The sequence below is a fragment of the Natator depressus genome, chromosome 13 (assembly GCF_965152275.1).
Source record: "Natator depressus isolate rNatDep1 chromosome 13, rNatDep2.hap1, whole genome shotgun sequence".
NCBI lineage: Eukaryota > Metazoa > Chordata > Testudines > Cheloniidae > Natator > Natator depressus.
The window spans coordinates 28,989,298-29,061,386 of record NC_134246.1 but is presented as its reverse complement, the minus strand read 5'-3'; positions in this window follow the sequence as shown (position 1 = coordinate 29,061,386).

The window sequence follows — 72,089 nt, the reverse complement described above, 5'->3', positions numbered from 1 at the left end:
TTGGGGCGGCACATCAGTGTGATACTGAATGCTTAAATATGACAAAAAACCAAAGAACTTCATACACAGGAAAACTTTTCCGAGAAAGAGTTAAAACTGCTACATTCCTAACATAGCTTATACAACCCCCCCCCCCGCACCCAAAGCAAAGAAATGAATAATAAAGCAAGCGAACAGTATGTACCCTCTAGTCCCACACCCACAGAATGGCATCTACAGTACATTAAGATGGAGGTTTGTCTCTAAAAGCGACCCATTATTTTTAATAGATTTTATTTACATAATTTTACTGTCTATTAAGAAGGGCTTTAAATGCATTAACTGCTGCACAGTTACCTCAGACCTTTTGGAGAAAGGGAACTACAATAAAGATTCTTGTCTCCTAATGTTTTGGACAAAAATTATGGGGATGCTTTAAAAAAAAAAAAGCGTAGTTCCACTGAACAAGAAAATCAAGTTAGAAAAACCTGTATTGGAAAACATCTATTTGCACAGAAAATAATGTAAAAATAATGAGTCCATATTCCCCTTTGATGTGCATGGCCCATGCTCCTTTAAAGAGAAATTCTGTATTTCAGAGATAGTGTGCATATCGTGCAATGAAACGGTTGTTATGGCAACAACTCTCAAAAGCAAGTACTTAACTGAGAAATGTGTTCCACACAGCCATAGAAAAATGAAAACAGAGGCAGGAAGAATGGTGAAACAGAAGCAGAATGAGATGGGAAAAACATTTCTGATTTACCAACACACAGAAAAGCGGCAGAGACTTCTTTCTTTCTTTTCTTTTTAAAGCTGCATCTGTCCTTGGAAGGTTTAATATGCTTTTTTATTTGAAGTTTGGGCTTCAATAATGAAAAAGTGCCATATCATATTAGGCCACCTTTATTGTTACAGAGCCAAAGAATGGAAGGGCCTTAGGTTAGTTAGTTTGGGCTGTGTTCAAACAGTATACTGAATCCATAGCCAACAGACATGATTACCAGCAGGGATTAGAACCCAGGACTTCCAAAATCATAGTTGTCAATTACTTAATATAAAGAAGCTGTCAGTAGTAGTAGGTCTCATATCCTTCCTGGGCTGGCCACTAGAGGGTGATATAACAGCCTGTACTTAGTGCACTGTTGTCCACATTTTGTCAGAGATATGTTGCAAAGGATCTCATCTGCTCCCTTTGCTCATATGGGTCACCCATTCGGTAGTAGCACTTGGCTGGACCATGAAACAGTGTTTAGCAATTACTGGGGTTTCTTGGACCTGAATGAACAGCAGGAGCTAGGCCTTGTGACACTGAGTACTCTCTCTCGCACAGAGTCCTTTGGGCCAGAGCAAGAGAGCACAAGCATGAGAACGACACTGTAGGCTAGTGGTTAGAGTCTCACGTGGGAGACCCCCTACTCCAATGAGTCATTATTTAATCTAGAATGCAACATCTGAGACTGAGAGAGCCCCACATCAGGATATCCCATAGCTCTGTGGTTATAGCACTCTCCTGACAGGTGGGGACCCCTCTTCAAATCCTTTCTCCCCGACAGGTGAAGGGGGGACTTGAACTGGGGGTCTCCCCTGTGATGCTCACAGACCAGGTGCCAGCTCATGCCAAGGCCCTTAGGCCTTACTGAACACTGACAAATGGATAGCTGGAAACCAGTCTGTCTCCCTGTGTGTTACTATTGTTAAGATAGGTATTGGACTTACATCAATGTGTATAGTGTTTAGACTGTATGAAATGCTTGTAAATTGCTGCATGCATTAATCTCACTTATAGCCTCTCTGTCCCAGCTATAAGGTAATACTTAAGTGTTTGTTCTATAACTGTAAAATGTTTGTTCTGAAACCTCACCAAACAGGGGAAAATGTCACCTAATGCAAAATGCAGGATTCTTATCTCCTGCCCATCAGGAAGGACCATTGAATCCAAATGGGCCATTGTAGAGCAAAGACTTTGTTGGTGGCTTCCCCCACAGCCCTGAAGAGGTTACATGCCCAAGCCCTCATCTCATCACAGCTTGAACGCTGGGGAAAGGGAATAAAAATGCCTATTAAGGGGAACTTATTATTCCTTTGCTGCTTGAACTCTGAGGGGTGAGGATTCCTAAGGATATACAAGGAGACCCCCAGTTGTTTCACCTGGGGTAGCCCTACAGGATATGCAGAGTCTGCTTACTCTAGAAATTTCTATTACCTTTTGAAACCTGACTGTAACTCATTTGTGTGTTTATGTTACCTGCTTTGAGCTTGTAAATAATGCTCTCATTTATTTTACTTAGTTAATAAATCCTTAGTTAGTTTACTATAGGATTGGCTACAAGCATTGTTTTTGGTTTGAGATCTAAGATGCAAATTGACCTGGGGTAAGTGACTGGTCCTTTGGGACTGGGAGTAACCTGAATAGTTTGTGAACTCTGGTGTAAAGTGACCATCTATCCCAGAGTCAAGCTTGCCTAGGTGGCAAGATAGACTGGAATGCCCAAGGGCTGTGACTCCATGGTAAAACTGTTATAGTGCTTTAGGAGTTCAGACTTGTTACAGGGTTGGTAAATTCGAAGTACAGAACATACAACTAGTTTGGGTGCTCTACCCTGCTTCTTGACAGTCTGCCCTGAGGTGTGGCACTCGTTGTAGTGAGCCACTCCAGACAGCGTGACATCCCTCATCCCAGGTGAGGTACCCTAACCACTGGGCTAAAAGTTATAAGGGGTGGCCAGGTCCTTTTCTCTCCACCTGGTTGTTATGGAAGAGCTTGCCTGAAGGGCCTGATCTGGTATGTGACCTCTGACCACACTACTGGATCAGGTCATACGCACAACTTAAGAGGCTGAATGCCTGTCTTCCCCTGGTTTGTGAATCACTCTGGGGGCATAGGTGGGAGATGGGCATCTGTCCATCTAAAGGAACTCTGCAGAGCGCATGCCTGGGGCAAAAACATAGGCACCTAGGGAACTTGTGTGATGGTCTGTATCCCTATGTTCACCCTTTTTGCAAAATTATAATGAATCTTGTACAAAGTATGCCTTATGAGGTATCATAATTTGCTGATCATTATTGTCTTGGTAAAATATGTGTGGTAACACTGTATGTAAAGTTACAAGACTTTACTGTATAACATTACTGAGCCATGTTCCAAGTTTAGAAAAGCAGGCACAAACCAGTTACTCAAAGACAAAAGGCAAACAAACGCCTCAGCCAGATGTCAGCAAAATCAAATGGACTATCACCTGGTTAAGCGGCCATTCTTTGTCAGGAAAAAGGATGTGAGCAAGAAATTTACATCTTGTCAAAGAAACACCTGGAGGTTCCCATCCCCACAGACCTTCTGTCTCCTAAACCCCAGATGGAGATGTTTTTCAAAGAGGAGAAAAAGGGTAAAAATGAGGAACAAATCATCTCTCCCTTCATCTCTATTCACAGCATCTACAACACCTGAAGGACAAGGAAATGAACACTGAACTGGGGGAGAGGTCCTGGCTGAAAGGAATCCAGGCAATAAGGCTGCCAAAGCATGTGGTGAGAGAGACCTTTGCTTTGAATTCACTTAGCTTGTTAAGTTAGATATTAGTTTGTGTTTTACCTTCTATTTCTTTGTAATCAATTCTGACTTTTATGTGTCATTACTTGTAATCACTTAAAAATCTCTTTCTGTAGTTAATAAACTTGTTTTATTGTTTTATCTAAACCAGTGTGCTTGGATTTGAGATAACAAGGTTTGCGCATATTGTTTTCTATTAATGAAATGACGGACTTTATATAAGCTTGTATCATCCAGGAGAGAGTAGGGCAGTAACAAGATGCACACTTCTGCGGGAAAGGCTGGGACTGGGAGCCTGTTGGTGTTACTCACAGTGTAATTCACGAGTGGCTGGCTAGAGCACTCACACAATATAGTTGGGAGTGATTTACATGCTGGAGGCAAAGCAGTGTAAGAGGCACCTGTGATGCTGGCAGACATGGTCATGTCCGAGTGTATTCAGGCCAATTCTTAGTGTATTAGATCAAAGTGATTGTTAAATGTATAAGGTTTTTGGTGTTTAAACTTTATAAAACTAATGGGATGTTACATGTATTGTTTTTACTTATCTGTGTCCTGTCATAATATAATAGCAAACATTTACATTGTAAATACCCCTGTAACTAAATAACTTATCCGACATCAAAGAAGCCCTGTGGAATGCTAATGAAGCACTTTATCAGAAACAGTGCTAATTCCAAATCAAATTACCATGTGTGTGATGACTGAGGTGAGAGACTCAAAGTGCATTCCTCACTGTCATCAAAGGAAAAGTCCGCATGGCTAGAGAGACTGTCAGCTTGGCTTCTGTGAGAAGATATGAGAATGGATTCAAAGAAAGATTCTTTATCTTTGGACTGTTTGAATTCTTACAGGGAAGTGCACCAGATGCAAAGTGGAGATGCCCAGAGACAATCTGGGTATCCTGAAAGACTTTTGGAAAATTGACAGTTTATTACATCACTGCAACCAACTGGAATTACAAACTGTGACTCACCTGTCCATATATTTTACCTGCTTTAACCTTGCAATAACACTCATTCTTTTTTCTTAGCAAATAAACCTTTAGTTAGTTTACCACAGAATTGGCTGCCAACATTGTCTTTGGTGTAAGATCCAGAGTACCCCAGTTGATCTGGGGTAAGTGACTGGAACGGGGGACTGGGAGAAACCTGATGTGGTGTGATTTTTGATTTAAGTGACTATTACCACAAAGTCCAGTTTGTATGAGTGGCAAGAAAGACAGGAGAGTCTAAGGGAACTGCCTGTGACTCCACAGTAAGACTGTTACAGTGATCCAGGAGTTCACATTTGTTACTGGCATGGTAAAATCTAATTATAGACCACAGCACCAGTTTGGGGTTTTCTGACTGTCTGCCCTGAGGTCGTCGGTGATCCCTTGAGGTCGAGGATGATCCCTTTCACAGGTTTTATTTTTCACGGGTCCTTTGGTGATCGAAGAGTCTGATTCTTGAGCCACAGGCTCACTGGCAGACATTGCAGGTGGTGCTGGAAGATGGTGTGACAGCACCTTAAGTCTATGAACTGAGGGAACACAACTATCCATCAATCCAGATTGTACCGTGGGGAGTGCCATAACTTGTAAAGCAAAATCTTAGGTGCTGAGTGAGTTTCGGTGCCTATAGATTTCAGCAGGAGTTTTGTGTATAGGCTCCTAAAACAGGGATTTAGGCATCTAACTCCTTGTGTGCGTCCAGGCCTTGGTGACTCCTATGGAGAGATGCTGATTGGTATTTAGTCTCCATTAAGGTGCCTTTATTGATAACCTATGTACTGCGCTGTTCCATTCACAAGGATTGATAGCTCTGTTGATGCGCGAGGAAAAGCTATTGAAGAAAAAAGATGCATCAATTCAAAAAAAAGATGAGAAAAATTCAAAATATTTCGAGATTTTTATGCTTATCCCAAACCCTTTTCTCAAGAAAAAGGGCTGGAAATCTCAAGCCTGGCTTTTTTGGGAGGTTTTCAGTATTCCTTGGCTATGGATGGGTCAGAAATACAGCAAGGCTAGTCTTTCTCATGACACTAGTCTTCAGTACTTGGTTTGTGTCCTGGTTGAAACCAGGGAGTAGAGAGTTGCAGGGAAAAAGAAATAAATAAAAGTGATGGGGGGAAAAACCTATCTAATTTACTTCAAACTGCAGTGCATCAGACACCCTAACTTAATCTAGCTGATTTCTCTGTCTGCTTCTGTAATGCTCCTCCCTGTACCTGCTGAATGCCTTTTGGTGCAGACATTTGTTTCTTAGTTTATCGGAACTGCGTTGCCCATTCCTCAGCATAGGCGGGAGGGCCTCCTAACTGGAGATCCTGGGATCAGCATGGAAAGTCCTTAGGCCCTTTCTGGCCAGGACTCCTGCAGCCAACAAACACCAGGTTGGCATCCACAGCTTCCCCTGGGCTGGGAGCAGGATTTTGCTAGTATTTCATTCATTGGGGCACATGAGCTAGGCCCTCCCAGTCCCATGCCATAGGTCACTGTTATGGAGTGCCCATGATTGCCCAGGCCAGATGCAGAGTCATTAAAGCTGACTGGCTTGTTTCATTAGGACATTGGTACCAATCACTAATGGCTATATAGAGAATCTTCCTCGTGTGTTTGTGTGTGTGCACTTGTGCATGAGAGAAGGACTGATTGATTGATTTCAGGATGAGGGACCCGATTAAAACAAACCCTCCCGTGAGTTTATAAACAAGGCCAATCAATCCTATGAAAGAAGTTTTGATTTTAAAACCGTTCTCTTCACATCTGGTGAACATTCATCTCACTTAGGAATATGGACTTGATGATTTGACCCCTCTCCCACCTCCTAATCATTGCTTGCATTTATAAATCCTTCCTGATCTAGGTTTCCTACTATGGGTCTAAATGGCTAAATTGAGTGATGAGCTCTATTCAGGGTTTAGTTGCTACCTGGGTTCTACTCTTTTTCATGACTTTATCAAGGTAGATTGAATTTTTCAGCATTTTTCTAGACTGAGGAGATGCATACAAGTGTCCTTCCATCATCAACAATATGCTTTGGGCTTTGGTTCATTCTACTAGATCTTTATTGTGCTCTTCATCTTAGAGTACTTCTCAGTCCTCCTGCCCCATCCCTTGTTCACTGCTGTCTCATTTCCCCACTTTTGTAAATGTGTTTACTCTTAATCCTTCCCTCAGAGCTATAAATAAGAGGACTTGGATCTCTTGCTACTACAGAAATCTCCATTTTTGTTTAGAAATGAGCTTTGCAGATGAACACATTTAGTAGGTAGGCCTGGTCCAAGCTGAGAATGGGGCATCTCTCTTTTATGGGAGTTGCCTGTAAGGGGGAACAAAAAATTGTAGTCAACATTTTCAAATGTGGGTGCCTAAAGTAAGGCACCTAATGCCATTTTTGGCATGTAAATGAAAGTGGTCTGATTTTCAGAGGTGCTAAGTCCTCACAATACCGGTGATAGTCAGTGAGAGATGCAGCTGCTCAGCACTTCAGTAGAACAGGACCAGGGACACTTTTATTGAGGTGTTTAATTTTAGGCAACCATGTTTGAGCGTTTTGGCCAGTGTACTTACTGTGACCCTGACATCTGACCTTCTAATCCTGGCATATTACCGCACCTCTATATGAAGCTCTTTCATGTCTTGGATGCCAGCAACAGCTGGCTTAACTGTTTTATAGGACATTATTAGCAATGGAGAAGACACATTAGATCAGAGTCCATTTTGCCTGCAAGTGCAGGATATTATCTACCCCTGAATCACTGCTGGAACTTCAAAGCATAAGGTCAGAATCAATTCTGAATCTACTTCTTTGGAGTAACTTCAGCCTGTAGTGCTCTGTATCCCTGTATTAATTGTTAAGCTTCTACAAGTTATGGCACAAACATGTTCAGTATGGCTTAGTTAATACTGCCCCTGGATCTTTTTGTTGTTGTTGTTTTGAACCTTTAAATGTGAGAGAACAACTACAGAAAGCTGCACTATTGATTATGCTGTTCTTAAGCTTCCCCCATTTCTGATTTCCTTTTCTCTTAAGGCAATCATCCCCTCTCAGCCAGTGTAGGATATTTTCTTGATTCCTGAATTCTCTGGTGAAAACATGCTCTTTCATAAGCCACATTTCTCTGAGGTATAAAGTATGCATCAAACTTAGCCATAACCCTTTCCTATCATCTTAGTGACTGCCTTCAGTAATGGTAAAAGATGTAAAGATATCATCTGCCTGCTTCCCAAGAGCATAAATTAAAGGTGATACCTGAATAGCTCCAGTTTCCCCATGGAGTTTTGTAGCAATGTGAAATCTTGCAAAATGTTGCTTCCAGTCTGTCCAGCCCAAAGGTTTGTCAAAACTGAAGTTCTCTGGGGATTGAAGAGTGGCATGTTGATGAAATCCTTGTTGCTCTTTATTGATTCTTCTTCCCTCTGCAAACTTTGTTGCTGCTGTCCTGTTTCTGTTCTCCTTGTGCACTAATTTACTTCTGACACCATGTCATGTACCAGATAAAGATTGGTTACAGAACTTGTACCCAGAGAGATATTAGAAGATGTATTCTCCTTAAGACATCTTTTAATGCACTGCCTGGAATGGCTGTTGTGAGCTTAATTGTGGTACAAACAGCACCACCTACTGGCTGAACAGTAAATTGGACTTTAGCATTCCATTACACCCACCACCCCATCACGTTCCCCCTTGCACAGATCCCAAGTCTTTTATTTCAAAAATTTTCATCAAACCCCCAAACAGTTCCCATAAAGTTTTCAAGCAACACAATTTCTTTTTGTCATTTTCTAATTTATTTTTCCAGAAATAGAGGCCAGTTTCAGCCAGTTCTGCCCAGTACTTTCCCACTGGCCTCCACTGTCCTGGAAGGAGAGGGGTCCAAATACAGCTTGTGACATGAAGTTCTCCCAACCCATCCTGCACCTCTTTATGTGACACTGGCTAGATCCCAAGCAAAGAAGACCTAGCATTTGTCCCATTCCATTATCCTGCCTCCACAGATGCCGAGAGCTCAGTCCCAATCTGGTCAGTTATGAGTCCGATTTACATCAGCTGAGGATCTGGCCATTTTTCTGCTAGTTAACCAGAAGTATCCTCACAATAGGAGGGACTCATGTCAGCAACTGCATGGAGACCATTGGGATTACCTGGGCTGTGCAACACGAAGAACAAATCTGGTGACTGAGGCTGCGTAAACTACGGTGGAGGTAAAGAAACTGTTTTCAAACATATCTCTGCCTCTGCCACAGCCCTGGCATATGACTTCAAAAAGTCTTTGAGATACATCCGGTGAGCTTTTGTGGTGCAGTATGGGGTAATCTACAAACACCGCCAGTGCCATCTTAACTTTAGCCTGGGACTCACACATAGTTCCAAATGGACACGCTGTACTGAATCTAGAAACAGTTAATAGTAAATGGTTTACCAGAATAAATGGTTACAAATTATTTTCAGTTGTGGGGACTAATGATGGCCTTATTATCCTCGCACATCACTTTTACGCTAGCAGATAACTCCATTAACTTCACTGGTGTTATTCCTGATCTACAACAGTATAAATGAGAGGAGAACCAAACTCTGACTCTTTAGTCATTTTGACACCGGGAGGCGTTCCATCAGCCCTTCTCTGCTCCCTGCTGGAGGCATCAGCGCATTAATACCCGCTGCACAGTCTGGGCTACCAAGAGTTAGTCCTCCAGAGGCTTAGAAGGACCAGGAGAAGACACTGGCCAACTGGGAGCCAGCAGGGCAGTTAATCAGGCATACCTCTTCTTAGGGGCAGTAGTGGGTGAGACTGGGACAGAGGAGCTCCTCAGTGCTATAGCAGAACCTCAAGGTCCCGTCAGGGCCTGATCTTTAACTGCTGCATCTAAGTGCTTGCCTTTGGGGTTTTGCTTGTTTATTTAAAGACTGCCAAATTTCTGAGTTTATTTTTATTTAATAGACTGTGTAGAGACTGACACCGAGCTTACAGCAAGGGCTACCCTGCTGGAAGCCAGAGGCCAAAACTTGTGCACTCAGGCAGGGAGTGCTGATCCCATTGCAATAGCCTGGAAGCAGTGTCCTACTTCTTCTACGCTGGATTACCACTGCACGCCCTGAAACCTACCGCTGGATTACCAATGCACGCCCTGAAACCTACCGCTCGATTACCAATGCACGCCCTGAAACCTACCGCTCGATTACCAATGTACGCCCTGAAACCTACCGCTGGATTACCAATGCACGCCCTGAAACCTACCGCTCAATTACCAATGTACGCCCTGAAACCTACCGCTGGATTACCAATGCACGCCCTGAAACCTACCGCTCGATTACCAATGTACGCCCTGAAACCTACCGCTGGATTACCAATGCACGCCCTGAAACCTACCGCTCGATTACCAATGTACGCCCTGAAACCTACCGCTGGATTACCAATGCACGCCCTGAAACCTACCGCTCGATTACCAATGTACACCCTGAAACCTACTGCTGGATTACCAACGCACGCCCTGAAACCTATTGCTGGATTTCCAATGCACGCCCTGAAACCTACCGCTCAATTACCAATGTACGCCCTGAAACCTACCGCTGGATTACCAATGCACGCCCTGAAACCTATTGCTGGATTTCCAATGCACCATTATCGTATACCAGATCAATAAAATTTGTTGGTTGCCTCGTGTTTGGGATGGGAAGGTCTTAGAAGTGATCTCTAGTCTTCCAAGAAGAAAATGGCATGGGGTGCACTGCAGCATGAACATCCTATCACCTTTTATGGAGCTCATTACTAACCCTGCATTTCATTTCAGAAGCAGATACAGAATAACTGGATCAGGATTTATACTCTCCTGTGTGTGACAATTGAAGAGAAAGGCTTTATCAATCTCGCCCGCATGGCAGCAGGCCTTCGGAATCCTCCTTTATAAATAAGTCATTAGTCCCAAAGGCAAAGCGAGAATTTGTAAATGAAAACTTTTTCACACAAATCTTTTGTAGGGTTTATAAACCTGCTGATCGGATTTGTAACTCCAGACGCAGATTTGTATATTTGCTGCAAGATTTGAAGGATTTAAAAATCTAACTCTTGACTTGTGAAACAATCCCATGTTTTAGAAAGGTACCTAAACCTAAGACTAAAAGTACACACCACTTGATTCTGAAGGTTTACTGACAAGATTTGTACATTAGAAAGTAGAAATAATGTAACTCAGGTGTATTAAATCCTGGTTTATTAACAAAGTCTGAAGTAATAGCTTTACAAATAACTCCCAAGACATTGAAAAGAGCTTAACCCTTAGAATACCAGTATTTGTTAGACTGCCATCTACATGCATACTAAAGAGGCTATGTAAGTATACAGGAGACCAAATTCATCCGCACCTTCCAAGGCCTGCAGTAACTTGTCCTCCCCGCCCCACCTCTAGAACAAAGGGAACTTTACCTCGGAGGGGTGTCTGTGAGGCACAGAGCCTCCTGGAGCTATTCCTGGTGCAATGCTGCTTTTACACTTTTGTTTAGGGTTGTGGCTCCAGGCATAAGCCAACTCTTATTGATTAGAGGCCGAACTCTTGCCCACTAGCTAAGTGCTCCCCAAAATGCTGCAAAGGCCCATCTCTTGTATTCTGACTAGAACCCCCCTCCCTGCCATATTCCTCTGCATTATTCCTTATGTGATGATTGCGATCGCTGTTCTCTGAGTTTGCTGAAGCACCTCCTACCCGCCCTTTCTCAGGCCATGCAAATGGAGTGCAGATCAAGCCGTGCCCCTGCTACATGCAATGCTGGGGGGCAGAGGGGTAGTGACGAGGACACTCATAAGCTTCTAAAATCCCTCCATGGCCTGCCAAGCTGCCAGGAAGGAGGATAGGAGGCACAGAGAGAGGAGAAATACTCCTCCCCTTGCTCCAAGAAGCCAGGAAGGCTGCTATAGAGAATACTCCTATACAGATCTGGAAATCATTAATAACAAACCACATGAGGCAGGATGTTGTTTCAACTCTTGCTTTAATGATCTGGAGAGGGGGAGAGCACTGAGGTAGCACAATTAGAAGGTGACACAAAGTTATTTAGGTCCATTGAATCCAGGCAGGACTTTCAGGGTTCTCTCAGAGAACTTACCAAGGTAGGTGAATGTGCAAATGAAGTTCAATCTGTCAACAGATGCAAAGTAACGCATGTTGAGGGAAACATTTCAATGACTCATATACCTTAGGGGGTTCTAAGTTAACTGCATCATCCTAACAAAGGGACCCGGGCACCACTGTAGGCAGCTCAATGGAGACCTCTGCTCCATGTGCAGCCACGGCCAAAAAAGCAAACAAGATGTTGGGATGCATCAGAAATGGGATGGAGAATAATACCGTTACAATTATAATGCTATTATGTAAATCAGTGGTGCAGCCTCATGAGGGTACTGTGTGCAGCACTGGTCACCCCATCTAAAAAAGGGATATTGCAGAATAAAAGATGTTCAGAGAATGGTGATGAGAGTGATCACGGGGCTGGAAGACCTCTACTGTGAAGAGAGATTGACAAGATTGGGATTGCTATCTTAGAAAGGCGACAAAGAAGAGGAGACCTGGTGAAAGTATGTAACTTATTCAATGGCCTAAAAAGGGTATATCAAAAGCAATTCTGATGTTCCTAAACACCCTTTCCAGCAGCCAGGAAGGGGCGGGGGGAAGAAGAAGGGAGACAGAGATTCTTGCATTGTGGTGTCAAATCAGTGCAGGAGGACATTGTCATGATGATGAAGGGGCAGGATGCATACATTGCCACACAACATGAGGGCATCACACAGTGATGCTGTGATGAAGTATCTCTCCAGCTCTTCCAAACTGAACGTCAACATGCTATGAACATAAGTAATCTGCCTGGGGCCATGCGCCATTGTCTGGCTTGTGGGGAGAGGGCCCCGCAACTCCTAATCCCTCCATGGAATACCCCCCTGCAGCTTCAGCCTGCAGAGATGCCTCTCTGGGTTTTGGGGGAAGCCAAGATTGAAGTTTCTTCTGCGGGGGAGGGGGGAGCTTTTTTGTTGGGTGCCATGCCAGAATTTGGGCCTAGAGTTGGAATAGACCTGTTAGGTTTGTGGCTCCTAACCTGGGATCCAGGGAGCTCTTCCTGATTGTCCACACAATGAATATTTTGCAAACCATGCATGGGGGGATTGGATGCTGGGAGGGAGATGAAACCTGGAGAGAACCTCTCTATTACCAAGAGCTCTGCAGGAAGGAAAGACTGGAGAATCCATGTGAGGGGTCCAGTGCTAACCCAGCCAGTGCAGTGTGTTGTCTTGTGCTTTGTCCAATGGCTCATTACACATCCCAGGTGGCTTTGACCTCAGCTAGTGATGAAGATAATGCCTCATATCCTCTGCGATGATGGAGTAGGACATGGGCTGGGCAAGTGGACTTCATGCAATACCAGCCTTAAACCTCTGCGTCTGGGTTTGTCTGTGAGCAGTAACCATTTTCTTTGTGTGTGCCTTTGATTTTATGGTTTTTCTACATTTTACAAACATGTCAGAAAGTAAGGGATTTCATCTAATAATCAGCTCTTCTCTGGCCAATTTACTTGTATCAAATGCACCAACACGATAACATTGTATTTCAAGAACAGCTTGTCATTTTTAGATAGAAACACCTTAAACACCTTGCGGGAATTCATCAGGACTTGGAGTGATGCTAGTTCTCCCCCAGGCTCTGTCCCTCTGGTGCCCTGTTATCTTTTGTTTAGAATAATCGAGCCCTCCAGGAATGGAATCCCCAAGGGAGCAGGGTGTTTCAGGATAGCCATGGGCAGTTTGCAAACTCTGCTGGTATCTGTAGCCCTTGGATGCTTATAGAAGCCCAGCATATTCCCTGCTGTCAAGGGAATGTGATGCTCATTGCACTCCTCTGCCCAAGCTTGTTGTGGAACAAGATGATCATGCACAATAGTGAGTCCAAATGCGGTCACAAAGCACACTAGAACATACTCATGAAAATAATAGCTACATCATAATAAGCCAGTGGAGAGCAGGCCAAATGGGAAAGCTCAGGGGAGGTGGGGTGGAGCAGAAATGGAAAAGATGCCGGGCGTTTCCTTTAGGTTTGGCTTGCATAAGCAGCTAACCATTTTTAAAAGTTCAACAATAATTTCAATTAGATTAGTTTCTCTCTCTTGTTGTTTCTGACTGTGCCTGGGCCATTGGTGGCTTCTCGTTACTTTGGTAACATCTTTGCTTTATTATTTGATTATTTGTATTATGGTAGCACTTAGAGGTCAGGGCCCCGTTGTGCAAGGCGCTGTACAAACATAGACAGACAGGTTCCTTACTCCTTCTGTTGAAGGGAGATTTGGGGGAGATTTTCAAAGACACAGGTAGGAGTAAGGACACCAAATCCCACTGGCTTTCAGTCAGTGTCAGAGTCATATTTTGCAGCTGGGGAGGAGGGGCAATGGGTCATTGGGGGTTGGCTGGAGAGTGAGCTTGCCCCATATTCACCTGGCAACTCCTGTCCTGCAGGCCTGGGCCCAGCTCCCCACTCCAGGCATTGCTGCCTGGTGCATGGGGTCACAGCGCCATTCAGGTTTGGCCCAGCCACCCCTTCCATCATGACAGAGGGGTGGCTGGGCTACATTTGAACGAGTGGTGCTGTGACTTGGTGCACAGATTGTAGCGCCATGCAATTCTGTGTGGCGTGTCCCAAAGTGCGAAGCAGGGAGCAGGCGCAACCTGCTGGATGAGTGTGGGGCAGACTCACTTTCTAGCCCTGGGTCAAAATTCATGTCGTACACCTGTCAATTGCATAATATGCTTGAAAACCCACCACACATACACCTAAAGGCCACTGGGGGGCAGTCACCTCCCTACCCTGTCCCATTAGCTCTGCCACTGCATTCAGGGCCAACTGGGCACCTGACTGCCACTTGTGCTCTCCCTGTCCATTTCAATCCCGCATTAAAATTAAAACCCTTTCACCGCGTTCGCAGTGCTGAGATTAAGAGCACATGAAGGACTTTGCAATTCTGTTCTGTCCACCATTCATGCTGTTTGTTACCAGGCTCTTTGCATTTCACTCCGCTTGGACAGCAGCGCCAGACGAATCAGTTTGTATTTTCTCTTTCTAGTCAATTTGGGTGCAGGATCGTTGTGCACTTAGGCCCCAATCCAGCACTTAGATCATTTACTTAATTTTAGTCACGTGCTTACGCTGACCCTTTTCAGGAGAGCACAAAGCACACGCTTCAACCCCATGAGAGTTAAGTACATGCCTGGAGAGCTTTGCTAAATCAGGGCTGAACAGCCCAGAGCCTGCTTCCGCCACCCACTGAAATCAAAGGCAAATCTCTTATTGATTCAGATAGGAGCAGGATCAGACTCCATATGCTGAGCTCCTGAGCAGCCATTCAGTGGGCGGCCAGCGGGGAAGCAGAGAAGGGACCGCGGCTGCTCGGCTTCCACATGAGCTGCTTCTGGGGGTGATGAGGAAGCAATGGGAGACTCTGCTGTCTGCAGGGATGGAGCTGGTTCATAGCCCCTTGTTTAACAATCACAGGCTGCTCCTAAGGTGGCAAGGGTTTCGTCATCTTCCAGTACACGCTGTTTTCTTAACAGAGTTGTCTTTGGGAGCCACAAGGGACCCCAGGGCCATAGGCTGGAGCTCCCTGATGCATCTAACCCAGCTCCAGTCTCTAGAAAACATACACACGTGTAGTATTGCTGTGTTTGCTAACTTTGCCTTCTTGTTCTTGCCCAGCATGGTGGCGACTGGAAGGAAGGAAAGGGTTAATAAAGAGTAATTAATGTAAGAAGTCTGTGCATTATTACATTTCATTTGAGCTTTAATTAGACAGCTTTTTTTCTTTATATAAAAGTCTTTGTTGTGTCAATTAGTTGATTGACTATCATCTGGTTTCTGGGTTAGTGAAACCTGATCTGTTGTGAATGAATTTGTTTATCAGGGAAAAGGGACCATGGAATGGAAAAAAATTCAATTAAATGTCAGTGTGCTGAGTGACAAGCTGCATTTGATCGGGCTTTTAGTTTAATTGCTTGTATTTCATTAAGAGATTTATTTATCAGGAGAATTCTCCATTTTAGAAAGATCCTGGCTGGAGCTTTGTGTGCTTCTGCCTTTTTGGGTACATTTGTGATATTCCAAAAGCAGAGAGCACTCTTTTTAATTTAGGATGGATAATTTATTTTCCGCTGCCCAGAGATCATTACGTTATCAACCATGGCCAATGGTTGCCTTCCGATGACATCCAGACACAAAATGGGATGTAGCCAGCACAGTATGTACCCTGATGTCAAGCACTTGAAAGCAGATGAAAGGTTATCATCAAAGATCTGATAGTCTCTTGACTGTTCCATGACTGCACTGAAAACAGCTTGTTAATCTCACACATTTATTTGGGTAGAAAATTGTCCAGCTGAAAGCCCTGGAAATGGTTCAGAAAGTCTTAAATGTCTTTTAGCCTGGAAGTTCCTTTGGTGGGGTGGATGGTCTCTATTTGTGTTTTGTTCAGGCCCCAACACATCATTGATATTTAACAAAGAATAAATCAGGTGTTTTTTGTAAAGAGCAGGTGCTCATGTAAGATACTATATCATCACTCTTGCGGCTAGGCTAGATGCAGTTTCTAGACCAATATAATCAAAAGGGTGCAACCAGCGTGTGTGGCTGCTGTTATGTGGGTATAAAGGTGCTTACAGCAGTGTAGCGTATTTTGTAAATGTATGGTTGTTTCTAAACCAATACCATTCATCCAGTATAAAAACAGTGTGTCGACAAACCCTTGAACTACAGAGCCCGTTTGTATGGGAGCTAGCACTGAGGATTTTACCAAAGCTGCTGAAATTTACAGTAAGTGAAAATCCACTCCCCATCGATATCCAGGGAAGTAGCACGGCCTCCAGCTGTGGACCTGCATGGAGGCACAAGTGCAGGTGCTCACCCCTGCTCAGGATCCTAACCCCTGCATGCTTACAGGCAGGGGGCAGTCTGAAAGGCACATGCAACGTTAGCTGATACGTCGGTGTTTGTACCTGCAAGCATGTTCACATTCAGTTTTACAGCTGGACAAGTGTTACTTCTTGGGTCGATGTCAGAACCCTGGCCTTAAACTCAGAAACAGGAGCAGCCCTGCTGCTGTGTTACTGGGTCAGCTGCAGGACCTCAGGTGGGCACAGGTGCACAGGTGCTGGAACTAGGAGTGCTGCCACCCTCCCTGGCTTGAAGTGGCCTCCATCATTTTCAGGGTTTACAGTTTGGTTCAATGGCTCCCAGCACCCGCACTGTACAAATTGTTCCAGCCCCCCTGCAGGTGGGGCACACCCAGAGCAGGACCTGGAGCAGAACATGCACGAGAATGATCTCACCATGCTGTGCATAAGACAGGTAGTGGAACGGGCTGTTGACAAAGCAGTGATGCTGGCACATGCAGCCAAAGTAGAGGGGGAGGCAGCTTAGCGCTGCTGCTGCCCAGGGATGGAGAGAAGATCTCAGCCTACAGGCCTGTTGATCAGTCTCCTTTTGCCAGCGAGACATTCACTGAAGGAGAAAGAGGAAGTGAAATAAATTTCCAGGACTGTCTCCCTGTTTCCTAGTTAGTCCCAACCCTAGCAGTTCTGAGAGAAGGTTCAGCCAAGACACTTGTTGCCCAAACTGATTGCGATGGTGCGATCTGAAAAATAATCTGTACAAATGTCATTGTGGTGTGTGGCTGGACCTACCGTCTACCTGCCGGTGACAGAGCACATTAAATTCAAAGGCAGCAAGTGGAAAGGAGTGGGGAGCAGAAGGCGGTAGCATGGCTTGTCAGTTACTTAACATTCTCTGTGCAACTCTCTTCCTCAAATGGACCTTGCAGCTTCTTTGACATGTGGATGACACTCGTTAGGTGCTCTGTATCTACTGCAATATACATAATTATTATAAATAAGAATGATATCCAGCAAGTGGAAGAGCAAGTCCTTTTCCTCCTGACCCCATCGAAACACACCTCTGCCCTTCTGCCTTTTCTGCCACTGCAGGATTCAGTGCCCCCTCCTGTTGCCCAGACAGCAGAACCAGGCCAAGGGCTGGTCTCTAAAAATCATTATTTTTACTAGTCAGTGACCAGAATTCACTTTGGAAGGATTCAGGTAAGGTACCGAGAGGCAGTGCATAAACTCCTAGCAATTATACCCTGCCGGAACTCTACGTCTGTTATGCAGCGCAGGCTGCACCAGCAAAGGACAAGGAAGCACAAACTCGGTTACTGACGCTGATAAGAATGACAGGACACAGACGTACTGAGCAAGTTAGGCTCCCTGGGGCCAAAAGGTTTCATATTTACTTATAGCTATTCTTACATGGGATAAAAGTCTGGGCAGAGCAACATTGGGATTGAAGAAGCCACCTAGACTTTGCACCGGAGTCTACAGAGGGGAAAAAATTACCTCCATTAAGGACCGCAGCGTTGCCGAGGAGACTTTGGAACTGGGGAAGACGAGAAAAGGGAAACAATCTGTGGAACCTGGTTTGAACAACTTTCAAAGGGATCATGTCATGTGACAAGAGCCAAGAATCCCCGAGAGTCCCTTTCTTCTACCTCTGAACAAGCAACTTTGTTAGATTAAGGAAGAGAGTATTATCCATAAAGCTATTCTCTGCCTCTGCTTCCCTGCAGAGCTTCTGCCTAGACCCTCCCCCACCTCTCCTCCTGTCACAGGCGGAAAGGAACAGTACACACATCTGTTCCTGCTGCACCTTGACCGGTCTCAGCCGTGCAGGATCTCAGGGTGTGGCTACCAGTAACAACAGCTGGTGTCATCTGATATTTTTTTCACACTTCTAGCAGGAGCGTATCTCCTAGTAGAAGTTTTGGGCTGCATCTGATGGTTAAAGGAGACCCTTGAGACCCTTTAGATTGGGCATCTCTCAGCCTCACAACCTTAAGCAGTGCTACTTAGGCTGAAGACTGATCTCTGAGGCTGGCCCCATGGTTCTGCTTTGTTAGCCCATAAAGTAGCTGAGCTGGACTTTGTATGTGATGCGGCTCTGTAGCTCAGCAGAACTAATATGGGGTTTCTTTTGTTGCTGAATTTTCTTAGCAATCTGTACTGCTCTCTCTCGGCCAGTCCATTCCCGTATGGCCAGCAGGAGCTGAAAGCAATAAGCTTCACTTCACACTATACCCCAAAAGCGCGGAACACCAAGCTGGCAAACTGTGGCCCTTTGTCAGTGTCTGGTTGGTCACCGGTACTAGAATGGGAAGAGATGCCCTATAGCTAGGCCTCGTTGAACATTTTCCTTTGAAACGGCCTTTTTAAGGAAAATTGGGTTTTTGAATCAATTATTATTTTGCACATGAAATCTCTGCTCTTCTCCACCCTTGGAAGCAGCCACTAGAGGGGGACATATCGCACTGAGCTGGCCTGTTCCATGCCCAGCAGCCTCAATAAAGGGTCCCTTTTATAATCATTACAAACAAGTCCTGCCTCTTGTCTCCCACAAGAGCTACTGCGCCAGCAGCCAACTGAGCTATCTCCCTGGAGGAGACTTATTGCCCTTCACCGTGCAAGGAGTGCGCTCAGTGTGCAGTGCGGCTGCTTCCCATCAGTCACAGGTGTTTTGTTCTCATCCCAAAGTAGCTGAACAAGCTTGTGTCTATCTGTAAATCTCCATCCTCCTAACTGTGGCACATTGCCTGAGATAAGGGTGCTAGGCAATGATAATTATGTTTTCATTTGTTGTGAGAAAACTTAATACACAGACTGGCAGAAATATTATTCATCCCCCGTTAATTATGATCTGCTTACTGTAGGTAATCATGCAAAAACAAAAAATGTAATCAAAATAAAATAAAGGGGGAAGCAGCATGTGTGTGTGTGTTTGCCTCCACTCGCTGTGGAATTAGCTCCTGGGAAACCCAGCCACCCAACTGTTAGTCTGTGATGCTTCATGGCAACTTAAAGGGACCTTGCCTTCATTGTCACAGTGACGCTGCCCTCCATGGTGATAATGGGGATTTCAGCAGGAGCTCATGCGTGTGGGGAGAGGCCCGTGGAACTAAGCTCAAGAAACAATTCACAGAGAAAAGTACTTGGGAGGATTGGATGCTGGGTCAAATTCTGACACTGGTGTAGCCAAGAAGAAGCCAGAGTAACTGCACTGACTTACTGGAGTTAATAGGGGAGTCACAGTGGTGGAAGTTCTGTATTGCAGCATTTGAAGCAAAGCACACCATGGCCCACTGTGCTTTCCCCCTCCAGACCATGGGAAAAGTCATGACTGAGTGGGGTTTGCTGGTGCTAAAAGGCAGGTGGATGAGCAGACTAGGCCAGAACACGGTGACTTTTCGCTGGGGAGTGAGACGACCATGCTTACAAATGGCGCTACAAAGAATGGATTCAAGAATGAATCCATTACAATGATGGCTCCCAAACTCCTGGGCATTTGTCCCAAGTTCCCAGGACTCAGAGCTTGGTTGCACAAGCTAGATCCATCCCTAATACAAGCAAAAGTGCAACAGCCATGCATGTCTGCAATTACTCAGGGTTTATTGCAAAGATTGTGTCTAATTAGGGACACTCTTGTGATCCTTCCACTGTTGCTGATATAGGCCTCCAATTCCTATGATCACATTCTAGCCCACTATGGAGTTTAGGTTGCTCCAGGTTTTTGAGATCCTCTGTGGGTCAGAGTGCACGTTAATCAATGGAAGGTGTGCAGTGCCCCCACGACCAGCACGGAAGCCCTGCCTGCATTGAGATTTGAAGCAGAGCTAGAACTTTTCTAGAGGGCTATGTTTAAACCCTGTACTCACTTGGGAAGTGCTAATGTGGTGTTAACTCTCACTGTAAATAGGACATGAGCATCTTCTTTAAGGGCAGCCTGAAACACTTGTATTGGTGATTGGGAACAAGTGCATTGCTAAACACTTTCCTCCTCTCCGATGACCCATGGGTGAGCTATGCCACTCATCACATTAAAAACTGGTGAGATACAAACGCTGTAGTGGGGGGCTAATGAATACATTGCACGCAAAGTATGTATCATGCGGGGTGTGAAAACCTCTTCACAAACTAGAGTTTAAAAACATGTTTCAGTGGCACCTAATAGGGCTGCTGTCACTATGGTCTGTCTACACTTTCTGTATGACTGTATTTACTAGCTAGGTTACATTGGGTACAAGAAATACTTTCACATTGGTATAAATTCATCCTTTGGGTAATAAAGGGATGAAACACATAGGCTAGAATATGTACCACTGTACAGCAACTGATGAGAATGATCAGACAAGGCACTTTTCTCTAGCACCGTAAGCATAACGAACACTTAGACTGACACAATGTTGGGAGAGCTTGAGTTCCCATCCCAAGTCCCTTCCTTCCCAGAAATAATAAAAAAAATATATATTTTAAGGAAAGTCTCCACAACCATCCTGTCCCCTCAGCTGAAGAGAAACCTCCTTCTGAGATCCTAACATTGTATATGGATGAGGAAGAATACTAAGGCCTGGTCTACACTGCAGGGGAGGGAATCGATCTAAGTTATGCAACTTCAGCTACGTGAATAACGTAGCTGAAGTTGACGTACTTAGATCTATTTACTGCGGTGTCTTCACTGTGTTAAGTCGATGGCTGCCGCTCCCCCGTCGACTCTGCCTGTGCCTCTTGCTCCGGTGGAGTACCAGAGTCGCCGGGAGAGTGCTCGGTGGTCGATTTATCGCGTCTAGACTAGAAGCGATAAATCGACCCCCGCTGGATCGATTGCTGCCCGTCGATCCAGCGGATAATGTAGACAAGCCCCTAAGATGTTACATCCCTTGAAAGAAAGTATGGACATCTGTAGAGAAAAAAAGAAAGACAGCAGCATGGTTTTTGGCAGAAGTGTCTGTGGGGAGATGCAGCTCTTAGAGAACTGGCTTTTCCCAATGGGTTCAGATTTGGCCTGTGATCAACTTTTGGTTTGCACACTTAAATACAGTTGAGTTATGCTGCTAGTTCTGTGTTCCTCACCTAGCACACTGGTCCTGGTCCACAGCTAGGGCTCTTATCATAGAATCATAGAATATCAGGGTTGGAAGGGACCTCAGGACGTCATCTAGTCCAACCCCCTGCTCAAAGCAGGACCAATCCCCGACTAAATCATTCCAGCCAGGGCTTTGTCAAGCCTGACCTTAAAAACTTCTAGGAAAGGAGATTCCACCACCTCCCTAGGTAACGCATTCCAGTGTTTCACCACCCTCCTAGTGAAAAAGTTTTTCCTAATATCCAACCTAAACCTCCCCCACTGCAACTTGAGACCATTACTCTTTGTTCTGTCATCTGCTACCACTGAGAACAGTCTAGAGCCATCCTCTCTGGAACCACCTCTCAGGTAGTTGAAAGCAGCTATCAAATCCCCCCTCATTCTTCTCTTCTGCAGACTAAACATCCCCAGTTCCCTCAGCCTCTCCTCATAAGTCATGTGTTCCAGTCCCCTAATCATTTTTGTTGCCCTCCGCTGGACTCTTTCCAATTTTTCCACATCCTTCTTGTAGTGTGGGGCCCAAAACTGGACACAGTACTCCAGATGAGGCCTCACCAATGTCAAATAGAGGGGAAGGATCACGTCCCTCGATCTGCTGGCAATGCCCCTACTTATACATCCCAAAATGCCATTGGCCTTCTTGGCAACAAGGGCACACTGTCGACTCATATCCAACTTCTCGTCCACTGTCACCCCTAGGTCCTTTTCTGCAGAACTGCTGCCGAGCCATTCGGTCCCTAGTCTGTAGCGGTGCATTGGATTCTTCCGTCCTAAGTGCAGGACTCTGCACTTGTCCTTGTTGAACCTCATCAGATTTCTTTTGGCCCAATCCTCCAATTTGTCTAGGTCCCTCTGTATCCTATCCCTACCCTCCAGCGTATCTACCACTCCTCCCAGTTTAGTGTCATCTGCAAACTTGCTGAGGGTGCAATCCACACCATCCTCCAGATCATTTATGAAGATATTGAACAAAACCGGCCCCAGGACTGACCCCTGGGGCACTCCACTTGATACTGGGTGCCAACTAGACATGGAGCCATTGATCACTACCCGTTGAGCCCGACAATCTTGCCAGCTTTCTATCCACCTTATAGTCCCTTCATCCAGCCCATACTTCTTTAACTTGCTGGCAAGAATACTGTGGGAGACCGTGTCAAAAGCTTTGCTAAAGTCAAGGAACAACATGTCCACTGCTTTCCCTTCATCCACAGAGCCAGTTATCTCGTCATAGAAGGCAATTAGATTAGTGAGGCATGACTTGCCCTTGGTGAATCTATGCTGACTGTTCCTGATCACTTTCCTCTCCTCTAAGTGCTTCAGAATTGATTCCTTGAGGACCTGCTCCATGATTTTTCCAGGGACAGAGGTGAGGCTGACTGGCCTGTAGTTCCCAGGATCCTCCTTCTTCCCTTTTTTAAAGATGGGCACTACATTAGCCTTTTTCCAGTCTTCCGGGACCTCCCCCGATCGCCATGAGTTTTCAAAGATAACGGCCAATGGCTCTGCAATCACATCCGCCAACTCCTTTAGCACTCTCGGATGCAACGCATCCGGCCCCATGGACTTGTGCACGTCCAGCTTTTCTAAATAGTCCCGAACCACTTCTTTCTCCACAGAGGGCTGGTCCCCTCCTCCCCATGCTGTGCTGCCCAGTGCAGCAGTCTGGGAGCTGACCTTGTTCGTGAAGACAGAGGCAAAAAAAGCATTGAGTACATTAGCTTTTTCCACATCCTCTGTCACTAGCTTGCCTCCCTCATTCAGTAAGGGGCCCACACTTTCCTTGACTTTCTTCTTGTTGCTAACATACCTGAAGAAACCCTTCTTGTTACTCTTAACATCTCTTGCTAGCTGCAACTCCAGGTGTGATTTGGCCTTCCTGATTTCACTCCTGCAAGCCCAAGCAATATTTTTATACTCATCCCTGGTCATTTGTCCAATCTTCCACTTGTAAGCTTCTTTTTTGTATTTAAGAGCAGCAAGGATTTCATTGTTAAGCCAAGCTGGTTGCCTGCCATATTTACTATTCTTTCTACACATCGGGATGGTTTGTCCCTGTAACGTCAATAAGGATACTTTAAAATACAGCCAGCTCTCCTGGACTCCTTTCCCCCTCATGTTATTCTCCCAGGGGATCTTGCCCATCAGTTCCCTGAGGGAGTCAAAGTCTGCTTTTCTGAAGTCCAGGGTCTGTATTCTGCTGCTCTCCTTTCTTCCTTGTGTTAGGATCCTGAACTCGACCATTTCATGGTCACTGCCTCCCAGGTTCCCATCCACTTTTGCTTCCCCTACTATATTATGCGCTGCAGTAATACAAATAATACATAATAATACTCTCAACCAATGAGGGAAGAGAAATAATACCTTATGACTCCTGTGACCAATCAAAGATATGCCACTTGGCTCAAATTGCAAACCATAGACTGGACACAAGTTGTGAGCCATGGAATTGAATTGTTTGAATAATTACTAAATTCCTGATTACCCTGATTTTCCTGGAATGGCCAGGAGCAGAAAAAGAGGTGACATTTGTCACACCAATTCTCTGTTGTGAATTATTTACTCAGCTCTAGTGCCCTGTATCGACAGAGCAGACACACACTCTGCAGAAACCCGTCATGTGCAACAGTATTTTAACATCCTTATCTGAGATTTCATTTCTTACTGTCAAATGTAGCAGTGATTCCACTTCTGTTTGAGTAAGTAATCAGAAAAGAAGGCAGCAATAATCCCTCAGGAGAGGAAGGCACGGGGCTAATTACTTCAGCTAGAGATTTGTAAAGACACATTTTTCGCGTTGGGATTTTATCGCTCCACGGGGTAATTAAAGGACGACCCTGTCAAAAGAAGTTTCACAATTTTAAATATTCTTTTTCCCACTGTTTAGAATAACCCCTTCCAAGCTCGCTGCAGGGATCGCTTGACTTTCCGTGCATTTTCCAAGCACACGTGCTCACTCATTTGTGATGGTAGGGCTATTTGTGGGGTTTGCATGCTGCTCTGCTCTCTGGAATGCTGCTCATAAGGGATGGCTATTGCTGAGTTGTCCATGAATGCTGGGATGTGGGGAACTGTCCATTGTAAAGTGATATAAAGAAAAACCTGTCTTGGACATTTTGACATTGGCAGCATCTCTTTAGCTGTAATGAACCTGCACACTTAAGTTTTCATGACGGAGGGACCGGACAACTCAAGGGATTGTAATTGGATAGGGCGCCTGTTTCCTGGTTTGAATCAGATTACCAGTGACCACGAGTCAGTACCATGGTCTGACAGCTGTTCAGCAGCATGGGTGGAAGGAAGTGGAGGTCTGAGTTCATTTCCTAGGGTCCAATCCAACATTCACTGCAATCAAGGGAAAGACACTCATTGACTTCACTGGGCTTTGGATCAGACCTCTACCTAACAGGTGTTCACATCATAAAACCCCGCATGGGGCTGGTGCTAATTGGCTGTCTCTGAGAAGGAAAGAGATTACTTTATGCTGAGAGCTTGCCCTTGGGTTGTCCCTCTAGAACGTGCAGTGAAGCACACTTGGAGTGTAGTATGGGGGAACTTCTTGTCATTTGGACGATAAGCTCTTTGGAGCAGGTATTGTCGCTCACTATGAATTTATGCAGCTCTTAGCACAATGGGGCCCCAGTCTTAAGTGGGGCCTGTCAAAGGACGGCCCTGCCTAGCGTGCCCTCTTGTTGCAGGCTGCAGCATGACATGTGTGCCTGCCTCAGTTTCCCCACTCAGGTAACCCAAGGACTCTACTTCAGGCTCTCTTGCCTCAACAATGCCCATCCTTGGGGCCTGTTCATTATCAAACTCATAGTACAAATCAGTCCAGAACAAAAGTCCCCAACATAGTCCATGTGTAATCACAGTCTATACAGGCCTTAAATCCCATGACATGATGCACCACATACCATACGTCGGCATTTGCTCCTCCACCTGGTCTCCTCGTCAGTCCTCTGCTGTCCCCAGCCCTTCCAGCTGGAGTGCAACCCCACTCTTCCCAGCAGGAACCCTGACAGCTTCTCTGCTGGAGATCATCCTCACCGCGCCCCAGCTCTCCAGCACAGCTCCAGCCTCCCTCACCATGCCCCGGCTCCCCAGCACAGCTCCGGCCTCCCTTACCGTGCCCCAGCTCCCCAGTACAGCTCCAGAGACCTGACCATGCCCTGGCTCTCCAGCAGCTCCAGTGTCTCCCACCATGCCTCAGTCCTAGCCTTCAGCCCTCACTGATCTTCTTGCTTCAGCCCTTCAATTCCAAGAGGCTGCAGACATCTCCCTCTGCTGCTCTCAGCCTTCAGTTCTCTCCTGCTGTCTCTGGCTGTGGATTTCTGCTGTCCCCTAGCCCTCAGTCCTTCTTAGCTGCTCAGCACTGGGACTGGCTCAGGAAGGTCAGCTAGCCCCTCTTCTGGCTTCCTGACAGGGCTGGCCTCCTGGGTGGGTAACGTGGGTGACCACTCAGACTGCCAGGGTCAAGAAGCAAGGAGCGGGGCGGGTCTGGGGTGTGAGGCCACAAATGGGAGCTTGGGGCAATGAGTGGGGAGGCAACAGGGCCCAGAGGTGATGGGGCGATGGATGGGGAGGCAGTGGGGACCAGGAGTGATGCCTGGGGAGCATGGAGAGGCAGCGGAGGCCAGGGCCAATGGGGGGCTGGGTGGGGAGCCTAGGGAAGCAGTAGGAGTCAGGGTTACCAAAATACCAGTTTGCCTAGGGCTCCATTTTCCCTAAGGCTGGCCCTGTTTCCTGATAATTTCTCCCTCTGGCCAGGGATGGCCTGTGGAGATTTCTGTTTTCTGCAGCTTTCCCCAGAGCCCTTCTCCAGTCTCCTGATTCCCAGGTCTTCCTCTCTCTCAGATTGTCCCGACTCCTTTATAGCCCCAGTAATAAGTCTCCAGGGGCATAAGTTCAGCACCTTTCACCAGCAGTAGATTGATTTTGAAAACAATCTTGAAGACCTGTATTCACACAGGGCAGAAAAGGCTAGCTGTGGGAATAAATCAGATGGCAAGGAAGTATTATGGCAGGCATCCCCAGCTGGTGCTGTTACATGTAATCTTGCATGTTCTTTTTCTTAGTGCGGAGTAAGTGCTCCATCCAGGGAAGACATGCTGTGTTGTTTTTGTTGTGGTTATGCAAGGTGTGTGTGGAGGTGGTGACCCTCTGAGAGGAGAATTTGCTCTCTGCCATGGTCTAATCAGCACCAGTTCTTGAAGCAGAATTGCTCTTGGGAACTCAGCACCGGTGGTGGGCTGAGATACGTGACAAAGGGGCTGCCCTGCATCCTGTTTGACCATGTCTGTTCCAGGGCTGGTGTCTATGTGTAAATAAAACAAGTTACACTTGGAATATACTCAGCCTCCACGTTGCTGATTTCTCCTCATGAAACTGCCATGCAAAGCCCTGGACACCTGCTACCTCTCAGCAGAGGGAGGACACCGATGTTGGAATAACGGACAATGGAAACAACCTCAGGACTAAATCTCAGCCAGATATGGATCTACTGTAGCCTCATCATATAGTCTGAGTTCTTTTGGAGGGGGGTGGGAACGAAGGTAGTAGAGGGGGCTTCCACAATAGAAGGTGTTGTTCATAGGATCTTACACTCATAGAACCAGAGGGTCAGAAGGGACCACGAGGGTCATCTCGTCTGACGCCCTGCCAAGATGCAGGATCTGTTGTGTTGAAACCATCCAAGGCAGATAATGATTGCAGAGCGTTGGGTTGTTTTTTTTCTGTTTGCCAGTGTGAGACAAACTCTTTTGTGGAGGACAATGGATTTTCTTTTACACACTACATCTATTAAAAGTGGGAGATGTTTGCAGGCTCCCTCCATAGTGAAGGCTGTGGGGTGCAGGAAGAGTCTGTCTCTGTTATTAGGGAGGATCCCTTTCAGGTCCAGCCTTATGTTTCTGCCACTGAAATGGAAGAGTAAAGTTGCAAAGGGCAGTGTCTGGAATAAGTGTGATTCACAATGTCTGTGCATGTCCATGAGCTCCCCTACTGGCTCCTCATCCTTGGGATCTTGTGGTGGTGAGCAGACACCTGGGTTCCAGGATCCCTCATTGCCTGAAGATATCCATCAAGCTTGTTAACAACTTCAGAGCATCATTTTCTGACCCCTTAAGGGGGAACGCCGTGTTCTCCGGGGAGGCCGCCTAGTGTGGGAACGGCCATACAGAGCCTGCAGGTAGCTACTAGGCAGAGCAGCTCCGGCTGGGTTGCTCCTGACCTTCCTGAGGCCTGTGATGATAAATGGAGCCCAAAAGAGATACATTATTGTCAAGCTAGTAGCTGAGGGCCTGTGCGCTCGCACAGGTGTTATCATAGGCACTGACTTTTATTTTTCCACATGGGTGCACCACCCCGCTGTCTCCTGAGGCCCTGCCCCCACTCCACCCCTTCCCCCAAGGCCCTGCCCTTACTCCGCCTCTTTCTGCCCTTGCTCTGTTCCCTCTCCAGAGGCCCTCCACCCGCTGTTCGCTGCTCTCTGCCCACCCCTCTCCCAAGTGCCTTCGCTAGCCGCCAAACAGCTGATCAGCAGCACAGCCCAACAACTGTGGCTGGCAGGTGCTGAGAACCCACAATTTTTTTCCCCGTGGATGCTTGAGCCCCTGAGCACCCATGGAGTCGGTGCTTATGGGTGTAATTCATAAAGCCACGTGTCTAACAAAGGCAAAAATGGCTGAGAATTTAAAACCTGGATGGTAATGGACTGCGAATCCCAGCGATATTCCAGAGAGAGCTCTCAGCCATGCTTGTAGCTTTTACCATTGCTTCACGCTGACTCAACGGACGCTTCAGAAGGACACACAGACAGGGACATTCCTGGGATGATGCCTCGCTCAGTCCAAAACTCACAGACTCAGAGACGTTAAAGGCAGAGCACACCTTACTCCCAGCCACCCACACCAGCCCTGATCATACAGCATTTGCCCCCTCGCCTGCCTGCTCCGGGGTGCTGCCTAGTTTAATTCTAAACAAGCCAAGCCTCCCATTCATTCCTGCAGGGAGCACTAGTGCAGGCTAAGCTTAAGAATGGCTTCCTGAAGGTCCATCTCAATGTTGCCTTGGCTCAGTTTCACCCCATTTTTCTTGGTTATTATTAATTATAACCATTATATGGGAGTGGGTGACAGTGGATGGATCACGTGATGATGACCTGTTCTCTTCATTACCTCTGGGGCACCTGGCATTGGCCACTGTCGGAAGATGGGATGCTGGGCTAGATGGACCTTTGGTCTGACCCAGTATGGCCCTTCTTATGTGTCCTTATTGTTTGTACTGTGGCAGTGCCTAGCTGCCCAGTCATCTGGGAGCCCTAAAAGAATCTTAGGCTGGGCTCAGCTAGCAGGACCCATCGCTGCTGGACAGCCGAGACATCAGACTGGCAGAGCACCGGGACCTTCTCTGCCTAGTCTAACTTGAGAACCATCACGCTTGCCTCTGGGCCTGGTTTCAGGGCCAATTCCCAGGTAGCCAGTGACCTCCAGATTCCCAGATCAATTGCAGAGTCGCAGCAAGGACTGGAAATTGGCAAGAGTAGGGACTGGACTGGCAGCGCCAGATTCTCATTTAGGTGCAGGCCCCTTTCCACCACTCTGGCAGTGCAAAGGAGCCTTAGTGGAAAGGGAATGAGTCCCATCTTCATGTTAATGATCAAACCGGGGCCTAGAAGCCTTGGTCGTGTTTCTGTGAAAACAATCCCTTATTGCACTCTTTATCTCACAGCGAAGGCTCTGATCAACAGGAACCTCATGCTAGGAATGGCCTAATCGAGGCAAATTATACGATATTAGCATTTAATCCTATATTTATGTAGCCTGCTTGAAATACACTCCCCACACGTACTTTACAGTAAGTCTCTCATGCTATGCCAGCTCCACTCTGCTTTTATCTGTAGAGAACTGAACTTGTACCTGTGACAGGTGCAGAGTATGCTACATCTTTTGATCATCACACAAACCACTCATCCCAAAGTCCTTTAATCTAAGCAATGCAAGGAAAATCCTGTGCACCAGGTTTATGCTTCCTCCAACTCCCAGAGTTTAAACAGGAGGCTCCACAGCTACAGATCAATGGACCTAATTTGTTTGTCCTTAACTTACATTGGTTTAAAGGAAAGCTGCTTAGCCCAGCTGTCTGGAAATTCACACGATGGGAAGTGCCTCATACCACATAGTGATGGGGGAATGTGGGTTACATTTGAAAGTCATTGTAGTTCTTGAACCAATCAGGTAATTAAAGGCTATTAAAACATTTGCAACAAATTATTTCTCTGTCAAATGTTCCCATCTTTTGTGGCTCAGAAGCTAATTGTGAAATTCTCAAATGAATCATTCATTTGCCTGCTCCTGGAGCTAGGCCTGCACACTTCAGATCACCCTTTTCCAGCAAGCCTGGTCTCCAAATTGATCAGGTATATACAATTAATTCACAGATTTCTTTGAGAACGCCACCCTCCTACCCCATATGAACTGCTCCAGAACATTTTATTGTGAATATTCAATATCTAAATATAGTGATTGATGGTGTGCTGGTTAATTATGTGAATTGTGGTGTTCTTTATGTTCCCTTATTGGGTAACTCAGGTAGCTAACCAACAGGGCATGCACTGGGAAATTATGAATTCCAAATACAGCAGTCAAATATACTGTTCAAACTCCACTCTCAGCAAATATTTTGCCTCAAAATTCACTTTTCACAAGGCTCCATGCCTCCAGAGCTCAAGTGATTGTTTGCAGAAAGCAAAGAGGACAGGGTCAGCAATAGAGTCAAATCAAAATGTACTTACACATTCAAGTGAATAATTGTGGAGAATCCTTTGTACTATTTGCTCAGCTTTAGAAATAATCCCCGTGAATGAGAGATGGTGACCTCTGACAGCAGGGAAACACCACCTCTTAGGGGCCATTGCCAACTGTTAAAGTCCTAAATACAGATTCTGCTTTACAAAAAAGGAGGATGAGGGGGTTACAAACACTCAGTAACATGAACGGAGTTGTCTTCATGAACGGTGTCAAAACCCACTGAGAACAGGGAAACCATTTTGGAAACCTAAACCCAGCAGCTTGGTGCTAGCGTGTGATAACCCGACATGAATGAGACTTCAGAAAGATGGACTGGCCAGTTTTGTTGCACTGACCAAGCCGAAGGAAGTGCAAATAACGGCCAGACTGGGGAGCCCCTACTCATCTCAGTGAGCACTTCCTCAGATGGTCGCCCGCTGACATCACTGGGGCCCCTTGCAGAAGCAGTTGTGAGGTCGAGGAAGGGCTCAGCAGTTTGGTTCTGTATTACGCTTTCTACTGTTCTTCCAGCTGTGGAAAGAATGTTGCCATCCTTACTCCCAAGAAGTAGTATCTTGCTCTTCGAGGAGCCCTGCTGAAGTCAATAGGGCCGCTGCAGGAGGAAAATACCAATAGGACTGTTTGCAGCTACTCCTCAGCAGGAGATGGGGGATGGAATCTCGCCCTCAGGCCCTGGAAGTAACATACAGGCCAGTGTTGCTTTTTAATGCAGAGGGCCATATTTTGAAAAGGTTTAGGCCCCCACATGCTTGCAGTGCAAGTCACGTATTTGCACACACTCACCCTATTTGCCCCAAGGCTTGTGGTAATTGTGCCTGCCAAAGAGATCCACAATCGCACCCCAAAGCCTTTGAAAACCTTTGGCCCCCAATTTTATTTTAACAATGTCTAATTAAAGACTTTGTTGGCAAACATAATTCCTCGTATATACAGGGTGAGAAAAGTTACTTGCTGTGAAGGCCAAGATTCCCATGCTAGGGAAGATCCATACTGGGCAAAATAGGTCCAGTTCCCTTTAATGCTTCAGTCAAAATGGTACAAGAAAATAACAAAGAATTGACATGCTATGCAAAATAGCAAGGAAACCTTTTTTTCATTACAGTGGTCACAGGCCATTTTGCTCTTCGATGGTGACAGCGGACCATTAGAACAAAATCCCTGATACCTGCATATCATAATGAAAATCATATTTCTTCCTGACCAGCTACATCAAATGTCTTTTTAGCAACCTAGGAAGTGCAGCTGCATGCAAACTGTGGAATGGTCCCTCATTCTTAATCAGGTCTCCGGCAAGATAAGTGATAACTTTGTAATGTAACTTTCCAGTCTGGTAAATAAGAAGTAGCTACAACATGATCCTGTGCTTTAAATAGGTTTCAGAGTAACAGCCGTGTTAGTCTGTATTTGCAAAAAGAAAAGGAGTACTTGTGGCACCTTAGAGACTAACCAATTTATTTGAGCATAAGCTTTCGTGTGCTCAAATAAATTGGTTAGTCTCTAAGGTGCCACAAGTACTCCTTTGCTTTAAATAGAATTGTATTCCTGAGAGTGAGTAAATAAGTTCCACTGTAACTGGGGCAGGCAAACTGGTCTGGATAAGTTCAGAGCATCCTTCTCCCCAGCACACCGCCTGCAAAACTGGAATCATATTTTTCAGAAGTTGGAAAATATGTGGGGCCCCAATCCTGTTACAATAAAGGCAATGGCAAAACTCCCACGGAATTCAAGCGTGCAGCACCAGATCCACAGTGCATATGGGAGGAGCTGCCCAAGGTTCATGGGCTAGTGCCGGTATGGCAGAGAAGAGACAGGATTTGGCTGGAATTAATATAAAATGGAGTCTTTATTGAGACAGCTGGACAAAGACAGAGCCTACAGTTCTCTTTGGCTCTCTAGCTGCCAGACTGCCTGAACTAAGCATTCATGGAAGGGGTTGCTGGTGACACTACACATAGGACAGTGTACCTGACCCAATCCACTCACCCTCCTTGCATGCCCACCACCTCCCTGCCTTGCCCTTCCCACTTGGCGGATGGCCCACAGGCAGTGCAGGGACTGCACTGTGACCACCCCTCACGGGAGGAAAGGGGGACCCACAGCTAGGTGGCTCCTAGCATCAAACTGCTACAGACAGCGCTTGCAAGAGGAGCTGAACTGTTTAAATCCAGAGTGAGAGCAGAGCTAGGGCTGGAGGGTAGCAGGACTTTCCTTTCCCAGGGGAACTGGCCTGGGTATTAGAACATCCGTTGTACAGCGTGGCTTGCTCTTGGGATCCTGGACTCTGTGTGTATGTCCATGTGTGTATCTCCATATATTTGGAGTTGCTGTGTGTAGCTCCTGCCTGTGGGGCTTAAAAGCCAGCCCTGGGAGAGAGCCAGGGCTGAGGGCAAGAGAAGTTCGGCTGATTGTGGAAATGGCCGCAGCTGGGCCATGCCCCAGTTAGGCCGCAGCAGGGCCTATAAAGGGGCTGCTAGGCTGAAGCTTAGCTAGTCTCTCTCTGTGTTCAGAGAGGGAAGGGCTTGGCTGTAGAGACCTGAGGAGAGACCCAGAGTGGAGCAGGGCTGAGGGGGAGGAAGGCTCCAGTCTGGAAGCCCCCAGGCTGCGAGGCCTAGATTAGGGCCTATTAGGTCCTGGGCTTGCAAGGGGGCAGCCCACGGGTAGACAGAGGCAGCAGGTCCAAACCCCTTTGCCTGTGATGAGTGGCTGATACACTGCAGTCCGCCCTGAGGAGCAGGCCTAAGCGATGACTGGCAGTAGCCAAGGGTGGGGGTAGTGGGTGGGGGCTCCCCTGGGTGGGGAGACTCTGAGACTGAGGGGTTGCTGCTAGAGGGGCAGCACCCCAGACAAAAGGGCAGTGGGTCTGGGAGGGACACAGGGGGCCAGTGACAGGAGGATCACCAGATGGCAGAGGGAGCTCTGGTGGCTGGTGAGCTAATTCCCAAGGGCAACCAGCAGGAGGCGCTGCTGGGTGAGTCTGGCTCTATTACACTGTGCAACCAGTGACTGGTTAATTTCGTATGCTACCTAATGTAAGGGGACTGTTGCCCCCTTACTAACATTCAGTGGGGGTGTTTTAGTTGCTAGCTCCCAGTACTAAAAAGGGGGAAGGGTCAATGGGGAATCAAGACCCTGAGACTGACAGTCCCCAGGAACAATGGGGAGAGGCCAATGCTCCAGGTCAGCCTAGGTGACCACAGCAGGGTTGGGGGTTGAGCCCCCCAGGAATCCTGGGCCCAGCCTTGTTGGGGTTACGAGGACTCTGCCAGACAGGAGAGTGGAAGGGGAGTCCTCAAGGGCAGGGAGGCCACTGGGTAAAGGAAGTGGGAGCGAGGACTCAGATCCTTTCGCTAGCCCACTTCACCAGGGTAGTGCAGAAGCCAGGAAAGTTCCCCACAATAGTGGGACTATTCCCCCACTTACACTAAATTATAAAATCCAAGAGAATAAATTAAAAAGGACACTTGTGGTAAGGTTTGATTTTTATTTTCTATGCAGCAAAGTGCCTGTCAAAGAGTCCCTGCAGGCTGTACAATACACACCGAAACAGTGAGATCCGCACTAAAGTCTGTTACCCTATTTGAAACCACAGAGCTCCCCCAAAGCACACCCAGTAAGGCAAAACCCTGAAAGAGGAGATGGGACTTTCAATGTGCCGTGAAAGTCAACAGGCTTGGGCTCTGGAGGACCAAAATTGGAAGCAAATTCCACTTTCCAAGTCCCTCTTCCAATAATGCCTTATCCCACCCTCCCAGACATTCAAATTTAGGGACTGGGAGTGAAAATTCCTCAGCTGACTACAGCTGCAGTAAGAGTGGATGGGGACAGACAGACATCCCGGATAGCTAGGATCCAAACCCCTTAGACCTTGTAGTTTGGTGTCAACATCTTTAATTGCATCCAGAAACTAAGAGAAAACTAATGCAGCCTGCAGAGAATGGGTGTAAGATGCTCTGTGCAGTTAATGCCACCCAGCAGAGGCACAGATACATTCTCCACCAGCTGCTGCTTCCAAGCCACATTCCAGGATAGCCCCATATAGCCAGCATCCTAGTCTCGACTCAACAAAGGCACTGGTGATTGTAATGAGGGGCCGGCAAAAATGGTGGTGGAAATAACTTTGCTATAAGCAGATGAACTATAAGGCATTCTTGCTCCTGAATGCCAATGCCACCTGCATTCCCAGGAGCAAGAGGGACCCCAGTGCATCCCAAGTTGCAAAGTTCTTGGGCAGAAGGTGGGTAAACTGCCTCAACAGTGAGACAAGACACGCCCCTACAATGTTTTCTAGATTCCACCCCAACCGCATTAATCCCCCCAGTTCTGTCTGGATGGTGCTTCATGTAGCTCACTCTCACGTGAGTCCAGTGTCAGCCAGCCACTGAAGAAGCAAAGACGCATCTTCATCTGGGAGCCTGTTTAAAAGGGGATGTGACGTTTTATGTCACCTGCCTTCTGGTGACACCACAGCCCATGTGGGTTTGGATAAAGCAAGGACCCAGCCAAACTTTCACTCAGAACTCAAGCCAGCCCACGCAGACACGGCTTTAAGGGACAAAAGAAGTTCAGTTCAGTGTTTCTGCTACCCCATGTCCCGTGTGCTATTGCACGTGTCCATTCTGCAGGCAACAGAACTGCCCAAATGTCAGGAGAGGCTCTATTGTGGCATTGGAGCCTGGCCAGAAGCTGCATCTTCTAGGACACTCAAGAGACAGGCTGTTGTGGCAAGTTTTCTAGCCCCTGTTTTCCAATGCAAGTGGCTGGGGTGATCATCCAAACTTCGGTCTGTTTATCTGAGCCAGTCGGATATCCCCTGAGCCCAACGACATTCTCTGTCCATTGAATACGAGCACCATGCTGTCTCATCATATACGGTTTGGTTTAACAGTCCCTTTCTGAAAACATCTCTGATTATTCCAACCCAGTGCACCTAATCCATCTATCTAGGCATTTATGCTGTGCTCATCACCTTGGGGTCTGAACACCGTGAATCCAAAGAGCTCTGAGTCACCATCATGGGGTAGCGAGCATCGATGGGTCTCTGGGCAGGCCCCGGTCTGCCATAATTCTGACGCCATGGCATTGTGCTGATGCTTTTGCTCTTCATCCTAATCTACACTTTGCTTCATTGAGCAAACTCCTAACAAACATCACTGCCTTTGCTTACAGTAGGCAAGCCCCAGCCTCTTTGTAGTGCATAGCTGACAGCTCCTCATTCCTCTTCTGGACTGAGTGACTGCGGAGAGGAGTAACATCACCATCCGTGACATCAGAATGATGACACAGTGCCAGGGCCACTTACAAGCCGATAAACAGATCAGCCAGTTGGAATGAGAATGCCTGTGAAGTATGTTTCTCTCTGTCTTTCTCACACACGCACAGAATGAACCATCTACCTTGAGAAACAAATAATTCAATCGGCTGCCGGATTTCCAAAGTCTTTAATGAAAGTGCTATTTATTTAGCGTCGTCTGGTAATACATCCACAATGACGAGATCTGGGACTAAATAATAACTTGGCTGGCAGCACAGTGCAGGGAATAAATGCCACTGAAATGTGCACAATCTGTATTCCAAAATATATTTCAGGTTCTAGTTTAATTAGAATTTATTTTAAGCAGGTTTTCATCAACTAATGAAACTGCTCTCGGTGATGGACAACTGCTGGGCAAGCTCCAGTAGATTTTAATCTCTACCCAGAACACGCAAGCAATAAGCGTAAGGGGAGTCTGAGGAAAGTCTATTAAAGATAGACAGCAATTTAAAATTACTCATCTTAAGAGAGTATCGATGCAGTGGGGAAGCCATTACAGAAGAGAAAATTATATCATTAGATAACTGATCGAAATTCAGGGCTCACCTTAAAAAAATAAATGATGTTGTATGCAGCTTGTTCCACTAACTGCTGAAAGGGTTTCTTTTTTATGGGAGAATTATGTGTTAGAACATTTGTATCATTGTGTGCAGTGAGGTTTTTAGGAGATCACTGTCAAATTACTGCCATCGGGACAAGTGGGGAAATTTACCAGGTTGTAGTGTGACAGCTGCTTGGGGTCATAAGTGTTCCTGATGGCCCACGAACAATCCAGGCACTGGACCTTGGGAGAGGGGACCAAAGAAGACAGATGCACAGACACATCGATCTTGGGTACTTCTCTGGCCCATTGCCATAGTATCTGAGCACCTTGTAACCTTTGATGTCATTTAGCTTCACAACATGCCTGGCAGTTAGGGGACCGTTACAGACAAGGAACAAAGAGGCTAAGTGATTTGGCCAAGATCACACAGTTAGCCTAGGCCAGAGGAGGGATTTGAACCCAGGTGTCCAGTAGCTAATATCAGGGCTCTAAGCACTGGGCCATCTTTGCTCATTGTGAAGGGTGGGGCCACATTGTTTGTTATTTGCAAAGATCTGGATAAGCACCTCTTCCGACAAGGTCGTGGATCTGAAATGCTAGCAGGAATCAGCCAACAGACTCTGAGCTGACACGCCAGAGCTGGAAACAATCTGTGGTTGGGTGTTTGGTGTTGGCTTTGGTGTTGGGCCCTGTGTCCACAACACGAGGCCACCGCTGCAGCTGCAGTGGTCGGGGCAATGGATAAGTCGGTGAAAGTCTGAAAATGGAGGGGTAGACTTTCCCCGGCATGTGGGGCAGTTAGGTCCCCAGTTCTCACTGGCAGTCACTGGGAGCTGGCGCCTACCTGCCCTTTGAGTCTCTGAAAATCTCCCCTTGAATCAGGTCCCCACAGCTAGTGAAGGGTGCGGGTCTCCTTCTCAGGGATGCCGGGTCGCCCTCTATACTCTACCGCTGGCCTGATCACTCTGGTGAAGGGAGTTTGGGCACAGGCACCAAGCGAGCATTCAGCATCATTAACCGGATTTAGCTCGGCATTACTGTGCTATTCCTGGCTGAGGAACTCTGCAGTCACCACCTTTGTAAGGCTACGTCTACCCTGCGAGCTGGGGGGAGATTCCAGTCGCTCACAGAGGTACTCACACGCGCTCTCTTCTGAGCTAGCATACCACACATAGTAGTGTAGCCACGGGAGCACGGGCAGCTGTGGAAGGGCTACTCGTTCCGAGTAAGTACCCATGGGGTCCCAGCAGTACTCGGCTCTGCTATCCCTGCTGCCGCTGCCCGCCCTACCATGGTTGCATGACTATTTTTAGCACGCTAGCTCAGAGGAGAGCTGGCACAAGTACGTCTGCGGGAACTGGGATTCGCACCCAGAACTCCGATGGTCGACATGGCCTAGACATTTTGTAGACCTAGGCAATGGTCCCGTTCGGAGTCCTAGGTGGGAAAGGGGCTTGGCCCTTTCAGGGTATGTCTACACTGCAATCAGAGGTGTGACTGCAGCACCCAAGCTAGCTTTGATCTAGCTATCTCAAATCACACTAGCAGGATTAGCCACTCAGGTACATAGCCATGGTCTTGGGCAAGCTTGTAGAGCTCACCCAGGAGTGAGAGGCTCCTGAGTCACATGGAGGGGTGTGTGGGTGATGTCAGGCACAAGCAGCTGGCACTTGCTCAGGAGGAAGGATGGTGGCATTCAGAATCACAGCATCTGGACGTAGGACCAGGAGGTTCTGAGCTCTGTGCTGTTTGGAAGCTACTTTCTGAAAACCGAGGGGAAAAAAAAAAAGACAGCATTTCAAGAGTCCGTCCCACCAGGAGACCTTTGCTTCCCCAGCTGGGGCAGGAGAGAAGTCCTCCCTAGCCAGGAAAGCAGTTGTCACTGACTCTTATCAGGAAATAGCCTATCAGCAGTTACCTCAGTCACCCCCTGCCATGGCTGCCTCCTCCCTTCAGCTCTCTTCTTCGAGATGAATCTCAGGGCCTGATTCACCGTTGCCCCACATCTTGTGCAGGCTTTTACTCCAGCACCAAGCAAGTGTGAAGTGCAGCCCAGCTCAGAACAGCGGCATTTCATGGGCATGTTGCACAGACACCACCACCAGTGCAGGGCGATGGTGAATTGGGCCCTCCTAGTTTGGGACCCATGTGCCCCTTGTGGGCACCATCAGGAGGGGATTCTGAGGCAGCTCAAGGTGGAACCAGGGCAGGAGGGAAAAAAATCCAAAGGATGTTTAACAAGTTTCACTGCTTTAATCTTGTCTTTAGTGGGTTCTGCAGGTCATTGTGCAACAGGATCCTTGTGTTTGCATTGACATGGTTAAGAAAGCGAGATGTCTGAGCAGCTCTTCTAATCTGTGGTGGCTGGATGTGCAATAGGACCGGGAGCCAGTCAACTGGAGTCAATTTGAGTGTCCCTGACACAATGCATATAGCAATATTGACTTGAGTGTCAAGGAGTTTAGTGTGACTGCTGTGAGACGATACTGGCGCATAACATTCAGCTGCAGAATATGCCAAGGGAATAGTTGTGGTTTGTAAGGTCCGTGGACTACAGCCCCATGATATTCCAGCCAATTTTCTTATAGTGCAACACAAGACCTGAGTTTATCGCGGACGTTCTCGAGGGGTTGTCGAAAGATCAAACTCTGATCCAGTGTAACGCCGAGATACTTTGGGTTGGACTCATGGCTGACTCTTTCACCACAGAACTGGACATCGAGTCTGGTATTAGCCATTTTATTGTTCAGATGGAAAGCAGTTACCATGGGTTTTTTTGGGTCAGGCCTAAGTTTCCAGCATTGGAAACAACCAGCCATTGTGCTAAGATCTTGGGTTAGGGTGCACCTGATGGTATGGAGGCACTGCAAGTGTATTCCTCCCACTCATCTGATGTCTTCTTCTCAGCCCACTGCTGCAGGCTGCTGTTCCAGGCACACCCGCTCCCCTTGGAGAAGGAAAAGGAAACAAACATGTCTGACATTATGGGGGGACTGGTACTGACTCCAATATTCAGGTTCCCTGACGCTTTCCATTATAAAAGGTTCTTGTGCCCTTTATTTGAGAAGCCCAGCACTGCCTGTAGCAGGCCCTTGCAGGTCAGCAGGGGAAAGCTCTGGGGCTAGAGACATGCCTTTCACTTGTCCCATGAAATCACAAGCCAGGTTTTGCTGAGATAAAAATGACTGAAAATCACCATTTCCCTTCTGCCGCTTGTATTGGCAGCCTGCGGCAGGAATAACTGAACATGAACATTCGGAGGCTGGGCCTGCACTGCCACCAAAGTGCAGTCACTGCCAAGGATACCCGAGAGTTGGTGAAGCAGCTATGGAGGCATGGGAGGTGGACTAAGCTCAGCCGAGCTGCCACTCCCCAATTTCGTACCCCAGTATATGGCTCCAGCATCCCATTCCCCTCCTCCTTTGGAGACAATGCAAGGGTCAGGAGCTCACCCAGCCATCTTCCCACTGCAAATCCACCAGACCCTGAACGTGGCCCCAGTGACCCATGACCCCTTCTGGGAATGCCACATGGGGTACGAGCACCCCACCTCCCATGGGGGGAGAAAGAGTTGAGCTGGGCTGGTCAGGGCTTCCCACTCCCAGCCAGCACCCAGCACCTGGGCCTTCTACTAGCTCATGGGATTATACTTAGCCCTGGAGCTGCAGCTGTGCGACACTGCTGAAGAGTCAGCATTGAAGGATGATGCATAATGTGGGGTTACAATTATATAGAGAATTTATTTGTACCTTTTGCCTTTAGGAAAAAAAAACAACCAAGGAAATTATATTCAAAACTTTGCTGAAAGAACTTTATTCTGTTTGCAGTCAAGCAATCAAAAGGTAGGAAAAACAACTTTCATTCAGCCCCTCGGTGTCTATGCATTATGGGACAGGCTTTAATTAAATGAGGATATACTGTTCTTTCCAGAGGATCTTGTCTCATTTGGTGCACAGGATGGATGAGCAAAGGAGCAGAATGAAGGCTGCATGGGCAGTCACAGATCTGGCATTTCTTAACATTTCCCATTCAGCCCTAGGAGAAGGCCAAGGATTGCTGGGATGATTTTAGCATAAGTGTGACAAACCCAGGAAGGAAAAGTGCAAGGGCTGGATTCACGGTTGTCCCTGGCCCCTTTGTGCCAGCTATGCTACATGGGGCCTGTCAGGAATGGAGCAAGAGACCCTTGACCACAGAGCCAGTTCTACACAGCCCCATGCCATCCTGCAGGAGGCCCAGGGCAGGAGAGGGGTGTGTCAAGGGTGGTGTTGGCCGGGGAGATGTTGCCCTGCTGCAATGACAGCTGCAGCCCAAACCAGCTCCCACCAGTCCCCAAATCAAGGTGACACAGCCCTATGCTAGTTTCAGCACCCTGACAAGGATGGATTCCCCTATGTATACTCCTGGGAGCCAGAAATCCAACCCCATTCCCCAAACATAGCCAATTTCTTCTCTAGGGATCATTGTGCGGAAGTTCTGTGGTCTGTGTTGTACAGGAGGTCAGACTAGATGATCACAATGGTCCCTTCTGGCCTTGGAATCTATGAGTCTATAGAAGGCATGGACAGAGTCAGAAATGACCTGGTTTGTATTATCTCTGGTCTTAATCCAAACTGCCCTGCAACCTTCCAGCCGTGGGAGATTTTCCTCAGCAATGCCTGCAGGTCCATGATTCTCAGTGGATTCTTATAGCAATGAAGTCTCTAGAAGGTCGCAGAGAGGTAGCTGAGTTAGCTACTAGCTCTGCACGTTCTGTTCTGGAAATAGCTTTGCAGTGATTTCAAGGGGAAAAGAGTTGGGTGTTTTTTTTCTGTGTGTGTGTGGGGGAACGGGACATGTGTGTGATGTGACTGTTTTATTTTTGTGGAATGAAATGGAGTTTTTTGATATAGTGAATATTTAAATGCTGGGAATTTGCAGAACGGAGCAGACAGAGACTGCCTCTTGCGATAAGAGACATTATGATGGTTGTGAAGAATTCTTTTAAGATTCCATCTTAATCATTCTGCTATTGAAATGGAAGAATAAAGTAATAAAATTAGATGTTCTGAAAAGACTTGATTAAAAAAGTAATTATCCTACCAGCTCACGAGTTTCTACTTCCTGTTGGATTTCTTCCCGCTCAGCCACTTTCCTAGCTGCAGCTCTCTCTCCTACCACCGCTAACGAAGGAGACACCTTTTCCCTCTCATACTCTGGCATCTCCCCTCTCTGGGCTTTCTTTCTAGCTCACTTCCTCTTGGCCTGCCTCTCAGAGTTGTCCCCACCTTTGCCCCTTCTCTGGGCACCTCCTCTTTGGTCCTTGCACTAAGTATTGCCCGGGTCTGGATTCTCCCCCATTACCTGGGAACTCCCAAGATTACCCCATCACCTTCGCCCATGTCTGAACAATCTCCAGCTTGGCCAATCTTCAGCTGTTCTGAGCCATTTTCACGTGGGTTATCATCCTCACAGGTGGGACCCCCTGCCAGCAGCCCACCAGACTGTTATGAGAGGATCCGGCTTCTGGATTCCCAGGTTTTTTAAACTTCGAGTCTGAACAGAGTCCAGGCATTGCTCCAGTCTTGGGGGTCCCTAAACACACTTGGACTGATGACCTTCTATCTAGCACCCCTTCTTGAGGGCTAGCTGTGGCCCCATGGCTTAGTGGCTTAGTCCCTAGAGCCAGTGCTGACCCCTCAAACTCCATTTGTAGCTTAAACACGCCATCTTCCAGATTCCCACTGTAGGGGGTGAGCCTTCTGGGTTAGTTTAACTCTTTCTGGGGGGCTTATAGTAGTTGTACACATAACACACACAGACACTTCACACAGGGTTCTCCCACATTGGTGACGTTTACTTAATCACACAAAAAATACACTGCTCTATACAAAAAGTGGTTTTCCCTGCCTCCATTTCCTCACCACTCCCAAGCAGCATTTAGGCTGGAGGCAGAGTCCCTGCGGTTGTCCTGAGTCCTACTTCAGTGCCTGGCTTATCCTAAAACAGGGAACGTTCTTTCCCCACCTGGGCTGGTCCAGGCCCTTCCTAGTGCTGAAACTTCCTGTGTGTCCCTTTCCCTCTTTCCCCCTGTGAATCTTTCTTTAAACCCCTGATTGGTCACCTGGCTTCCTTTGTTCTGCTACTGGTAAATTTCTACCCTCCACATCCCCCCTGCCCCTCAAAAACATGGGGTAAAACAGTTGTTTCCTAGGCCTGAGCTCACCCATTGTTCCCAACTATTTTTATTGTAGTGGCTGATCGCTGAGCTCTCACGACCCTCTGTTGTCCCTGGCCTAGGAGAATAGGGCTCAGCCCATGCCAGCAACGGTGGAATTCACATTCAGAGGGTGGTATTGACATAGTCAAGGTGCTGCAGTTTCAAAATAACTTGGTAATGGCAGCCAGCATTCCCCAATGGTACAGCTGGACTCCCCACACCTTCCCCCTCTGATTTCATAGCCTGGCAAAATTCCACCTGTTTCTGACCAGCCTGGCACCTACTTACATCTTGGGCCAGATCCTTCGGAGGTGTAAATCACTTTAGGAATCAAGGGAGCTATGGTGAGGTTCTGGCCCTGAGCCTTGCTGCTTTGGCGGATTGTCAGAGGCCGTGGCTGAATCCCATGTACAGCCCAGCCTGGCATGCTGAATTCCAGCATGCTCCCTTCCACGGCAGCAGAGTGTGCATTCCGACTCCACGGCGGGGCTGGGCAGCGGGACTGCCTTCTCCTTACTATTATTGCGTGTCTCCGATAGTGCCCACAGTGGTGCATTCCAAACATAAGAGAAGGGACAGTGTCCACTGCAAAGACCCTCCTGTCTGACAGACAGACAGAGACAGAGGGGCAAGTGAGGCAGAATGGATAAAACAATGGGCCTTTAATAATAGAATTATAGAAATGTAGGACTGGAAAGGACCTCAAGAGGTCATCTAGTCCAGACCCCTAGACCAGTAGTTCTCAACCTGTTTATCATTGTGGGCTGCATATGCGGCCCTGGGTGAACCACATGCTCAGAGCAAGCGCTGTGGGCGTTCCGGGCACAAGGCTCTGGCCCTCAGCGGGTTCCCATACACACTGCCAGGAAAGTAACAAAGATGCCATGGTAGGGCTGCCAGCAATACACAGTGCACCTCCCCTCGGCAGTTTTTCAGAGAAAAAACCGTTCGAGAGCCTTGGCAGTTTTTCAGTTTTAAGGGCACAAGAGCAAACTATCCCACTGTGTAGGGAAGATACAAAGAGTGGCAAGAGACCACTGTAGCATAACCAAGAGATCTTCAATGATTTGAAACTCAAAAAAGAGTCCTACAAAAAAATGGAAATAGGTCAAATTATGAAGGATGAATATAAAAAAACAAAACAAGCATGTAGAGACAAATTAGAAAGGCCAAGGCACAAAATTAGATTAAACTAGCTACAGATATGAAAGATAACAAGAAAACAGTCCACAAATACATTAGAAGCAAGAGGAAGACCAAGGACAGGGTAGGCTCATTACTCAATGAGGGGAGAAAAACAATAACAGTGTGACGGGTCCATGGGGTGCAGCCTGGACTGTGAGACCGCTGAGCCCTCAAAACCCACCAACCTGGGCTGCCTTTCACATTGTGATGCTGATGTCAAGCTACAAGCCTTTGACAGGCACTGTACGTACACAGCCATCCACAGGCATGGATACGCCCTACTGAGTTACATGAATGATCTCCCAGCCACTCATGAACCATCAATAGAGAGACTCCAGCCAATTCTCCCCAGTCTTGTGCCCCACAACTTGCACTGGTCAGAAGCCTGGCAAGTATAAGCTTTACCACGTCTTCATAGGGAAGTGGACATGCACCAGCCTTTGTAATCTGAGCTGAGATTTTCCAAGCACTTCCAAAACACACTATTTTAGGTAAAATATAAAATGGATTTATTAACGGATTTTAAGTGATTATAAGTAGCAGGCATAGAGATCAAAGTTGGTTACATAAGAAACAAAAATAAATTTGCAGTCTAATTCTAACTTTAACAGACTGAGGACAATTTGAATCAAGCAGTGTCTAACAGATGCTACAACAAGCAGGGTACAGTTCCTCAATACACAGACTGGGCACTCTTCCAGCCTGAGACCCACTCTTCCCCAGTTCAAAGGTTTTTTTTTCAGATTTTTTTCAGGTGTTGAGATGGGGGCGGGGGAGGAGAGGACAAGTCATGATGTCACTGTCTCCCTTTTTATACCTTCTTCCAGCTTCTAGAAAGATCCTTGCTGTGACATGGGGGGTCAGTCAATCCCCATTGGGAAAGCAGTCTCCATTGCCTACGTGCCTTCTCTATGGAGCCTCTGGGATAGTGGATTGTTTTCTTGATGGGCCATTAATGCTGTCTGGGCCCTCCTTTGTTGCATCTGAAAGGCTGGCTGTGGGCATTTCCAACCCCACATCATATTTCAGTGACACATATAGCAATACTTCATAACCTCACACACAATGACAACACCTGCAGTCCAACTGGATATTAATGTTCAGCAGATCAAGACTTTTAAAATGATACCTCAGAAGACATACTTTGTACAAAACACACCATAATTATATGACAGTGGTGAATATGGGGGTAAAGGGTGGTACTTTGAGATACAGCATGTTAGAAATAGAAAATGTAGAAATGGCAAAAGTGCTAAATGAATTTTTTGTTTGAGTTGTCATCAAAAAGGTTAGTAGCAATTGGATGTCTAACATAGTGAATGCCACTGAAAATGAGGTACAATCTGAAGCTAGGACTGGGAAGAACAAGTTAAAAATTAATTAGACAAGTTAGATGTCTTCAAGTCAGCAGTGCCTGATGAAATACAACCTAGAATACTCAAGGAACTGACTTCAGAGATCTCTGAGCCATTAGTGATTATCTTCAAAAAGTCATGGAAGATGGGAGAGATTCCAGACAACTGGAAAAGGGCAAACATAATGCCAATCTATAAAAAGGGAAATATGGACAACTCGGAGAATTACAGACCAGTCATCTTAACTTCAGTACCTGGAAAGATAATGGAGCAAATAATTAAGCAATCAATTTGCAAACACCTAGAAGATAATAAGGTGATAAGTAACATCAGCATGGATTTGTCAAGAACAATTTGAGTCAAACCAGCCTAATAGGTTTCTTTGACAGGGTAACAAGCCTTGTGGATAGGGGGAAGCAGTAGATGTGGTATATTTTGACTTTAATAAGGCTTTTGGTACTGTCTTGCATGACCTTCTCATGAACAAACTAGGGAACTACAACCTAAACCGAGCTACTGTAAGGTGGGTGCATAACTGGTTGGAAAACCATTCCCAGAGAATAGTTGCCAGTTTTCATAGTCAATTTGGAAGAGTATATTGAGTGGGGTCCCACTGGGATGGCTCCTGGCTCTGGTTCTGTTCAATATTTTCATGAATTATTTGGATAATGGGATAGAGAATAGATTTATAAAGTTTGTGGACAATACCAAGCTGGGAGGGGTTGCAAGGACTTTGGAGGATAGGATTAAAATTCAAAATGATCTGGACAAACTGGAGAAATGGTCTGAAGTAAATAGGATGAAATTCAATATGGACAAATGCAAAGTACTCCACTTAGGAAGGAACAATCAATTGCACACATACAAAACTGGAAAGGACTGCATAGGAAGGAGTACTGCGGAAAGGGATCAGGGGGTTATAGTGGATCACAAGTAAAACACGAGTCAACAGTGTAACACTGTTGCAAAAAAAGCAAACATCATTCTGGGATGTATTAGCAGGAGTGTTCTAAGCAAGACACGAGAAGTAATTCTTCCGTTCTACTCTGCACTGATAAGTTCTCAGATGAAGTATTGTGTCCAGTTCTGGATGCCACATTTCAGGAAAGATGTGGACAAATTAGAGAAAGTCCAGAGGAGAGAAAAAAATGATTAAAAGTCTAGGAAACATGACCTATAAGGAAAGACTAAAAAAATTGGGGTTGGTTAGTCTGGAGAAGAGAGGACTGAGGGGGGACATGGTAATAGTTTTCAAGTACATAAAAGGTTGTTACAAGGAGCAGGGTGAAAAATTGTTCTCATTAACCACTGAAGATGGGACAAGAAGTAATGGGTTTAAATTGCAGCAAGGGAGGTTTAGGTTGGACATTAGGAAAAACTTCCTAACTGTCAGTTAACTATCAGTTAAGCACTGGAACAAATTATCCAAGGAGGTTGTGGAATCTCTGTCATTGGAGGTTTTAAAAAACAGATTAGAGAAACACCTATCAGGAATGCCTGCCTTGAGTGCTAGGACTGGACTAGATGGCCTCTCGATGTCCCTTCCAGTCCTACACTTCTATGATTCTGTGAAACTTGACTAGTTTGGGTTTTCTGGAACTCAGGTCTATTTCATGAATCTGGCTCCAGTTTTGCATGACCCTTGGCTAATTTACAGGAAGATGTGAGCAATTCACAACTTGTAATTTAGTCAACACATGACACCTTGTTTATTTTTTTTCATGCCAAACATCTAGAAATGAGTCCCGATTTCCTCCAAATCATTCCCCACTCCTCCTAGAGTTTGGGAGTGTTTAGCTACAAGGCCTGGCTCACGTCTATTATTTTTGTGTTTTATTTTTCTACAGGTAGCTGCATTCCTCTGTATTTAATATGCCTGAGGGGCAGGCACACACATCAAGGTCTAGTCTCCTCTTGATGAGCACTAAACGGAGTGCAGACCTCTGAGAGAGCCTGAGCATACAGTCTAGGCAGCAGTAGCATTCTGGGAGGCAGGTATGCAATGGTTTCCCCTAAATAATATTTGAAAATGAAGAAAAACATGAACAAATGCAGGCTGCTCTCTGCCAGGCCCCTCTGCCATCCCTCCCAGTTCCATACATCTCACTCTTTCCAGATGTAATTGCAAAATATGTTCATTCTGCATTTCTAATGGGGAAACACAGATGGTAATGGCTAAGTGTAAAATGTATCTATTAAAATCTGCTGCTGATTGTTCCTCATAATGGGCTTTGGTCCTTTGAAATATGTTGGAGAAGATTTGCATAGAAATTTCATGATGCAGAGGGTTAGGGGATATATCTGTTAGGTTCTGGACTTATTTCTATTGCAGTAGCATGTAGATCAACTGTGATCAGGACTTCACTTGTGCTAGGCACTGTACAGACATATAGTAAGAGACAGTCCCTGCCCCAAAGAGCTTACAATCTAAATAAATAATATAGACAAAGGGGACATTATTATCCATTTTGCTTAGACCTTTGATTCATTTGACCTTTAGGTATGTTGTTTTCTGGGAAGCCCATTTACATCTCCACTATACAGGAGGTCAGGTTGTGCCACCCTTTACTCTTTCCAAGTAACTTTACTCTGAAGACATCTCCGGCAACTTCGGATCCATTGATTGGTTTGTGGAGTCAGGTATCAGTCAGCATGAGGCCCGATGGCACAGTGTGGCCCAGGGTAGAAGGATAAGACTGTTCTCTCTGAATGATACAGGCTAGGTGCAGGAGGTATGACTTAGAGAGTCATATTTACTGTAGGTGGAAAGTATCTAAGATTAACTTCTTGACTGATGTGTGGCCATGTGTGACTGGAGAAAGGCAAAGCATGATTATTTATGAATTAGTATGAATTATTATTGCCATTGTTTCATAGCTGGACACATCAGGCAGGCAGGGGGGAAGGTGAAGGAGAACAGAGAATGACACTTGATAAGTGCACTAAGCTATGGAAGATACCAAAGAAACCAGAACCAGAGCCCTGTAGAAAGCCCATTGCGGGATCCTGTGTACAGGACACATTAGAACCACAAGCTATCTGGGATGAATGATCTGGGAAGTAAGAGCCATGAGACTGCATGGGTCTTCAGTCCTGGCTTTGAGGTCTGGGTATGGCTGATGCATATTGGAGAGGAACCCGAATCAAATCCTCCCAGACTTTGGTGAAATTTGGCGCTAGGTCCAAACTTTCAACTGGCTCCTGTGACAGCTCTGACAATATGCTGCAATATTCTGGACAAAGCATATGGAATTGAGTATTTTATGAGTCCAGTGTATTAAAAATGCAATTTTTTATGTGTTATTGTGGAATTGTATGTAATTTGTCTAGGAGATGTGATTAATGTGATCTCTGGGAAGAATTAGGAACTTCAAAGGATTTGGGGGGACACAACGTGTGAAGTGGATTTCCTAGGAAATACTTGGGGTGAGGGGAAAGCAGATGACCCACCCCCCTTTGAAGCTTTGCTTTGAGCAGAAAAACATTGTCTGGTTGATTACCTATGCAGGGTCTCTTCAAAGGCCCAAACAGGATAAAGGCTGACTCACAGATTCATAGAGTTCTTGTTCTGAGCAAAGGGTGTGATGCACATGAAAGTACATGACCACCCCTGGGTGGGGTTTGAAGGACTGCTCACCTGCCAGAACCCATGTTGAAGCTGGGGTGATCTCTGGTAAGCTTTTTACCATGCATGTCTGTTCTTTTTTTGTTTTTAAGATGTTTTCTCTGCATTTCTTATACCTTAATAATAAAATGTGCTTAGTTAGAAAGAGCTGTGTGGTAACTAATACCTGTGGCAATTACACTGTTAACCGTCTCTGAAGAGAGGCAAAAGAAGCTTGATTAGGCAGCCTGTCTTTTGCTGGGTAGTCAGAGGACTGTGCAGCCTGGAAACGCACAGTCGGGAAAGAAAGAGACATGTGTCTCCACCCCAGAGCACCAACAGCTGAAGAGCTGGAAGTGGGTGCACTTGCTGGACCAGAGATGGGGAATATGGTTGCTATTGCCCCAAAATGTGACAGCCCCAACAGTAGGCAGAACCGAAGCCTCAGCTGCTGCCCCAAACCTCTTGGCTGCTGAGGGAGCAGATCTAAAGTCCAGTTCCTCTCTCAGGTGCATTCACATTGCTTGTTCCTGTGTGTGCTGCACTGGGGTTTCACCTTGGCTCTAAAGTTGGCCTTTAGCACTCTCTCAGGGCCTATCCAAAGAGTACCACTGACTTCAAAGGGCTTTGGATCAGGCCCTCGGTGCAGGCTGCCTTGCTGGTGCTGGTGCTTCCTGATCAGCAAACGTGCTGATCTCTTGCTATTAAAATCAATCACTTCGCTAGAGAAAAATTCAGAGCTGACAACTTCCCCACCAGAGCCAGGGGTACGAGCGAGTCTCTCTTGCTCACTCTGGTAACCAACTTATAATTAACAGTGTAGAGGACACTGCTCAGAATCTAAACGCTTAGATTTCAGTTTGGGCTACTTCCAGCTCTGCTAAATCCATTAATTACACTTCGTACAGCGGCATTTACTGATGAATGAAAGATTTCATTAAGCCTGCCGGCTTCCTATAGCGCAGCAAGACCTCAGACAAGCTCCCCTGAGCTTCGGCGCTGATTAAGTAGCACTGCTGTGTCTCATTCTGTTACACACACGGCTCACCTGAGGGGAGGATTTAACCAATGATCTTTCCTCTTATCTCCACTCTGCTGCTCCATCCCACCGTCTTTATTGCCAATGGGGGCAGAAGTGGCATCACAAAAAGCAGCTAACAGTGGGCTCACCAGTTGTTAGTCTCCGTCACAGCTGCAGCAGGGAGTTGATACGAGCGAGAGTGACTCTGAAAGGGACACACTGATGTTTTTAAAGGTCCCAGTTCCGAGCTGTGATCCAGCAAGGGATGTCCACGTATGTTGTAACACTAGCTGCACCTTTGGTGTTGCTCTCGCACATTTTGTCCTTTCCCCTCTCACTTAGGAGGTGTGATTTTGACCCTTTACTACTGTTTTGGGTAAGCCCAGAAATCTGCTCCCTAAGGAATTTTCTAACCACACCCTTTCTACAGAGAAATCCAGATTAACCAGCCAAAATGGCAACTGTAGTAACCCCCCAGGAGCGAAGCCTGACTGTCGGGGAAACACACAGAATGGGATTCCAATGTGGGGTTTCACCTCCTGGATGGATTTGGGAAATACTCTAAATCCTGTGCATAGATTAAATAAAAGAACTGAGCCCCAGTGGTGAAGCTAGTAGGGGGTCCAGGGGATGAGCACCCACTCCCTGGCAGACTTTAGGTGTATGTATGATGCCTTTTCAACAATTATATGCACAGAGGCCGCTCCAGGCATAGGCAAGCTAGGCAGCTACCTAGGGTGGCAGATTTGCAGCAAACTGGGAGGTGATCAACTGTGCACTAGCCTGCTGTGGCGTGAACTGACGGTCCGTGCGCACCCTGACATGTGAGCAGCAATCGTTTCTTGAGGCCTCTTTGAAACAGGACTAGACCAAAGAGTGATAACAAATTTAATGGGCATCAGCAGACACCACCCAGTGCACACTAAGGGAGGCCTCACCTGTACACTTGTACAGAGGCCTCAGCACAAATCATGCAGCTGGAGGGCCCAGACCAGTGGGGCTGCCCCCAGCCCCCGGCGGTGTCTCCGTGGACAAGCATGAGGATGAGGGCTCCCGCTGGAGGGGCAGTGACCAGGTAAGTAGCACCCCCTGGTCCCCCTCTTCCCGCTCTTGTAGTCCTCCTGCTCCTCTCTGGCCCCCATGTCCTACCTCCACCCCAGCTGCCCCATCCTGCCCTCCCATGTCCTACCCCCCCCACACCCTCGCCTTCTGGCTATTGCCCCCCCCGTTGCAAAACCTGGCTCTGCCACTGTTTAGCCCTACAGGAAAACCTGCTCAAAGGTGGCACAAGAATTGTGACTAGAGTCATAAAGAGAATTAGGCACCTAAGTCCAACATTTAGGCACCACTGGCATTCACAAACCCGTGCTCAGCTGCCACCTCACCAGGTGGGTGCCTGAGGTCCCTTGGCACCTACATTTCTGCGGGGAAAGTGCCTAAATTCCAACAACTGAGCCTCGGCGCTGCCGTCCGCATTCTGACACCCCCAGCAGGGGGAGCCAGGCATTCCCCTGTCTAACTCGCCTTTGGGTCCAACCCGGTAGGCATACTCCGAGCACGCCTAAACACACACAAAACAGCCAGGGCGGTGTCCCCACCCCCCATAATCTTTAGCCCCATGGCATTGCCCCATGCCTTGCATTGCTAGGCAAGGTCCTGTGTGGTCTGCAGCACATTAGCCTGGCAGGACGTGGCAAAGCCCTCAATGTGTGCAGTTGTGCCAACCCCCAGCACTCAGAAATCAGGCGATAGGGTCCCCAAATATCATGAGGTTAGCTTGAAAATAATGAGATTTTTTTAGGGATTCTTTTTATTTGCTCACCTGCTTTTGAGCCCTGAGGGGGCATATCTCCCAGCTTTCCTCCACAACTGTGAGGGCTAGAAGTGTACTTTGTTTCGAAATGAAAGTCGAAAGTCTCACACAATCACATGACCCCAGGAGCTGGCGCTTTAAGAAAAACACCCAATGTCATGAAACCTGCAATAAAATTGCAAGAGTTGGCAGCATGTGAGCAGAGTATAAGATCCCTGAAGCACGGGAACCCTGCTCCTGTGAGGCTTAGCACCTCTTCAAGGAGAGCTTTGGGGTGTATGGCCTGCTGGGGATTGTGTCTCTTTGCTGAGGGCCCGCTCATGCCCTGCACGAGGTGGGGGTGAGGTACTGCTAAGTCACAGCACCCACCGCCACGCCCTGCCGGGTGGGTGTCCAGTTCTGGTGAGCCCCCGCATTCACAGCCATGCAGGACAGTGGGAGAGAGGGGGGTTGGGTGAGCCATGGCCCTCACAGCCACCCCCTGCAGTCGGGGGCTGGGATGGGTACTGCTGAACCACTGCAGTCACAGCCATGTCCTGCAGCAGAGCCACTGCAACCACGGCCACATCCTGCAGTGGCGGGGTCAGGTACTGGCAGGGGGCCAATGAGGGGGGTTCACCAGAGCTGGGAATTTGGGCCAGCCTTCCCTCCCTCCAGCAGTGAGGGAAATCAGATCCTCACAGGGGGTGGGGTCAGGGCAGGCACTGGGGTGGGGCTCTGAACTTTGAATATCAGCGTTGTCATCTATTTCACTGCTCAGCCAAACGCAGAGGGGAGACCAGGGGCTGGGAGGCTGCGAAGCTCAGCACCATGGGCTCAGTTGGATGCTGGTGGCTGGGCCGCACCTCCACGTATCTGTCTAACCAGATGGGGAGCTCAGCCTGAGCAGCCCAGGCAGGCATGTGAGTCCCCTCAAGGGGGAGCGCCAAGATCATGACCATACTGTGAACACGGGCACCCCCTGCTGAAAGCGGCGACTGGGTTGGGCAGAGTCTGGAGGATTCCACTGCCTGGCCAGCTCCGCCCCGGCCTTTTCTCAGGAGAGGTGCCAGTGCAGCAGGACCCCTCTCCACAAACAGCAGCACAATGAGCCAGTGGAGGCCGTCAGCCTTCTGACATGGGCAGTGCCCCTCATGGCACATCTGGTTCTTCAGCAGGGGCCTGGGTGACCCTTTCTGGGGCGAGGCTCCTTTTCATCTCGTTCTCATCCCTCCTGTTCTATCTCCCCTGAATATGTCAGCGGTGCAGCTGCCTGCATTCTGGATAGCTGATCTTGTCATCTCCGCTCTGCCGGGTAGAGAGCAGGGCTCTGCAGGTAACTGAAATCCCAGCCTCCAGGTTGGGTTTGCCTTCAGAGAAGCATGGTTTTGTCTTGGATTGGAATGGCACATCCCAGCGGTGGCAGCTTTGGAACTCTGTGCTGGCCTCATACCCAAGAACCTCTGAGTCAGCCGTATTTGTAAGGGGAGAGTTCTCTATCCAATGCTCTGAATTCCGCCCCACAGAACTATTACATATCCTAGCCTGGATCGGTCTTGTTTGTGTTCCTGTCCCTTGTTACTATCCATTAATCTGCTCCACAGAGCCAATATGTACCTTTCAATTATTCATATCTCGCAGCTTAGGACTTAATTGAACATTATCAAGTAAACACTGAAAGATAATGATAATGACTTGCACTTAGCTAGCTCCTATCATTTCAAAGGATGGCAAATTGCTTTGTCGGCAGTATAGACATAGATCACTTCACCCATCATGACAATGCACCCACCTCTTGGATGGAACATGACAGCTGTTCAACAGCTCACACAGCAATACATGACTGTTTAGGACAGGAAGTGAAGAAGAGCATCGAATCCAACTGAAGTCTGAATGAGGCAGGATGTAATTGCCTGGATTGGAATGTGATCAAGATACCAGGGCCAGCTCCCTTTACTCCTATACTAGGTGCTCTTTGATGGTCACATAGCTCAGTAGCAGAGCCTCAGTTTGTCATCTCTGTGAAGGTCTCACTGGTGATACAAGAGCGTGAGTACCAAGCTCAGGGCAGCCTGTTAAAAACCAGAGCACAATCCCCATGTTGGTTGTGAGTTGTAAACTTAGATTTCACCAACTAACTGCACCAAGTGCAAACTCCTCAGGTGCTTTACCAGAGTCACCGTGGGTGACTCTGGTCTGTCTTGCCATCCTGGTGACAGATGACTCCTTATACCAAAAAAAGAAAAGGAGGACTTGTGGCACCTTAGAGACTAACAAATTTATTTGAGCATAAGCTTTCGTGAGCTGCAGCTCACTTCATCGGATGCATTCAGTGGACTGCATCCGATGAAGTGAGCTGTAGCTCACGAAAGCTTATGCTCAAATAAATTTGTTAGTCTCTAAGGTGCCACAAGTCCTCCTTTTCTTTTTGCGAATATAGACTAACACAGCTGCTACTCTGAAACCTAGCAATATTCGGGTTACTCCTAATCTCAAAGGACCAGTCACTTACCCCAGGTCAGCTGTGCTTTAAGTCTCACACCGAAGACAACACTTGTAGCCAATTCTATAATAAACAATATGAAGATTTATTAAATTGGAGAGTTATTTACAAGGTTAAAGCAAGCAAACATAGACACATGAATGAGTTAAAATCTTAGGCTTCTATAATCAGCAAGCTCTATGTATCCTTTAGGGCTAACCCAGGCTAAACAGTGGATGATCTCTTGCTTATGCCTAGAAATACCTTCCCCTCCAGAGCCCAGGCAGCACAGAGATCTTTAGTTCCATCTTCACGGTGAAGAGAGCAGAACAATATGAATCTTTAATCCTTTTGTTGACAGTTTCTCAATCCAGATGTAAAGAGTTTCCAGTTGTAAGCTCCAATCACAGCCCGTCTGATCTCTATGGGTCTTCTCTTTTGGGAGGGGCATAACAACTTCTGTAGAAGAGCACACTAATTAGTGTCACTTTCCTGTGTGGCAATTCACAATACAATTGTGCAAATATTACATTACAATATGGGACACAGATATTCCAGGCGAGATTAATGCAGGCAGCAACTCACAAGCATTCAATAGAGTCTAAACACTAAACACGTTCTTTATCATTCTAATATCTATTTTATCAACGTGAGCCAGACAGATTCCAGTTGTGTAACTGTCAGTGTCCGGCTGAGAGCCGGGGACCATGGTGTAAGCTGGCACCTGGCCTGGCAGCATGACAAGCTCATCCCCAAAATAAACCAAATTTCCTTTTTGCTGCCCCATGGGCATTTGATATACTGTGTGTTAGTAGAGAGAGTTCATCATGGACACCTTCCCACCTGTTCCCAATCCCCTGGACCCTGCTACCCACCCATCCATGCTTGTGGAATGTCCCTGTGACACCTACAGCAATCGTTTGATGTGGAAAAGCATTATCAGGTGTTGGCAGGTTCTTATTCCAGCCCTAGAAACCCCGGCTGGTCAGCCCTCCTGCTGCTTAAAAGCACACGCTCCACCAGGTACCTTCACCAAGTGTCTTTATTATTATTTCTTTCCTTATGCTCCAGGTACAACACAATATAGCAGCAGATAGAAGGGGCTTCCTTAGTGTTCCCTGGCTCAGCCTTTTATACTGCTTGCTTTCTCCTCTGAGCTACCTAGCTAGTGAGCTAATTACCTCATTAGCTCATCAGACTCCCTGTAAGAACATGAGAATGGCCATATTGGGTCAGAGTAATGGTCCATCTAGCCCAGTATCCTGTCTTCTGACAGTGGCCAATGCCAAGTGCTTCAGAGGGAATGACCAGAACAGACAATTATCCCCTGTTGTCCACTCCCAGCTTCTGGCAAACAAAGGCTAGGGACACTCAGAGCATGGTGTTGCATCTCTGCCCATCCTGGCTAATAGCCTTTGATGGACCTATCTTCCAAGAACTTATCTAGGTTTTTTTTGGAACCCTGTTATAGTTTTGGCCTTCACCACATTCCCTGGCAATGAGTTCCACCGGTTGACGGTGCATTCTATGAAGTACTTCCTTTTGTGTGTTTTAAACCTGTTGCCTATTCATTTAATTTAATTGGGTGACCCCTAGTTCTTGTTTTAGGTGAAGGAGTAAATAACACTTCGTTATTCACTTTCTCCACACCAGTCATGATTTTATAGACCTCTGTCGTACCCCTCCTTAGTCATCTCTTTTCCAAGCTGAACAGTCCCAGTCCTTTTAATCTCTCCTCATACCGCCACAGGTGCAAAGGATCCCCTCTAACCTTTCAAACTCAATCAGACTGCCTAATTCCCTCCTACTCTAGCTACACCCAGTGTTCCGTGTGTTCTAAGTGACCAGGGTGCTGGCTGTCATTAGAGGCTCTGTTTATAGCTGCTAACAGCACCCTCTCAGATCAGGAAAGAATTTAGTTATTTTATAGTTCTGGAGTTGGTCCTGATCTTTAAGAGCACTTCCTTTTCCCCCTATTCCTCCTCTGATGTGACAGTTTGCTCTCTCCCCTTCCTTGGTTCCAGTTGTTTTAACAGGCCTCCATGTTCTCCTTTACATGGAGAAGCTGGAAGCAAGGAGTAAGAGCCAAGATGACATGATTTGTCAGCCCTTTGGCAGCTCTGCAGAGTACCAGTGGCCACTGACCACAGGGTGAGAACCACTGCAACATGGCGCTGTCAGAGTGGAACATGTCCCATTTTAAGGCCACATGTCAGTTGTCTCCAAGTCCCATGGGACTTAGGGTGCAGTGAATGCTATGTGGGATTTGAGAGCCCGCCCCTCCAGGCCTGGTGCCCGAAGGGTTAAGGAAGAGGTGCTGGCAGGTTTCTCCCAGAGTCAGCATTAAAGCCATCAGAGGGGGATGCTCTCACAGGGCAGTGGATGAAACACTTCAGGCCTTTGCTCAGGCTGCCCAGGGTGGGCATGAGGCAGAGTTTGGCCCTAGCACAGATCATGTTCTTGCATCCTCTGCTTTTCTCTGGTTTCTTTTCTGCTTTTCCTCAGTCCTTGCCAGCACAGCATGGACCCCCAGCTCTGGACTCAGCTGCTGGGAGCAGGAGGGACTGAGTTTGATTTAGACTGTGAGTATTTGTGCAGTCGTTAAACCTCTGTAGTCTGCTCCTGAGTTGGCCTCTTAAGCAGCTTACAATGTCTATGCCCTGAACTTCGCAGGTCCTTTTTATCCAGAGGATGCTCACACCAGTTTCAGGGATTCTCTGCCAGCACATCCCCTGGGCTCCCCACTCTCCCTGCTCCTGCACAGCATAGAACTCGGCATCTAAGGGGAAATACTCTCCTGGACTCCCCACTTCCCAAAATGGAGCCCTCATTACAGGGCAGTCTGGAAGCACCTGGCCATGTCTCCTTCCCACCAGTGTGCCCAAGCTTGGGGATTCTTGGCTCCCTCTCCAATCCCTGAGTGCACCTGAGGTTGTGGCCACTTTGATTCACCTCTTCCCTTGGCCCCAGGGAGCTGAGCAGGATCTCAGCCAGACCACCCCAGTATGATGTCAGGAAGTGCCTGGGCAAGTGTATTTAGAGATGCATTGGCAACACCCAGGGGCGCTGAAGGTGAGCACGGGTGAGAGCACACCGTCCATCCACTGGATGCTCTGGGACCAATTTCTCCTGTTGGAAGCCATCAGACTCCAGTCCTTAATAGCTGATGTCTCAAGTGCTATTTCTGGCAGATCACTAATGCCTAAATGACAGCTACATTAGCTGAGTCAATGCTGAGGATGTAAATTTGCAGCTGGGGAAGCTGAGGTTTAAGCAACAAAACGCGGTCATGGCTGGATTTCTAAGAGATTAGAGCCTGCCTCTGGCCCTCTGGTAAAGCACAAGGCTGGAGGTCAATTGACCCTGAGCACCTGCAGGGTGCAGCGATTGCCCAGAGATGTGCACTATGGAGGGCCCTGTTACCGGTGCACTGCACCTGCACAAGCCCCTACCGGAAGGAAGTTTAAGAGTTTTATTGAAATGACAGAATAATACATGAGGAAAAGGAAAACCACCAGCAGAATGGAAGCCAGTGGCGATTATACCGATAGGGAAACCTGGCAAATTACTCACAAGACCTGATGTACATTGACCTAGCGTCCTCCCATCATGTGTGGGCACAAGTATTGAAAGAATGACACGTGAGAGATTAGTAGCCTACCTGGAAAAAATGAAATTATAAAGAGTGAACAAAGTAGATTCAGGAAAGGAAGCTGCACAGAGGCTCATATTGTAAAATTAGAAACAGAAATACAAAAAAGCATGAGGAACAGAGAGTTTATGAGAGCAGTCTCTTTAGACATTGTATGACATGCTGTAGAGGGAAGGCTTGCTGTATAAACTGGCCGCAATTGGAATAATAATAAGAATGTTCTGCTGGATAAGCGACTTCTTAAGTGATAGAACCGTACAAGTCAGGGTGGGGTTGGCACTGTCGAATGTTTATAAACTTGCTAATGGGGAGTCTTATCAGCCCTACCATGTCTAACATTATGCTTATAATGAGAGAGCACACAGGCAGGAATACATATTACTCTATTTGCAGATGACTGTACGGGCCAAACTTAGAGGACTTAAGATAGCTATGGAAAGAACCAATGAGGCGCTCAGGGCAATTCCTGGGGATTTAAGTTGTCACTTGCTAAAGCAAAGGGAATGATCGTCACCAAAAGGAAGCGTGGGCGAGAAGGGAACTTTTTCCAGAAACGATTCAGGTAGTTCAAAATGTTACCTTCTTAGGAGTTGTGTTTGATAACAAACTAACTTGGAAGGGTCATATAGATAATATCAAGACTAAAGGGAAAAATAGGATGAATCTGCTTTAAAGTATTCCTGGGAACAACTGGGGTGTAGATGAGAATATCTTGCGGATGCTGTATAGGGCACTAATTAGACTAGTGATAGATTGTGGATGCCGAGCCTTTAATTCAGCTTCTAAATCAACACTAAAAAATTAGAGCCAACCCAAGCCCAAGCTCTGCCAATCACATGTGGTCCGAGCATTACGACACTTGTGTGTGCTGCAGGGAGCGACCAGAGAAATGCCTATAAACTGAAGGATGAAATTGTTAGATTGAACCTTTTGGGCTAAGGTTAGTGGAGACAGTGGAGATCAGAGTACTACACAAATATACGAGGGCGGAGGGGATTAAGTGGACAAGATGTAACTGGGTGCCACAAACTCCCACATGCTAACGGCATCAAAAGGTGGGTAACAAGCCTGGGTGAAAAGGAAGGACTGGAAGAAATGAAAATCTGTAGTCATGGGAAATCAGACGACAGCTGGACAGTTGTCTCTCCAGTTGTGGGTTTGGAATTATACAATAACAAAAAATGGAAGAGCAGGACTGTCAAATATGATACTTAAGATTTATGAGTTTATACATCGCAAATGGGGTCAGCATTGCCAGATCTATACTGACGGCTCTAGAGATGACAATAAGGGTGGAGTGAGAATGGCCTTTTGTATCCCTGAATTAAGAAATCTGGACTATTCAGTTTTGTGGCCATTGTGACAGCCAAATTGATGGGCATATTGTTGGCACTGACCTGGATAAGGGGTGCATGCCCAATCATAAATCATAATCAGAAAGGGAGTCTGGGAAATTAGGAGTGACTTAATCAATGAAATATTGTTCTTAAATATGGAGAGGGTCCAATTAAGTATACATATAGCAGTAGTGTGGATTTCGGTATGTGTTGGAGACCAGGCAATGAAATGGTATCTAAAGCAGCCCAAAATGTCTTAAAAATGAGGAGGTTGATATAAAGATCCCATTAATCAAAAGTTTGGTTAGGAGAGAACTTAAGAAGGAATGGCACGAACTATGGAGCAAAGAGAAAAAAGGGTGGACGTTCTATGACGTATGTCCTCAACTTTAGCATAATGGTTTGGTTAATAGCTATGATCGAAGAAGCAAAGTAACTATCTTTAGAGTGCTAGCAGGTCACTGTGACCTGAATGGTGATTTACATTTGCTAAACATGCACCCAGCTGGGTTGTGTGACACATGGAAAGTTAAAGAAACAGGTGAGCATCTGCTGTGGCAATGCAGGGAGAATGGCACAGAAGGAAAGATTCTTGATGAAGAACTGAGATGTCTCAAGGTGAAAGAACAATCTGAAGGGGCTGGGGAGAGTACCGAGACAGCGGGGTAGCATTGAAAAAGCACTACTTTGCTTTTTTAAAGAGACAGGACTGGGTGAGAGGATTTAGTTTTTGCTTATGTCAAAACAGGGGTAGGTGGAGGTCATAGCCTCATGTGTTGAGGCTGCTGTGCCATAGAAAGAAAGAAAGAAAGAAAGAAAGAAAGAAAGAAAGAAAGAAAGAAAGAAAGAAATGGACAATCCTGGGAGGGGAGCAGGAAGTTGAGCTTCCCAGCTCCCAGGAAGAGGCCTGGAAGTTAGCAGAGCCTCTGCCCTTACAGAAAGGGAGCCCAGGTCACCTTTATTAAAAAGGTGGGAAGGGACTGTGTGCTGTAGCTTATGCTGGAGACCTCAGCGAACGTTGGAGAGAGGCCAAGGACCTGGCTGGAACTGCCTACAGGTTTTGCCCTTTTGGTTAATTTCTTTTGCTGCCCTTGGATTGTTTGTTTCCCTTGGAACTCCCAAAAGGGGAGAAATAATCAGAAGGCCTTGGCTGGAGGGCTGAGAGCCTGTCATCACTAGACTGCACTGAACACTCCTGCTCGAAGCTCTTCCCATGCTACCTCCAAAGGGGCTGCTCTGGTGGGGACGCGTCCTTGATAGAGAGTTAGCTCCACGTCCGGAATTTTAAGAGTGCTTGGGCTGGGCTGGGCTGGGCTGGGTGGGGTGTCCTCGTCACTTACATAAGGGCTTTCCCATCTTAAAAAACATGGCAAAATATACAAATAGGGCTAAGGATTGATGGGACTTGCAAACTGAGACTTAATACATTCCGCGAAGCTCCTTAGGGAAATGGAGCAATGAGTCCCAGGGCCAGGAGAGTTGCAGGAAAGTGGAGCAGCATCCAGTGACCAAATGACAGCCACTCTGGATTCAGCATCAGACTATCCCCAAACCACTCCCCAACGTTACTAATATACTAGTGACTGTGTAGCTGGCACTGGGCTGGAGTCGAGTCATTCAGCAGCGTGCAGCGTGTGCAACTGGCACTGACGCACAGAGTTCTGCAAGTGGCAGCTTAGAGCTGGCGCGCACATTTCTGTGCAGCTGCTACTCGGTGCTGAGGGGAAGCGTGCACCCTAATGCAACGGAAACTGATTGTCTTCCCATGCATGGGGAGATGCATCACTGTGCCTTGCCATTTGCAGCTCAGGGCCATCCATGAGGCTACATGTTTAGGAGTGGCAGGAATTTAAGGTGCACTCCAGTTTATACAGGATACACAGGGGCTCTCTGCAGGGCACCAGCCCAGCCAAAGCACTTGGGAGCATTGTGTCTCATGAGCTCTCTGCATTGGGGCCCACACCCACTGCCACACCTTGTACTGGAGTGCAGCATGCACTCCCCTCTTGGACCAGTCAGCCGTGCTGTGTGTGGGGAGGGGAGGGGAGGGGAGGGGAGGGAAAAGGTGGGGTGGGAACCACAATCCTGCCTCCTCCCTATCCTTGCCCACAACTTTTGGGGTGGCTACTGCCCCTGGGGAGGATAACAGGGTGCAGTCCTCATGCGCTGCAGAGCACAGGTGCTGCAGGTGGGGCTGGCTCCTCCTCAGTTAGAGGAAAGGCTCCCAGCTCTATTCTTCCTATTAGAAGTATGCCCTTCCCTCATCCAGTACCCACAGGGGATATTTCCTTTGCTAGCAGCTGCATGATTAATTTGCTCTCAAAATAAACAAACATCTTCCCTTCATGAGTAACCTGCAGCCAGGGGACGCTGTGCAGTTTGGCGGGCTAACATACCATGATCTAGCTCTGAATCCGGCACGTCGCTTTCTGCTGCAGTGTGCGGAGGGGCTGATGTAGCGAGGAGAGCACATTTTGGAATCCTCGTAGAAAAGTTGCTTCTTGGCAACCTGACAGATTCTGCCTTTGGCATGAAGGGCATGAAGGGCCAATAAAACTGCAATCACGGTTTCCTGAACCCTCCCACTAATTTTCTTCTAACTAAGATTAGGGGTGAAATGTCGTATGCGGGTAGCAGATATCTGAGATGGGTCGGTTCCTGGCCATTTGCCATGCTGGATCAAGTCCAAATTCCTGCCTTCAACAGGAGATACTCATGCTTCAGGGATAAGGGGAAAGGGGGAAAATCTCATGCCCTCGTTTTCTTGAAATACAGTGCATAAGTGTGAGATTCCGTTTCCAACCCCTATAGCGATCAGTTTATGCCCTATGTTGTCTCTATGCCACGTAGGAATTCCCCTTACATCAGAGAAATCCCCACCTGGCTGCTTAAACCAGCTTTGTTCCTGCCAGTTCAGCATAAGCAGACAGAGTGGAGGCCCCAGGATCTGGCCCGAAATTTCATAACCTTGTATTTTAATGGCCAGTATCAACCGATCAACACCTATTAAAGTGAACAATAAATGTGTCAGCAACACTTCAGAAATCCTTCAGTGCAGAACTGAAGAAACAACCAACGAATCTCCAGACTCTCTCTTTAGCTTGTGGTAGCTTTATCCTGAGAAATCCCAAGGATCACAAGCTAAATGGTGTGTAACTTGTTCCAGAACTCAACACATTTCAGTAAAATCAGCTCACATGTTCTGGAACTTCTACTGCAGGAAAAGTTTTTTGTGGAGTTTGTTGTCTTGGTACCAAGTCTGTGTGGCGTACTGAAATTGTAAGCTGTCCCTTTAAATGCTCACGGAAGTTTCTGGGTCCTGCTTGCAGGCTAGGGGTTCTGTGTGTGATCTGGATTTAGCAGCAATCGGTCTGCAGCCAGCCAGCCTAGAGTAAGGTGGGATGTATTGTGCATCTTTGTTTTAGAGAGAAGCCTGCTTTGTCTCCCAATCTGTTTTTGAGTTCTTGTGTGTATTATTGTTTTGAATTCTAAGAAATAACAGTGTTATGTTGCAGTCTTCCCACAAGAGTACCTATGTTTTTATCTGAAGTCCCAGTGGGTATGTTGTGAACATAGATAGCAGTCTGATGTTCCAGGCACTCCAGTTACCCCATCGAGTGGGATAAGGGACACAAACTACTGGGCCCAAAGAGAGAAAGCCCAGATTTATACTGATCTAACACAGAGGAGGCAGCCGTTTCTGAACTTCACTCAGGGAAAGCCATGCTGAGTTGGCTTTAAAAAACGGAGAAGTGGATATTTATATGAATACCAAGAATATCCAGTCAGAATAGTTATTGCTAACTAACATTGTGGAAGGGATATTAAAGCTCATGGTTCAAGGCTTATGACAAATACTAACTACAAGGGAGACCTAATGTGGGGCATATTAGCTCATACCTGCCTATTGCCAGGTACCTGCACCTTCCTCTGAAGCAGATGGTGCTGGCTGCTGTCAGAGATAGGACACTGAGCTAGATGGACAGTGAGTCTGATCCAGTCTGGCACTTTGCTTGTTCCTATTTAAAAAATTAAGTGCAGACAGCATTATTGTACCACTTATTACTCAGTATATTACCTTGGCCCTACTTGATATATATGTCTAGAGTGGTCCCGTAACTGTATCATATTAACACAGAAAAACACTACCTTGTGTCACCAACTGTGGTCACCCAAGATAAGCAAACAGCGATGCAAACATAACAAATCTAGGGAATTGACAGTTATCACTGTGGTGCTCCCCAGGGGCATCCAGGTTTCTGAGGCCCTCCCAACCCCACCTGCCCTGAGCTTCAGGAAATCTTGTCTGTACCTGTTGTGGATCAGCTCCCTGAAACCTGCAGCCTCTGCACAAGCACTGTGAATGGGTTGAGTTGAATGCACCTTTGGTCATTTGAAGGGTTGCTGGCGTGGTTTACTTACAAGATTGGAGCTCAATGATTCTAGTTGTGTAGGGCAATGGAATTGAATACTGGCACCGTTTTCCACAGGTGGTGCTGATTTTAGCTGATATCTCACTTCTGAGTATAACAGAGGCAGAAAGAGCCTGGTTGCTGCTGCTGCTGGCATTCCAATGCCACCCAAACCCATATGCTGCTAACCAATGTACTGTATTGGTACCTGCTGAAATAATCACTGAGTGGCATGGGAAAGTGTCCTACCATAGCAGAAGAAATAAGACAGCCCTCCCAAGAAACATTTGGCAGAAGATTGCAGAGTACCTTCATGAGAGTTTCATTGAGATCACTACACAGGATTCACAGGACATCCCGGTGCACATAAACAAACTACTCCATGTGGCCCCCACTGCCTAACTCTAGAGGGGAATGAAAAGCAGATAGCAACTCTACCTCTCTTGGTTGTTCCACTACTTCTTCTAGCACAAGTAAAAATGAATAAATCAAATGATGTGTCCTGTTACTTTGGGCATATCATCCCTGTAATTTCAAAGCAAACTGCACAATTGCCAAAGGTTTCTTCCCCTGCATCAGGCTCACCCTTGCTGGACTGTTGGGACTGGCTGGACTGCAGTGGAGTCAAAATCAGGTCTGGGCTCGCTATGCAGCAGGATCCCCCTGTCACCTGTCCCCTATGCCCCTCCTCCTCCTGACGGTTCACAGCAGGGGCATGTGACTCAGGCTTCTTGAAAGTGCTGAGTCCATGGTGCTCTTGGAAGAAGTGGTGGGGTCTCCACCGAGGATGGCATGCAGCTCTTTGTAAAAGTGACAGGTCTGTGGCTTGGCACCAGGTTGATTGTTGGCCTTGCTGGCTTTCTGGTATGCTGTTGCAGCTCCTTGGCTTTCACGCAGCACTGCTGCTGGTCCTTGTCATAGCCCTTCGCCTGCATCTCTTGAGCAATCTGCTCATAATGTCCACATTTCTATGGCTGATTCAGAGCTGTGCCTGCACAGCTCTTCCTCCTCACAGGCCCAGGAGATCCAGTACCCATAGGCACTGAGTTTATAATCCGCCGGGGGGTTCCACCCAGGCCTTGCTCCCACCCCCACTTCACCCCTTCCCCTAAGGCTCCACCCCCACCCTGCTTCTTCCCACCCCCATTCCATCCCTGCCCCACCTCTTCCCCGCCTCGTTCCGTCCCCTCCCCTGAGCATGCTGCACCCTCGCTCCTCCCCATCCCCCAGCACCTCCTGACACTGTGAAACAGCTTATCTATGGCAGGTGACAGGAGTCGGCACCTCCTGTCTACTTCAGGCAGGAGCACGTCTGAAGCATGTAGCTGGCATGGTCAGCTGGGCAGCTGCACTCAGCAAAGGAGAGTTGTCAGTTGTGCTCGCCAAGCTGGGCAACCAGGGAAAGGAATTTCAAAACTTTGTGGGGCTTTAAAGGGGAGGGGGAGCTTCCAGTCTCCGCAAAAAGAAAAGGAGTACTTGTGGCACCTTAGAGACTAACCAATTTATTTGAGCATAAGCTTTCGTGAGCTACAGCATGCATCCGATGAAGTGAGCTGTAGCTCACGAAAGCTTATGCTCAGATAAATTGGTTAGTCTCTAAGGTGCCACAAGTACTCCTTTTCTTTTTGCGAATACAGACTAACACGGCTGTTACTCTGAAACCTTCCAGTCTCCATGACCTGTGGGCAGCTGAGTTCACAACAGTGACCAGAGTGGTCATTGTGGGACAGCTGCTGGAGGCCAGCAATGGTTGACATAAGTAATGCAGTTTCTACACTCTCCCTGTGTCAACCTAACTACATCGACCCTGACTCTATACTGCTCAGGGAGGTATTGTTATTAAATTGGTGTATCACTTACATCAGCAGGACCCAGATTGAAGTGAAGGCACATCCACAGCTAGGTTTATGTAAGCTGCCTTGCGGTCAACCTAACAGTGTAGTGTAGACCAGGCCTAGATGAAGGATGCCAAGCTGTCCTCACTGCCCCCCAAACAGCAAACCTTTGAGGGTCACATCGAGATAGGGTCCCTGCCCCCACCTTTTACCTCTCCCTGTTAGTTTCCTTTTGAAGTCATTGCCAGCTCTTCATTAACGCTGACTTAGAATGCTAACAGCTCCCCATTATGAACCAGACAATATTCAGTTTACTTGTAAATGGACAGAGGAATAAACATCTCTTGCCTAGAGAAAAACCTGCTTTTCACTTTTCCTGGTGATCAATCCCTAGACAAAGACCTTAAGGGCACAATTTTCAGTGTGTGTACATAACTCCGTACACAACAACTGTACATGCATTTCACATTGATACTGATGGCCAGTATAACACAGGCTTTCATTAGAGCTGCCACATGACACTCTTGGATGAACTAGCATGTAAATACCAGATCCAGGGGATTCCTGTAACCCATATGCACATCGGTGCCCTCTGCCAGTTGGCATCAAGATGTCCCTGGTCACAAACACACAGCACAACCACTGATCCACAACGCTTTTCGGAATACGCAATCTTTACCCAGACCACAGAACGCATGGGTGATAAATGTCATGTTCCAACAGAAATGCCACAAACAAACCTTCAGAAAATTCCACCCCACAGTGCCCAAATAGGTTTCAAACTCAGTCCTCAGAAGCAGTGACTCTGGAAAGGATTTGGGGGACATGGTGGATGATCAGCTGAACATGAGTGCCTGGTGTGATGCTGTGGCCAAAGAGGTTAATGCAATCCTTGGATGCATTAGCAGGGGAATCTCGAGTAGGAATAGAGAAGATGTTATTTTACATCTGTATTTGGCACTGGTACAACCGCTGCTGGAATATTGTGCACAATTCAAGAAAGATGTTGATAAATTGGCAAGGGTTTAGAGAAGAGCCATGAGAATGAGTAAAAGATTGGAAAACATTCCTTATAGTGATAGACACAAGGAACTCAATCTATTTAGCTTAACAAAGAGAAGGTTAACAGGTGACTTGATTACAATCTGTAAGTACCTACATGGGGAACAAATATTAATAATGGGCTCTGCAATCTAGCAGAGAAGATTTAATATGATCCAATGGTTGGAAGTTCAAGTTAGACAAATTCAGACTGGAATTAAGGTGTACATTTTTAACAGTGAGAGTAATTAACCAATGAAACAACTTAGGAAGGGTTGTGGTGGATTCTCCATCACTGACCATTTTTAAATCAAGATGGGATGTTTTTCTAAAAGATCTGCTCTAGGCATTATTGTGGGGAAGTTCTCTGGTCTGTGCTATACAGAAGATCAGATGAGATGATCACAGTGGTCCCTTCTGGCCTTGGAATCTATGAGTCTATGAAAATGATATAAAAAGAAACACAAAAATCATGATGAGCTAGACTATAGAGTCATAGAATCATAGAAGGTCAGGGCTGGAAGAGACCTCAGGGGTCATCTAGTCCAACCCCTGCTCAAAGCAGGACCAACTCCAACTAAATCATCCCAGCCAGGGCTTTGGCAAGCCAGGCTTTAAAAACCTCTAAGGATGGAGATTCCACCACCTCCCTAGGTAACCCATTCCAGTGCTTCACCACCCTCCTAGTGAACTAGTTTTTTCCTAATATCCAACCTAGACCTCCCCCACTACAACCTGAGACCATTGCTCCTTCTTCTGTCATCTGCCACCACTGAGAACAGATGAGTGCCATCCTCTTTGGAACCCCCCTTCAGATAGCTGAAGGCTGCGATCAAATCCCCCCTCACTCTTCTTTTCTGCAAACTAAATAAGCCCAGTTTCCTCAGCCTCTCCTCATAAGTGATGTGCCCCAGCCCCCTAATCATTTTTGTTGCCCTCCACTGGACTCTACAATTTGTCCACATCCTTTCTATAGTGGGGGCCCAAAATTGAACACAATATTCCAGATGTGTCCTCACCAGTGCTGAATAGAAGGGAATAATCACTTCCCTAGATCTGCTGGCATTGCTCCTACTAATGCAGGCCAATATACTGTTAGCCTTCTTGGCAACAAGGGCACACTTCTCGTATCCATCTTCTCATCCACTTTAATCCCCAGGTCCTTTTCTGCAGAACTGCCACTTAGCCAGTCGGTCCCCAACCTGTAGCTATGCATGGGATTCTTCTGTTCTATGTGCAAGACTGTGCACTTGTCCTTGTTGAATCTCATCAGATTTCTTTTGGCCCAATCCTCCAATTTGTCTAGGTCACTCTGAACCCTATCCCTACCCTCCAGCGTATCTACCTCTCCCCCCAGTTTAGTATCATATGCGAACTTGCTGAGAGTGCAATCCATCCCATCATCCAGATCATTAATGAAGATGTTGAATAAAACTGGCCCCAGGACCAACCCCTGGGGCACTCCGCTTGATACCGGCTGCCAACTAGACATCGAGCCGTTGATCACTACCTGTTGAGCCCAACGATCTAATCAGCTTTCTATCCATCTTATAGTCCATTCATACAATCCATACTTCTTTAACTTGCTGGCAAGAATACTGTGGGAGACCATATTAAAAGCTTTGCTAAAGTCAAGATGTATCACGTCCACCACTTTCCCCTTATCCACAGAGCTACTTATCTCATCAAGGCAATCAGTTTGGTCAGGCATGACTTGCCTTTGGTGAATCCATGTTGACTGTTCCTGATCACCTGCCTCTCCTCCAAGTGGATTCCTTGAGGACCTGCTCCAAGATTTTTCCGGGGACTGGGGTGAGGCTGACTGTTCTGTAGTTCCCTGGATTCTCCTTCTTCCCTTTTTTTAAAGATGGGCACTATATTTGCTTTTTTCCAACCGTCTGGGACTTCCCCCAGTCACCAGAGGTTTTCAAAAATAATGGCCAATGGCTCTGCAATCACATCAGCCAACTCCCTCAGCACCCTCGGATGCATTGCATCCAGCCCCATGGACCTGTGCATGTCCAGCTTTTCTAAATAGTCCTTAACCTGTTCTTTCACCACTGAGGGCTGCTCAGCTGCTCCCGATACTGTGCTGCCCAGTGCAGCAGTCTGGGACCTGACCATGTCTGTGAAGACCAAGGCAAAAAAAGCATTGAGTACTTCAGCTTTTTCCACATCATCTGTCACTAGGTTGCCTCCCCCATTCAGTAAGGGTCCCACACTTTCCCTGACCTTCTTCTTGTTGCTAACATACCTGTAGAAACCCTTCTTGTTACCCTTCACATCCCTTGCTAGCTGCAACTCCAATTGTGCTTTGGCCTTGCTGATTATACTCCTGCATGCTCGAACAATATTTTTATGCTCCTCCCTGGTCATCTGTCCAAGTTTCCACTTCTTGGAAGCTTCTTTTTTGTCTTTAAGCTCACTTAAGATTTCTCTGTTAAGCCAAGCTGGTCGCCTGCCATATTTGCTATTCTTTCTGACCATTGGGATGGTTTGTTCTTGTACCCTCAATAAGGCTTCTTTAAATTACAGCCAGCTCTTCTGGACTCCTTTCCCCCTCACATCCTGCCCATCAGTTCCCTGAGAGAGTCAAAGTCTGCTTTTCTGAAGTCCAGGGTCCATATTCTGCTGCTCTCCTTTCTTCTGTCAGAATCCTGAACTCAACCATCTCATGGTCACTGCTACCCAGGTTGCCCTGACTTCTACTTCCCCTACCAATTCTTTCCTGTTTGTCAGCAGCAGGTCAAGAGGAGCATGACCCCTAGTTGGTTCATCCAGCACTTGCACCAGGAAGTTGTGCCCAACACTCTCCAAAAACTTCCTGGATTATCTGTGCACTGCTGTATTGCTCTCCCAGCAGATGTCAGGGTGTTTGAGGTCCCCCATGAGAACCAGGGCCTGTGATCTGAAAACTTCTGTTAGTTGTCCGAAAAAAAGCCTTGTCTACCTCATCCTCCTGGTCTGGTGGTCTATAGCAGATGCCCAACACAACATCACCCATGTTGCTCTCCCTCTAAACTCAAACCAAAGACTCTAAACAGGCTTTTCTCCAGTTTCATACTGGAACTCTGAGCAATCATGCTGCTCTCTTACATACAGTGCAACCCCTCCACCTTTTCTCCCTCGCCTGTCCTTCCTGAACAGTTTATACCCATCCATGACAGTGCTCCAGTCATGTGAGTTACCCCACCAAGTCTCTGTTATTTCAATCACATCATAGTTCCTTGACTGTGCCAGGACTTCCAATTCTCCTGCTTGTTTCCCAGGCTTCTGTGTTCATATACAAACACCTAAAATAACTAGCCGATTGCCCTACTTTCTCAGTATGAATGAGGAGGCCTCCCCTGTTGCACCCTCCTCCTTGTATTTCCTCCTGGTATTCCACTTACCTCAGGGCTTAGGTCTCCATCACCCAGCAAACCTAGTTTAAAGCCCTACTTACTAGGTTAGCCCATCTTACTGTGAAGATGCTCTTCCCTCTCTTTGTTAGGTGGATCCCATCTCTTCCTAGCAATGCTTCTTCCTGGAAGAACATCCCATGGTCGAAGAATCCAAAGCCCTCTCTCTGATACAACCTGTGTAACCATGCATTTACCTCCAATATTTGATGGTCCCTACCTGGGCCTTTTCCTTCAAAAGGGAGGATGGATGAGAATATGACTTGCGCCTCAAACTCCTTTATCCTTCTTCCCAGAGCCATGTAGTCTGCAGTGACCCGCTCAAGGTCATTCTTGGCAGTATTATTGGTGCCCACATGGAGAAGTAGGAAAGGGTAGCGGTCCAAGGGCTTGATCAGTCTTGGCAGACACGCTGTCACATCTTGAATTCTAGCTCCAGGCAAGCAGCACACTTCTTGAGTTTCCCACTCTGGACGGCAAATAGATGACTCTGTCCCCCTTAGGAGGGAGTCCCCAACCACCACCACCCATCTCCTCCTCTTGGGAGTGGTGGTCATGAAACCCCCATGCCTAGGACAATGGATCTCTTGCCTTACAGTCTATGGGGTCTCCTTCTGATCCCTTCCGTCGGATGACTCTTCCAAACCATTCTCCGCCATAGTACCTGTGAAGAGAGCCTGAAAACAGTTTCTTACCTCTGTCTGCATTGGGGGTACATGGGTTCTCCTCTTTCTTCTTCTGGAGGTCAGATGCTGCCAATTTTCTTCCCCATTCTGCACTGCCCTCTCTGGTTCTTCAGCATGCTGTGCCTGCAGTACCAAACACTGACTTCTATCCAGAAAGTCTTCATTTTCTCTGATGAAGAATGTGTTCATGCCTGAATAGCTGGAGAGGGCCTTAATGTCAGGTGTTTGTCTGAAAACAGGTCACATGCTACTGATGGTGTTTCTCCCTATGGAGTGACATTGTGATGCATTCTACTCATAACTAACAAGTAATGTAGTATCTTGATTCCCTTTCTCTTTGATTTTACAGCCGTGAAAAACTTTTCAGTTGTATCTTGCCTCTGAAGTTGCTGGTTTTATTTGAATGTTGTCTGAAATAGAACAAACAGACTTTTCCTTTCATGAAATGCCATTCTCCCATCCCTAATTTAAATAGCAAAAGCAAATGATTTGATCTCTGTTTATACATACCTAAGGCTGTGCATGCAGACAGACGCTTTGCAGTACCATGAGTGATCACTAGGTGACTCTGATGCACTGCTGGAATGGCTCTGCCTGTACATCTGCCTGGCTGGAAAGGTGTCTGTTGATAGCAAATACTCAGGAAGGGCATTTGCAGAGGTCCAGCTCCCTAAATGGTTCTATAGCAATGAAATCTGAGATCCTTCAAATACTGCACCAATGAAGCAATGGTGTTTCAAACCACTATTCAGGGAAGCCTTCACTTCCCCACCAGCCTGGTATCACCACTTAACTGAGGGTTGCAGTGGAGGGTATCTCACCCACTATAGCTACCTGGGATTGCTGGTGGAAAAACTGTGCCCTCCCTGGAATATGTGACGGCAGAGAGAGAGGTGTACTTGACACCGATTGCAGTTTCCTTCTTTAAGATCCGCAGGCAGCAGAGGTAAAGATGGGATGGGGTCATTATGTTCAGCTCTGATCATCCCCAGAGGAGTTCGGATCCAGTGTCTTGATTCTGACCCATCTCAGATCAGTGTGACACCCAATGGCCCCCTGTAATGGGCTGTGATCTATCAGTGATCCATGGGCCATGCACTGTGCACAGTATAGCACTTCTCCACCACTTAAATGACCTCGGTCGCCTGAGAAGTCTTGGATCCTGGGGAACGTCATTCAGGTGGCTAGACTAGCTAGGCAAGTCTCCAGGAGCTTAGAGGTTCCATTCAGTTTGGAGAGTTCTGTGGGACCCTTGTCTGAGCCTCTCGAGCCTGAATCTTTCAAATCCTGTTTTTTGGAATTCCTAGGGCGTTCACTTCGGACACTGACTGGAGCTGGGAAGGGCAGAGCTGAGTGCAAATGAAAAATGCTCCAAATAAAGCTAATTGAACATTTTCAAATCCTCAAGAGGGTTCTGCTCACAGCTGTGTTACCCCATGTCCTGTGTCACTGTTGTATTCCTTGGACTAGAGCTACAGTAAGGTCAGGTTTCTCCCCAAATGTTATTTGACCAACTTGATCATCAGATTTTTTTTTCTGAATTCTTTGTATTACCTTGTGCCCCTGTTTGATAGCTGCTACAGCTTTCCCCTAGTCCTTCGGCACGCCCATGGCTATGAACTAGTGCAATTCTCTTTCTTGAGCATGTTGTTTAGGAACATTAGAATTGTCAGCCTGGATCAGAACCAAGCCCTGTCTAGTCTAGAATCCTGTCCGTCAGTGGCCAGCATCAGAGGTAGGTGAAGGAAACCTGCAGTGGAAGCTATGGGATGATCTGCCCCCCACCCCCCGTCTCCTGAAGCAGGAGATTTAATATCCCTTCAATGACTCTGTTAGAATTAACTATTACAATTCTGGACAGTCTTATTATCCATATAAATGCCCAATCCCTTTTCGAAACTTGTAGAATTTTTGGCCTCAAT